General features: G+C 37.5%; 5 protein-coding genes, 1 long non-coding RNA gene and 2 other non-coding genes across 17 annotated transcripts; 2 read left to right on the plus strand and 6 right to left on the minus strand.

Annotated features, from left to right (window-relative positions):
* The first annotated feature begins 18,304 nt into the window (after positions 1 to 18,304).
* LOC113303113 lies at positions 18,305 to 18,742 on the plus strand. Its single transcript, XM_026552142.1, has one exon. It carries the CDS (start codon positions 18,305 to 18,307, stop codon positions 18,740 to 18,742), a length of 438 nt encoding a protein of 145 aa, XP_026407927.1.
* Positions 18,743 to 23,975: 5,233 nt separating this feature from the next.
* LOC113303283 lies at positions 23,976 to 25,277 on the minus strand. The gene has a single exon (XM_026552341.1). The coding sequence runs from the start codon at positions 25,275 to 25,277 to the stop codon at positions 23,976 to 23,978; it is 1,302 nt and encodes a 433-aa protein (XP_026408126.1).
* Positions 25,278 to 28,600: 3,323 nt separating this feature from the next.
* On the minus strand, positions 28,601 to 31,073 carry LOC113328530 (transcription factor NAI1-like). 2 transcript variants are annotated; one of them, XM_026575620.1, is made up of 5 exons: positions 31,044 to 31,073; positions 30,559 to 30,659; positions 29,886 to 30,458; positions 29,166 to 29,534; positions 28,601 to 29,057 (listed from the first exon to the last, which is right to left on the minus strand). In XM_026575620.1, exons 2-5 carry the CDS (start codon positions 30,592 to 30,594, stop codon positions 28,986 to 28,988), a joined length of 1,050 nt encoding a protein of 349 aa, XP_026431405.1. In that variant the 5' UTR covers positions 30,595 to 30,659; positions 31,044 to 31,073; the 3' UTR covers positions 28,601 to 28,985. The 2 variants fall into 2 exon arrangements, with proteins under 2 accessions (XP_026431405.1, XP_026431399.1); XM_026575614.1 differs by lacking the exon at positions 31,044 to 31,073 and adding an exon at positions 30,970 to 31,010.
* Positions 31,074 to 32,844: 1,771 nt separating this feature from the next.
* Positions 32,845 to 32,926, minus strand: TRNAS-AGA. Its single transcript has one exon. It is a non-coding gene; the product is annotated as a tRNA-Ser (tRNA).
* A 2,860-nt stretch (positions 32,927 to 35,786) lies between these two features.
* LOC113303367 (transcription factor NAI1-like) lies at positions 35,787 to 37,272 on the minus strand. The gene is made up of 4 exons (XM_026552422.1): positions 37,186 to 37,272; positions 36,698 to 36,787; positions 35,973 to 36,263; positions 35,787 to 35,849 (listed from the first exon to the last, which is right to left on the minus strand). The coding sequence occupies exons 1-4, from the start codon at positions 37,261 to 37,263 to the stop codon at positions 35,787 to 35,789; spliced, it is 522 nt and encodes a 173-aa protein (XP_026408207.1). The 5' UTR covers positions 37,264 to 37,272.
* Positions 37,273 to 43,272: 6,000 nt separating this feature from the next.
* Positions 43,273 to 47,813, plus strand: LOC113285610. Of its 7 annotated transcripts, none has more exons than XR_003328800.1 (7): positions 43,273 to 43,559; positions 43,756 to 43,901; positions 44,211 to 44,252; positions 44,696 to 44,797; positions 44,930 to 45,056; positions 45,576 to 45,721; positions 47,310 to 47,813. It is a non-coding gene; the product is annotated as an uncharacterized LOC113285610 (long non-coding RNA). The 7 variants fall into 7 exon arrangements; XR_003328821.1 differs by lacking the exon at positions 44,211 to 44,252 and adding an exon at positions 44,253 to 44,301; XR_003328808.1 differs by having other exon boundaries at positions 43,274 to 43,559; positions 43,820 to 43,901.
* A 3,033-nt stretch (positions 47,814 to 50,846) lies between these two features.
* On the minus strand, positions 50,847 to 50,927 carry TRNAS-AGA. Its single transcript has one exon. It is a non-coding gene; the product is annotated as a tRNA-Ser (tRNA).
* A 3,084-nt stretch (positions 50,928 to 54,011) lies between these two features.
* Positions 54,012 to 58,544, minus strand: LOC113328544 (ankyrin repeat-containing protein NPR4-like). Of its 3 annotated transcripts, none has more exons than XM_026575629.1 (6): positions 57,983 to 58,544; positions 57,627 to 57,791; positions 56,973 to 57,488; positions 56,635 to 56,787; positions 55,995 to 56,362; positions 55,734 to 55,868 (listed from the first exon to the last, which is right to left on the minus strand). In XM_026575629.1, the coding sequence occupies exons 1-5, from the start codon at positions 58,200 to 58,202 to the stop codon at positions 56,037 to 56,039; spliced, it is 1,380 nt and encodes a 459-aa protein (XP_026431414.1). In that variant the 5' UTR covers positions 58,203 to 58,544; the 3' UTR covers positions 55,734 to 55,868; positions 55,995 to 56,036. The 3 variants fall into 3 exon arrangements, with proteins under 3 accessions (XP_026431419.1, XP_026431414.1, XP_026431411.1); XM_026575626.1 differs by having other exon boundaries at positions 56,973 to 57,494; positions 57,983 to 58,542; XM_026575634.1 differs by lacking the exons at positions 56,635 to 56,787; positions 56,973 to 57,488; positions 57,627 to 57,791; positions 57,983 to 58,544 and adding an exon at positions 54,012 to 54,768 and having other exon boundaries at positions 55,414 to 55,868; positions 55,995 to 56,152.
* Positions 58,545 to 71,326: the final 12,782 nt, after the last annotated feature.

A 71,326-nucleotide genomic window follows, 5' to 3' on the forward strand; every position in this document is an offset into this window, starting at 1 on the left:
CGAAGAGACTCATATGTTATATATGTAAGGGGATCAACCCGCTAACGAGCCCAATCGAACCTCATGGCCTCTAGATTAGCGAAGTTCTATCCTGGCACCATGGGAGGTCAGAGAACTCAAACTACGAAGGATTTACAGGATACACAGAAAAAGCAACAAACTCAGTTGGATAAAGTCAATCAAGATGTTACTGATATGAAGGAACAACTTAATCAAGTGCTCCTACAATTACAGAATCGAAACAACAGAGAAAGTGGTCATGGAGAATCAGGTGTTGAACCCGAAGAAGGAAGCAATGGAGCAATTTCTAATCATCACACTGAGAATCAAGGTTTCAATGTCTACAATCGATTTCCTAATAAGCTGGACTTTCATAGATTCGATGGATCTAATCCAAAAGGGTGGATTCAGAAGTGCGTCAGATTTTTTATTCTTCATAATATCAAAGATGAGACTCAAAAGGTGTAGATGGCAGCGATACACATGGATGACAAAACTGAGAGGTGGCTTTCTAACTTACAAACTTATAGATCTATCTCATGCTGGTTTGAATTAGCTGAGCAAGTCTGTTTTCGTTTTGAAAATCCATTTAATGATAATATTGTGGGTATGTTTAATAAATTGGCTCACACAACTACAGTAGATGATTTTTTTGATGAATTTGAGGTTGCTAGGTTTTTAATAATGACCATTCATCCTGAATTTACAGAGAGTTATTATGTAATTAGGTTCATTGGAGCTCTTAAGGAAGAAATCAAACATAATGTTCTAATGTTTCACCTCACCACCCTCATGAGAGCTTTTACTCTAGCAAGGTTGCAGGAACAATCCTTACTTCACCAACAAAAGCCTTCAAAACCCACCACAAAATTTTTCTCCAATTCTTTTTCCATGGTAAAACCAACCCACCAGTCTAGTTTCCCCCCACAAATCATAAACCACCACCACTTTTTCCTAAGACATAACCCACCCACCCTCCCATTAAAAGACTCACTCCTGAGAAACTTAAACTCAGAAAGACACAAGGGTTGTGCTACAATTGTTATGAGGTGTATAAACAAGGTCATGTTTGCAAAACACAACAAATATTTTGGATAGTTAGAGCTGAGAAGAGTGCTAATACCACCACTGAAGGGGACATACTACTGGTGGCTCTCTAAAAGAGTCACAGAAATTATAACCGCAAGTGCACGGTGTCGAGTTGTAGAACAATGCAAATACGGGTCGATCCACAGGGACAAGGTGTGTGTAGTTGAAGCTTAAGGTTTCACTAAAACTGAGTTGTAACAAAGAGTCTTGGTTGTGTTAAAACACACTTGAGATGATGGCAATGACTGAACTGAAAAACAGTAGAATGTAAAGCAAGTAAACAGGAACATGCTAGGGCTTTTGAATCCACTTCTTGATCCTAAACTAAGGCAGATCCTAATCAAATCATGTTCTTGCTTCATCTCAGGGAAGATTATGGATGATTTACTTAACTAATCTTACCAACTTACCCCTAGCATCAACTGTCTTCTCACAGTACAGCTGATCACAGGCTTGTTTGCTCAACCAGTTATCTAGCAATCCGCATTGGTGGAAGGTTAATCCCCTAATTTCTCTAGTCCACCCCTAGCATTGAGTGTCTTCTTACAGCACACTCAATCACAGGTGCATTTGATCACTAAGTTTACTAACTTCCCTACTTCAATTAAGCACAGTCCTTCAAATGGACTGAATCCTTAGCTTCTCTCACTCTTACACCCCTAGAATCAGTTGTCTTCTTACAGCACAGCTGATCACAGGTGCATTCACTCAACTAGCCAATTATCAATCCTACTTAGTTTCAGCACTACAAGAACAGTGACATGAACAAGGACTATCCTAGCTTACAATTCAAGAGTATCATCTAACCCCTAGCAAATGGAGTTAGAACATAATGAAATTAAATGACAATGAAATTGAAATTTTTTAAAACATTGAACTAAACTTGAACTGAAATTGAAACAACATTAACAATTGAGGTCCTGGCTATTCTAGGCCTCTTGGTGGTGCTCTGGCTAATCCAGGCATGACTTCTAACACACACCCATCATCCCTATTTATACAACAATCAAAAATTAGGGTTAACACCCTTTTCCCCAAAACAGTGAAATTAGGGTTTGGTGAAAATCAAAATTAAATCAAAATAATCCTACCTAATGTCACTGAATCTACTCAATAACACTCACCCATGCCTCTATTTCTAGTTGTAATCATCAATTCCTAAGAATCCCCAATTTGTAAAATTAGGGTTTCCTGTTGAGAAATAGGAATCGAAATTACTCACCTAACAGCTCTGATTTCTTCCCAATAGTCTCGACCCATGCTTCCTCAACGTCTTCTGCTCCTTCCCATGCTTCAATTACATCCATCTCATCAACTTATTTCACCAGCTCCACAGCTAGGGATTAGAGGTGTGAAAATGGGTGAAATTAGTCGTTGAGAGGGATATAGGACGTGATATAGGGGATGGGTTTAGTTGGTAGGAGCCATGATGGCTTTGGTGGTGGATGTGGTGGTGGCATAAGGAGCAGGTGGTGGTGATGGCGACAGCGTCGCTGTGCAGAGAAGGGAGGAGAAGAATGGGTTCGATATTTTTGGAGTAGGGGGTGTTTGGTTGGGTTAATAGATTTGGGTTCTTGGGTGTTGAGAAGGCTCATCAAGTCTTGATGTTTGGATGGTGAAAGGCGTAGGATGAAAAGATGAAAGAATGATCCAACGGCTCGATGGAAATGGATATGAAGCGACCTTTGATCTGGGATACATCAAAACTGACGGTCTTGAGATGGAGTTAGGTGCTATAGTGTTAGAAGGAACATCAAAACTCGACTCTGATAGAGCGACCGTTGGATGATGGAATGGATTCAATCTGACGGTGAAAGGAGAGAAACGGGTTTGGGTATGATTTTTAGGCTTTAGAAAATGGGTTTGGGCTTAAACAATCTTGAGCCCACTTCTTCTTTAAGAACAATTTCTTCCTTTGTGAGCCCATTTTCATCCTTGAGTCTTCCATACCGCATTCTGCACTTCTTTTCCTCTAGAGTTTCCGCCGGCTTTCTCCGTGTCTTTGCACTTTTCGCTCCGCAACTCATCTAGTCTTTATTTATTACCTAAAAATGCAAAATTAATTAATAAAAATATTTATTCTTGAAAACAATGAAAATACAGAATATGGGATAAAATGTAGAATTAATGCACAAAAGATGAGTTAAATGCCAAGAAAAATATATAAAAAAATGCACTTTTTAGCACTCATCAAATACCCCCAAACCTGAATTTTACTTGTCCTCAAGTAAAACAAAACTAAGGAAATCCTACCTATACCACTGTCGCTGGTCTCTCGAATGCATTTAGCATATGCACTAAGCCTTTTAAACCACTAAGTGTCCCTAGTGGACGAGTGAAGTCTCGTGAAGGTTTGCTTAGAACGTACCTACAAAGTTCTAGGACAAAATATAAGCTCAGATTCCATCAAATGTGACATGTGCAAGACAGTAGAAGCTCACAGCAAAATGGAGATGTCAATCTAGCTATCTAAGGCATAATCCTAGCACTGATAACAACTAAAGACACGTGATAAGAGTGTAAAATGTATCTACACATGTTTCTAGAATGACCTGAAGTTATGACTACTAATCACCAAGAGATAGTTTTTAGGCTAAGAACCGAATTCTAAGCCAAGCTAGCTGTCCGGCTTTACGAGAATTGTGAATGTTCACCCAATGAGTTGGTGATATTTCAGTTTACCCGCGTTATACATCGATGGTTGCACCCTCCTTGCTTATTACAAGACTATTTACAACAAAAAGATGACTCTTTACATGACTCTTATTTATATTGATTACTCTCTTTTATTTTTGGAACAAGAGAGAACTATTGTCTTTAACATGACAAAACATGGAATAAATGCTTGATTTTTTTTTTTTTTTTTTTTTTTTTTTTTTGATATTTTTTTGATTTTTCTGAATTTTTTTGATTTTTTTTTGAAGAAATAACTTTGATCTTTACAACATAGTGACACTTTTGATACATGAACAAAAAAGAAAAAACATAATTACATGACTCTTAGCAAGAGGTGGCCCTTATCGAATGCATCCGGTCAAATTCTATGGTTGCTTTTCTTAACGTATCCTCCAACTTCTATCCCAGCCAACCAAAGAACAAGCTAGTCAAGTCTCATTCAGTATTATAAAGTGATTGGCAATCTAACTTCCTATCAAACACCTTGAAGATCGAGGCTATACATGTATTGGTAGATCGTGCGCGTGCAAGTTTCTTATCACTATGTGAATTGTGCTAGAATCAGGGTGCCTAAATATCTAGACTAAGAATCCTTATGTTTACATACATGCACAAGAGTCAACATTTCAAGGTAAATGAGCTCCATTTTTATGATTTTTAATTTTTTAATTTTTTTTTTCAATTTTTCAATTTTTTCAAAAAGAATTCAAAAAGAAGGAGTTCTTGTTTTCAATTATGGCATATTATCGTGGTATCTACTCTATACCCCCAAACCTAAACTAAACATTGTCCTCAATGTTTCAAAAGATGTAAAGAATTATAATACAACATATGAATAGGACCATGCTGAGCAGGGAAAAAGGAAAGAGAATACCCGGATGTCGGCGAAAGCAAGATTAGAACTCCGTTATTCAAGGCAAAAATCCAACATATTTCAGTTAAGAGTCACATTGGATTAGCAAAATATGTACAAAAGAAACAAAAGATTTAACTAAGAAACTATCTACTAGACTCTATACAAGAAATTTTGGTTTTTAATGGGATTGGACTTTTTGGGAAAAATTTGGTTTTTAAGGGAATGAACAACATTTGGTTTTTATGGGAAAAAGCCTTTTGGTTTTAATGGGAAAAAACTTTTTGGTTTTTAGGGAAAAAGCCCAGCTAATGGGCTTAGAGATCTTTGGCTTTTAGTTTGTTTGAGGCCCAGAATTCAGTTAAACTTGGCCCAGAATCAAGCCCAAAGAAAATTTAAACAAGCCCACAAACTGGGTTCAGGGGCCCAGTTGTGTTTGAAGGTTTGAATTCGTTCTGGCCCAGTTGGGTATTTGTCTGTTGGGCTCTCAGAGATTAAAAGTACGAGGCCCACTTGGGCTTCGAGTTTGTTTTTCAAATTTTAAATTTGGGCCAAACCCAGAGTTCAGAAACAAGATAAGCCCACAGTTCAGCTTAAATACAGGCCCACAGTAAATTCAAACAAGCTCAAAATAGTTTTAAATAAACTCAAAAACAAATTAATCAAGCCTACAAACTGGGTTCAGAAGCCCAGTTGGGCTTAAAACTGTTTTTCAAACTTTGTTTGGGTTAAGCCAACGATGCAGGAAGTTCAAATTTGTGTGGGTCTAAGCCCAAAATTCAGAAACAAGTCTTAACTTGGGTTTACACAATTTCAGAAATAAGCTTGGGCACAAGCCCAGAATAGTGGGAGAGAAAATACCAAAACCAGTAACTGGGTTATATGCTTCGGCTTGGTAAGTTGCAGTCCAAAGCTACAGGCCTTGGCAGCAACAGCTTCACATCAGTTCAGCTCACACCAGCTTTGGCAGCAGCAGCAGCAGTTAGCAGCAACATGCAGCAACAGCAGCAGTCTTGGCCTGGCACAAGCAGGAGCACCACAGCAGCACAAGCACAGCAGCTCAGCAGGAGAGCAGGAGTACAGCAAGCACAGGAGCAGCAGCTCCACTGCAACAGCAGCACCACAAGTTCAGCAGCACCACAAGTCACCTGCTGGATCAAAGAAGAGATGATCAGTCTCTTTGAAGAAAATGGGTGGAGCAAAGAAACAATGAGGGATAACAGCAATGATATACAAACCAAGATGCAATATGCAAGATGCTGATGCAAGTTATACTAAGATGCAATATGCTGATGCAATACAAAACAGTTAAGTTACACTAAGATGCTGAAAAACTAAGTTACAGTGCAGTAACAACTTCAACCACACAGCAGCCAAGTCCCCGGCAACGGCGCCAAAAACTTGGTGGCTCTCTAAAAGAGTCACAGAAATTATAACCGCAAGTGCACGGTGTCGAGTTGTAGAACAATGCAAATACGGGTCGATCCACAGGGACAAGGTGTGTGTAGTTGAAGCTTAAGGTTTCACTAAAACTGAGTTGTAACAAAGAGTCTTGGTTGTGTTAAAACACACTTGAGATGATGGCAGTGACTGAACTGAAAAACAGTAGAATGTAAAGCAAGTAAACAGGAACATGCTAGGGCTTTTGAATCCACTTCTTGATCCTAAACTAAGGCAGATCCTAATCAAATCATGTTCTTGCTTCATCTCAGGGAAGATTATGGAAGATTTACTTAACTAATCTTACTAACTTACCCCTAGCATCAACTGTCTTCTCACAGTACAGCTGATCACAGGCTTGTTTGCTCAACCAGTTATCTAGCAATCCGCATTGGTGGAAGGTTAATCCCCTAAGTTCTCTAGTCCACCCCTAGCATTGAGTGTCTTCTTACAGCACACTCAATCACAGGTGCATTTGATCACTAAGTTTACTAACTTCCCTACTTCAATTAAGCACAGTCCTTCAAATGGACTGAATCCGTTGCTACTCTCACTCTTACACCCCTAGAATCAGATGTCTTCTTACAGCACAGCTGATCACAGGTGCATTCACTCAACTAGCCAATTATCAATCCTACTTAGTTTCAGCACTACAAGAACAGTGACATGAACAAGTACTATCCTAGCTTACAATTCAAGAGTATCATCTAACCCCTAGCAAATGGAGTTAGAACATAATGAAATTAAATGACAATGGAATTGAAATTTTTTAAAACATTGAACTAAACTTGAACTGAAATTGAAACAACATTAAAAATTGAGGTCCTGGCTATTCCAGGCCTCTTGGTGGTGCTCTAGCTAATCCAGGCATGACTTCTAACACACACCCATCATCCCTATTTATACAACAATCCAAAATTAGGGTTAAAACCCTTTTCCCCAAAACAGTGAAATTAGGGTTTGGTGAAAATCAAAATTAAATCAAAATAATCCTACCTAATGTCACTGAATCTACTCAATAACACTCACCCATGCCTCTATTTCTAGTTGTAATCATCAATTCCTAAGAATCCCCAATTTGTAAAATTAGGGTTTCCTGTTGAGAAATAGGAATCGAAATTACTCACCTAACAGCTCTGATTTCTTCCCAATAGTCTCGACCCATGCTTCCTCAACGTCTTCTGCTCCTTCCCATGCTTCAATTACATCCATCTCATCAACTTATTTCACCAGGTCCACAGCTAGGGATTAGAGGTGTGAAAATGGGTGAAATTAGTCGTTGAGAGGGATATAGGACGTGATATAGGGGATGGGTTTAGTTGGTAGGAGCCATGATGGCTTTGGTGGTGGATGTGGTGGTGGCATAAGGAGCAGGTGGTGGTGATGGCGACAGCGTCGCTGTGCAGAGAAGGGAGGAGAAGAAGATGGGTTCGATATTTTTGGAGTAGGGGGTGTTTGGTTGGGTTAATAGATTTGGGTTCTTGGGTGTTGAGAAGGCTCATCAAGTCTTGATGTTTGGATGGTGAAAGGCGTAGGATGAAAAGATGAAAGAATGATCCAACGACTCGATGGAAATGGATATGAAGCGACCTTTGGATCTGGGATACATCAAAACTGACGGTCTGAGATGGAGTTAGGTGCTATAGTGTTAGACAGGAACATCAAAACTCGATGCACTCTGATAGAGCGACCGTTGGATGATGGAATGGATTCAATCTGACGGTGAAGGAGAGAAACGGGTTTGGGTATTGATTTTAGGCTTAGAAAATGGGTTTGGGCTTAAACAATCTTGAGCCCACTTCTTCTTTAAGAACAATTTCTTCCTTTGTGAGCCATTTTCATCCTTGAGTCTTCCATACCGCATTCTGCACTTCTTTTCCTCTATAGTTTCCGCCGGCTTTCTCCGTGTCTTTGCACTTTTCGCTCCGCAACTCATCTAGTCTTTATTTATTACCTAAAAATGCAAAATTAATTAATAAAAATATTTATTCTTGAAAACAATGAAAATACAGAATATGGGATAAAATGTAGAATTAATGCACAAAAGATGAGTTAAATGCCAAGAAAAATATATAAAAAAAAATGCACTTTTTAGCACTCATCAACTACATGAAGAGGAGACTGATTCTCCAGTTGACAGTGAAATAAAAAATTCTCTTCATGCTTTAACTGGTACTAGTAAGGGTGACACTATTAAAGTTCCTGGTCTTCTTCAGAAATACCATATCTGTATACTTATTGATACTGGCAGTACCGACAGTTTTATAGATTCAGCCTTAGTTGAGAAACTACACTGCAATACTACTCCTACTACTCAATTGACTGTCACTGTGGAAAATGGTTCCCAAACTTTCATCTCTGGTATCTGCAAGTCATTACAATGGACAATGCAAGGTCATGCATTCTCTGGTGATCTCAGACTGCTTCCCTTGGGTGCCTGTGATATAGTGATGGGTGCTGACTGGCTAAGACAGTTTGGTAATGTACTCTTTAACTTCACTACTTTGAGTGTTTCTTTGCTGCATCAGGGTGTACATATTACTCTCGTTGGTACTTCTAAACCCTATAGTTTAAAACCAATCAGCAATAAGGGTATCCATAAATTCTTCCAAACCAATACTCATGGTGTTTGTGCTCAACTACTTTCAATCTCATACACAACTACCCCTATATCACATCCTCCAGAAATTTCTTCCTTATTGCAAGATTTTCAAGATGTGTTTGCAGAACCTACATCATTACCACCTCACAGAATCCTTGATCACACTATTCCCCTAAAACCCAATTCTACAACAGTCAATCAAAGATCTTATAAGTGTCCCTATGTACAGAAAAGTGTCATTGAGGATTTGATTCAAGACATGTTACATCAAGGCATAATCCAACCAAGCCATAATCCATTTTCCTCTCCAATTTTATTGGTCAAGAAGAAGGACAATAGCTGGAGATTTTGTGTTGACTATAGGAGGTTAAACGATCTTACCATTAAGGATAAATTTCCAATTCCTATTATTGATGAGTTATTGGATGAGTTACATGGTTCTGAAGGTTTTACCAAGATTGACCTCAGATCAGGGTATCACCAAATCAGATTATTTCCACCTGACATACCTAAAACAACATTCAGATCTAATCAAGCTCACTATGAGTTCCTTGTCATGCCTTTTGGCCTCACCAATGCCCCTGCCATATTTCAAGCAATCATGAATGACATTTTCCAACCATTTTTGAGGAAATTTGTTTTGGTTTTCTTTGATGATATCCTTGTTTATAGTCATGACATGGAATCCCATCTACTTCACCTTCAACAAGTACTTTCTGTGTTGAGACAACATCAGTTACATGCCAAGTTTTCTAAATGTTGTTTTGCACAAACTGAATTGGAATATTTAGGCCACATCATAACATCTCAAGGTGTTGTAGTTGACCCTGCAAAGATAAGTTGCATGACATCTTGGCCAACTCCTACCACTATCAAGGCATTAAGAGGATTTTTGGGCCTCACAGGCTACTGCAAAAAGTTTTTACAGGGGTATGGCACTCTTAGCAAACCATTGACTGAACTTTTAAAGAAGAATGTTTTTCATTGGTCTCAAGCTGATAAAGAGGACTTCAACAAACTTAAGGTGGCAATGACAAATACTCATGTTCTAGCACTTCCATATTTTTCAAGGAAGTTTATCCTAGAAACAAATGCTTCTGATACTGGCATTGGAGCTGTGTTGATGCAAGAAGGCAGACCCATAGCTTTTCATAGTAAACCATTGGGCACCAAAGCTATGGGATTGTCCACATATGAGAAGGAGCTTATGGCAGTATGGTCAGCAGTTACTAAATGGAGGTATTATCTCTAAGGGCATCACTTCACCATCAAGACTGATTATGAGAGCATCAAATTTTTTCTAGAACAGAAAATCACTACATGACTACAACAGAAATGGCTGATGAAGCTGTTAGGATTCGATTATGACATCCTATACAAAAAGGGGATTGAAAACAAAGTGTCTTGTGTCTGTCTAATTCTGTATGAGATGTGCCGTTAGTAATTACATCAGGGTACTCTAGTAAGAATAATGGTAGTTGTTTGATTAGCCGTTGCGATCAGGACATGTGTCCGTTTGTAGTTAGTTGTTTTTGATTAGGGTTGAACCAATAAATGTGTAAGGAAAACACCTGAGGCGGCTATGAATTAAATGAGATAATAATTTAGCTTTCTTCTTCTCTCTCTCAGGATGGTTTTGAACCAGATTTTCTCTTAATTCCTCCGATTTTGTGTGTTATTTGTTGTGGAAACACAACAATTGGCCTCAGAGCCGTTCTATCCTCACCATGGGTGGAGCTAGTCATCCCACCATCAAGGAAGTGAATGAAGATATTCATAGATTTTCAGAAAAATTCAGTAAACATATTGAAGATCTATCTGCACAATACAATGAACTCGCTACGCAAAATAAAGAGATGAAAGAATCAATGCTATCTAAAGATGATTTCGTCAAATATATGGAAAGTTTTGCAGGCAAGAGGGTTGAGGAGCATTGAGAACTAGGAATGGATGCATCTCACTCAAATTCTTTCCACCATAATGGTGCAATGTTCAATTTTCATCAAGGGGGTCGTGAACTCAACAACATCCATCGTATGCCAAAATTGGATTTCCCAAGATTTGACGGCGAGAACCCTAAGGTTGGATCCAAAAATGCGATAGATACTTCATACTCAACAACAACAAAGATGAACATAAAAAGGTCACTATGGCAGCTATGCACTTAGACGGGAAAGCATATCGATGGTTAACGAATCTATAGACAACTCAATCTATTACTTCATGGTTTGAACTAGCTGAGCACGCCTGTATTCGATTCGAAAATCCTACAAATGACTACATTCTTTTCATATTCAGTTGGTTATTTCAAATTACTACAGTAGATGAAGATTTTGAGCAATTTGAAAATCTTAAGTCTCTTTTGTTCCGTCAATTTCCTATGCTTACTGAACATTATTATGTGATGACTTTTATTGGTGGGTTAACATTAAGCATGCTGTCAGTATGTTCAATCCTACTACCTCAATGCAAGCATTCTCACTTGCTAGGATGCAAGAACATACCATCAATACCCAACAGAGTCCAGTGAGGGGCACAAACAAGTTTTTTTTCCTAATAATAGACCATCAAACTCAACAAATTTTTCTCCAAAACCTGTATCCCTCCCATCCTTACTTCCATTACCAACCAACACTACTCCATCTCCTAATCCCACTCTACTTCCCATTCGTCGATTAACACCTGAACAAATGCAGAAAAGAAAAACTCAAGGGCTTTGTTTCAATTGTGATGAGGTTTATCGTCCAAGACATTTTTGCAAAAAAAACAATTGTTTTTGATTGTAGCCGCAGAAGTAGAAACTAGTGAACAAGCAGAAGAGGTTACTGACACTGATGACACTCCCACAATGGACAGTGATATGGAAATATCCCTTCATGCTCTTACAGGTAACTTCATTGGATATACAATTCAAATTCCAGGTTTCATCAACAAATAACAAATCGATATTCTCATTGATACTGGTAGCACACACGGTTTTATTGACTCAGATTTAGCTAAATCTCTTGGGTGTTGCATTTCTCCAACTCCTAATTTATTAGTTACAGTAGACAATGGAGAACATACAGTGAGTTATGGTCTTTGTAAATCTTTACAATGGACAATGCAGGATTATCAGTTCAAAGGAGATTTGAGATTACTTGCTTTGGGTGGCTGTGATGTGGTTCTTGGAGCAGATTGGTTGAGAGGTTTAGGTGACATCATTTTCAACTTATCTAAATTAAGTATCTCCTTCTTACATCATGGAGAGAAAATTACACTTGTTGGAGCTCATCAACCTCATTCCTTAATGAAGATGGGCAACAAAGAAGTAAAACAATTTTTCAACACCAATTCACATGTCATTGTTGGCCACTTATTTTCTGTCACTGAAGTTAAGTCCATATTACCTATTCCTCCTATTATTGATGATTTCCTCAAAGACTTTCAAGATGTTTTTTCTGAACCTACTCAATTACCACCACACAAATCATTGGATCATTCAATTCCCCTCCAACCTAATTCAACACCTATCAACCAAAGACCATACAAATATCCTTATATGCAAAAATTTGTTATTGAGCATTTAGTGAAGGAGATGTTACAAACTGGGGTAATTCAGGCAAGCTGTAGTCCCTTTGCCTCTCCAATTATCTTAGTCAAGAAGAAGGACAATAGTTGGAGGTTTTGTGTGGATTACAGGAAGCTCAACTGCATCACCATTAAAGATAAGTTTCCTATACCAATCATTGATGAACTCTTAGATGAATTACATGTTGCTTGTGTCTTTACAAGAATTGATTTAAGATCAGGTTATCATCAAATCAGGGTTACACTTAAAGATATATACAAAACAGCTTTCAGAACTCATCAAGGGCACTATGAGTTCACAGTTATGCCATTTGTCCTTACAAATGCTCCTGCAAACTTTCATGCCTTGATGAATGAAATTTTTCAGCCCCATTTGAGGAAATTCATTTTGGTCTTCTTTGATGACATCTTGGTCAATAGCCTTGACGTGGAAACTCATGCACAATACTTACAGATTACTCTTTCTCTCCTTAGACAACACCAGTTGTATGCAGAAATCTCCAAATGTTGTTTTGCTCAATATGAATTGGAGTATTTGGGTCATATAATTACTGCACAACGAGTGGCTGATGATCCTGCTAAAGTTTTTGCAATGACTACTTGGCCTACACCAACAAATATCAAGGAACTCAGAGGATTTTTGGGACTCACGGGATATTACTGAAAATTTGTGAGAAACTATGGAGTAATTAGTAAACCTCTTACTGAGTTATTGAAGAATGATTCATTTCTATGGACTGAATCAGCTACACATGCCTTCAACACACTGAAAGCTGCAATGACTACCACTCCAGTGTTGACTCTTCCATATTTTTCAAAACCATTTGTATTAGAAACATATGCTTGTGCTACAGGGATAGGATCTATTCTCATGCAAGCAGGCAAGCCAATTTCTTTTTCAGCAAACCCTTGGGCCCTAGAGCAATGGGTTTATCAACATATGAGAAGGAACTAATGGTTGTGGGTTCAGCTGTTACCAAGTGGAGACACTACTTGCAAGGTCACCAATTCACCATCAAGACTGACCATGAGAGCATCAAATACTTTTTGGAGCAGAAAATACATACTGGCTTACATCAGAAATGGTTAATGAAACTGCTTGGATTTGATTATGATATCCAATATAAAAAAGGAGTTGAGAACAAAGTGGCTGACGCACTTTCAAGGAGACCATACAATGAGGCTACAATCAACACTTTGTCTCTTTCTAAACCTATTTGGATGCAGGAGGTAATTTCCATCTATACAGGTGATACTAAATCTCAAAACCTCATCTCTCAGCTACTTATCTCTCCTACATCCATTCAACATTATACTTATCAGGATGAAGCGATAATATATAAATCCAGATTGTATATTAGTAGCAGTAACAATATCAGAGATACATTCCTGCATTCCATTCATGCATCTGCTGTTGGGGGTTACTCTGGTATGCAAGCTACTTATATTAGAGCAAAAGCTCATTTTTCTGGCGTAAAATGAAGCAGGAAGTCTTTTCTTTGGTCACCACTTGTGATATTTGTCAGACAAATAAAGGAGAATGTAGTTGCAGCAAATCCTACACTACACCCCTCACAAGATTTTAATAACATTCAACTCATTTTAGATTAACAATCTTAATTTTATTGATGAATTTTTGAACAATCTTACAAGAAAAGATAAAGAAATCAAGAATAACCACTGCTCTAGATTTTCTCTCTTCTATTTACTTGCTTCTCACTCAGAAAAGATCTCTCTCCTTTCCTTTACAACGGAACGGCTATTTATAGGGAATTACATAGTGGATGACAGCTAATCTGTCCTTTATTTTCGGATATGACTTGCGACATTCTCGCATCCTTACAAATGTTAATCTCACAAACTCTCTAATTTTCGCAGGAACATCACATTTTTCTCATGATTTTAGCTGACGTCGTTTATCATGTCATTTCTGAAATTGTTCTGCGACACTGTTGTGTTGTGTTGTTGATAATTTCGCTGAGGCATTAATGCTGCGAGATTCTGATCCTACAGAGAACATACATTACCTGCTGGATTGTTGCAACCTCTTCCATTACCTGAACAAGCATGACAACATATCAGTCTTGATTTCATTGAGGGGCTACCAAAGACTGAAAGAAAAGATGTCATCCTGGTGGTGGTAGATAGGATAACCAAGTGGTAGGCCAGGGATTGTATAAGAAACAAAAGCAAAGGATAAGGGGAGACAGAAAGGCCTACATGTTAAACTGCAAGTGCACAGTTGTCATTGTAGTGTGTATGTGCAAGAACAGGTCATCTCCACAGGGACTAGGGTATGTAAGTTGAAGTTTTATAGGCTATTCTAGCTAAGCTAAGTGATGACAGTGAGTAAGAAGCAAAGGTGGTGACAGTGACAGTGAGTGACAAAGAGTGATAGTGGCAAAGAAACCAAGGCAGTAACACAGGCAGTGATAAATAAACAAAGGCAGTGAAGTATAGAAGGGACTAGGATCTTGAATCCACCCTTTTCCTAGGCTAAGTTCTCCAACTATGTTCTTGTCCCTTGTTAGTTATCAGTCAACTTCTAGGCTCTCTGAATAACTAGATGATAGTTGCGGTTCAAAGCCGGCTGTTCATCTAAGGGTTGGTCTAGAAAGATTACTAAGAACACTAAGATGAATCTAATCCTAGTAGTAGCTGGGGCTCTCACACTGCAACTACCCGCAGAGAAGCTTGCTTAGTGTTTTAACAACCTAAAAGGATATTCAATCCTAGACAGTTCAAGCACAACAAGATCAGAGCATGGATGGGACAAATACAATTGAAATTTACAAAATAATTTAAACTAAGAACTAACCCTTGAGGCACTGGCTATTCCAGTCCTCTTGGGTGAAGCACTGGCTAGCCCAGGCATGCCTTTAACACAACACCCACAACCCATATTTATACTCAATTACACTTTACAAGCAAAACCCCCAAAACAGTAAATTAGGGTTTCTGAAAATTGAAATTCAGTTTACCTAATCTTTGATAATGGCTTCTGTACGTCGACCCATCCCTCTATTTCTTCTCCTGATGCTACCCATGCCTCCAATTTTTGTTATTTCTCAACCTAATTTACCAAACTCACACGCCTAGGGTTTCTGAGAAGAGGAGAGTGAATTAGGTGAATTAGGTCTCTGAAATTAGAAGGGAATAGGTGATGGATGATGGGGTGATGGGGTTGTTGGTGATTTGAGAGCTCGGTGGTGGTTGTGGTGGTGGCAGAGAGTTGGTCATGGCAGCGTTTTCTCTGCAGGCGGTGAGGGAGAAGATGGAGTCGATAGAATTGGAGAAGGGTGCGTTTGTTTTGCGGGTATAGGTGTTAGGTGTTGTAGTGTTGAGCGGTTGTAGAAAATTCGATGTCCAGCGAAGATGATACGTTGGATGATCACATCTGGATTAAATCGAACGGCTAAGATGGAACAGGCTTGCAGCGACCGTTGGATGCGTGATACAACAATTCTGACGGCTTAGATTGGAGTTAGGTACTATGATGTTTGACATGAGCTTCAAGATTTGATGATCGGTGATGAGGCGACCGTTGGATGATGTGATGGATCCAATCTGACGACTCTCATGGAAATGGGTATGGATATTGGAAATGGATTTGGGTAAGGGTTTTGGGCCTTGGGTATGCCAAGCCCATATCTTCTTTAAGGAAAATTCTTCCTCTTCAAGCCCACTTCTAGTTGATCCGGCTCTTGCAAACATCATTCTTCGCTGCCTTTCTGCGGGAGTCTTTGCCGTTTCTTTGCTCTTTTCGCTCCGTGAGTTAACCAGGCTTTATTTAGTACCTAAAAATGCAAAATTAATTAATAAAATATTTATTCTTGAAAACAATGAAAATACAGAATATGGGATAAAATGTAGAACTAATGCACAAAAGATGAGATAAATGCCAAGAAAAATATATAGAAATATGCACTTTTTAGCACTCATCACCAAGTATAGCTATTTCATCCCATTACAACACCCTTACACTGCTTCTTCAGTAGCAAAGGCATTACTGCACAATATATTTAGATTACATGGTCTGCCTGCTTCATTGTTTCAGACAGAGACAAGGTCTTCTTCACAAGCTCTTTTTGGCAAGAATTGTTTAAGAAGCTAGGCTCTGAACTCAATCTTAGTACAACCTACCACCCTCAGACTTATGGACAGACAGAGAGCGTAAACGCATTCCTTGAAAATTACTTCAGATGCATGACTGGCCATCAACCAAAGCAGTGGGTGCAGTGGTTAGACTTAGCTGAGTGGTGGTATAACACCAGCTTAAAAATGTCATTTCAAATCCCTATATGGATACGAAGAACCTAATTTGGCTTTTCCATCTTTTACTGTTTCATCTGTGGCATCAGGTGAGAAGTACTTGAAACAAAGAGCTGAAGTGCTGCATCTTCTCAAGGAAGCATTGTCCAAGGCTCAAGAGTGCATGGAATTTTTTGCTGACAAGAAAAGATCTGACAGGTTTTTTTGCAGTGGGTGACCTAGTATACCTCAAACTCCAACCTTATAGACAAAATTTTGTTTCTCTTAGAAAAAATTTTAAACTGTCAGCCAAATACTATGGACCTTTTCCCGTAACCCATAAAATTGGCTCAGTTTCTTACAAGTTGTAGCTACCACCAGAGGCTCGCACACATCCTGTTTTCCATGTCTCACAGTTGAAGCAGCGCATTGGAGTAACTCACATTCCCTCTCCAACACTCCCATTGGTTGATAATGATGGTCAGGTGCTGGTTACACCAATTGGAGTTCTAGACAGGCGCACCATCACCAGAGGCACTCACTCAGTCCATCAGCTTTTGATCCACTGGTCAAACACAACATCAGATGAAGTTACTTGGGAGGACGGTTCTCATATCTCTGCTCATTTCCCACACTTCAATCCTTGAGGACAAGGATTATTTTCTCGCGGGGTATTGTCATGTGTCTGTATAATTCTGTATGAGGTGTGACGTTAGTAATTACATCAAGGTGCTCTACTAAGAATAATGGTAGCTGTTTGATTAGCCGTTGCGATCAGGACATGTGTCAGTTTGTAGTTAGTTGTTTTTGATTAGAGTTGAACCAATAAATGTGTAAGGAAAACACCTGAGGCGGCTATGAATTGAATGAGATAATAATTTAGTTTTCTTCTTCTCTCTCAGGATGGTTTTGAACCAGATTTTATCTTAATTCCTCCGATTTTGTGTGGTAGTTGTTGTGGAAACACAACACAAAGTTTTTGATGCTTTGTCAAGAAGAACTCATCCTGAAGTTACACTCCAAGCCATCACATTGTCCAAACCTATCTGGATGCAGGAGGTCATTAATAGATGTGTCAATGACCCAAAGGCCCAACAATTGATTTCTCAACTGCTACTATCACCTTCTGCAACTCCTAACTACACTTATCATGATGAGGTCCTCAGGTACAAGTCCAGGTTGTACATAGGTACTGGTAACAATATTAAATCCTTTATTTTATCTTCCTTACACTCATCAGCCATTGGTGGCCACTCTGGTATTCAAGCCACCTATAACAGAGCCAAGCTTCATTTTTTTTTGCCCAAAATATAAAAAGATATTATTTCCATGGTAACTTCTTGTGATGTCTGACAAAGGAATAAGCATGAGCATACTCTCCCTACTGGTCTGTTACAACCACTACCCATCCCTGATCAAGCTTGGCAACATATATCAATGGATTTCATTGAGGGTCTTCCCCAGAATGAACACATGGATGTTATCCTAGTAGTAGTTGACAGACTCACCAAGTACAACCATTTCATTGGGCTCAAACATCCTTACACTGCAGTCACAGTGGCTAAAGCATTCCTCCATAACATTTTCAGATTACATGGCTTACCTGCTTCAATCATCTCTGACAGGGACAAGATATTCACCAGTAACTTCTGGCAATACCTCTTTCATCATTTGGGTACTAATCTCAAGCTCAGCACTTCCTATCACCCTCAGACGATAATTATCTAAGATGTATGACAAGATTTCAACCCAAAAAATAGTTCAGCTGGCTGGGCGCACTTGCGGAGTGGTGATATAATACTAGCTACCATACTAGTATCAAGATGAATCCTTTTAAAACTCTGTATGGTTATGATGCTACTCATTTGGCTTTCCCAACCACTCTAACTACTTTTGTAGCTGAAGATGAGGAATATCTTCAACACAGGACTGCCATGTTGGACATTCTTAAGGACTCCTTGTCAGTTGCTCAGGCCAGGATGAAGTTTTTTTCTAATCAGAAGAGGACTGAAAGATCTTTTGAAATAGGAGATTTAGTCTACCTCAAGTTGCAACCTTACAGACAAGCCTCTGTCTCTCTCAGAAGGAATTTTAAACTCTCAGCTAAGTACTATGACCCTCTTCCTATTATTTCCAAAGTTGGTCAATTATCTTACAAGCTGCAACTTTTTCCAGAGGCTAGAGTACATCATGTCTTTCATGTATCTCAGCTTAAGAAGAAGATTGGATCTACTTATATGCCCTCCCAACTCTTCCCTTAGTGGATCATGAAGGCCAAATTATTGTCACTCATATCTCAGCTCTTGCTTATATAACAGTTACTAGAGGTGATCACACTACTCCACAGGTACTTATCCACTGGTCTAATGCCACAGCAGAAAAAGCAACATGGGAGGATCTTCCAAACATAACAGCTCATTTTCCAAATTTTTCCCTTGAGGACAAGGACAATCTGATGGGGTAGGCAATGTCATGTGGCTTCATAGTGGAAGGGTTGTATTTAACTGAATCTGGGATGCCTTCATCCATTCTTATATTTTATGTTTTTAGCCCCTAAGATTCACACACGTGTCGTATGAGGATTGAATCTTGTTTTGTTTAGTTTGCCATATTAATGATGTAGGAGAGGCGGTTGTAAGGATTATCAATTATTCATTAAGAACTTAGTTCTCAGGCTGATTTTCGAATCACAGTTACCATTTTCTATTCATCTGTTGTTTCAATTTGTTCTTAATAGAACATCATGTTTCTATGTACAACGTATACTATTCCTCTCTTGTAGGAGCATCAAATATTAAAGAAGAAGATAACTTTGCTCTCAATGAAGAACAACAATTCAAATGGTGGAATGAAAAACTTCACACCATCCCTCAAATAACATCGATTTCCTCGACGAACTACATGAATTTAGGATTTTTTATTATATTTTAAAATATATAAATTTTGTATTTGTTCATGATTTTCAATTACAACGTATTTGATTCTTGTAAGAATTCTTATCGGTATATGTATGAGTATTTGTTCATGTTCCTTCGTGAGGGGGAAAAAAAGCTAGGAAAGAAACAAATAAGTGACGCCAGAGAAAGACGATTGGCTTTAAGGTTGTCGGTTTTCCTTAGAGTTAGTTTGTTTATGTAGAGTATGGTTGTCCGTTGATGGGTGTGTTGGCAATCCTTGGTCGTTGGATGAGACTCTATAATGGAATTATTTTGGGTTTTAGATTAGTATGATAAGAGTAAGGCCCGTAAATTGGCCATTTGCATTGCTTTTGTATGGTTGTAAATAGGGCCCATCATTAGTTTGTTTGCTTTACTCGGTAAACTTTTTTTTTTTGATACATTCTGCTGGGTTAAGGAAACGCAAACCAAAACAACAAAAAAGACAGGAAAGAAAAGAAAACAAAACAAAAACCTGAGGAAATACTACAACTTAATCTTCTTCCTCCTCTTATAAATTTTTTTTTCCTTATCCGCAGCGAGGATCTCATGAAAATCAGGAGCTAGAGCATCATGCCTTATATCCACCCAAGCACTAGCAGGATGGATTACTGCAAGTAAATCAGCAGCGATGTTTGTTTCTTTGTAGCAGTGACTGACTTTCCAAGAGATAAACTTCCTCCTTAGCACAATGATTCTTCTCCAAACTTGTATAGCATTCCATGGTGGTTCAGGATTTGGAGTGGTAAACAAAATATAAACTTCCATGGAGTCAATAGCAAGATGAACTCTCAAAAAATTCTTCCTCAGAGCCAGAGTAAGACCCATTTCAACACCTTGAATCTCATGAACTAAAATAGAGATGGGATGAGAGCCTCCATAAGATGCATCTAACAAATCTGCCATATGATCTCTTATAACAGCTCCAAATCCCGCAGTTTGGTCTCTTTTGGAGCCATCAGTATTTATCATTACCTCATTCTCCAAGGGAAATAACCAGGAGCAAGGAATATAGGCAGGGGTAATATAATTACAGTTAATACTCCACCTACTCATTAACATTCTATTGTTCAGATTATCATCCTCAGTTTGAATTTTCCCTGCCATTTTAAACCTGACATCTTGAACCACCAATAAGCTGACCTGGTCTTGAGAGTTAAATTGATTATTGAACACTCTTCCTTTCTCTCCAAATTTGGTAGATAAATCCATTGAATACAAGCTTCTTAAGGACTGACTTACAAGAAGAGCCCTTGAAATTTTGAGCACACCAGCTAATTTCTTCATCCCAAGTAATAGGTAAATTTCTCACAAAACCTAGCTTCAGGATAAGACCCTCCCAAATACCAGAAGAAAAAACACAATCATGAAATAAATGTTCTTAAGTTTCTATAACATCTCCACACATCACACAAGAAGCATTTTGGATAAGACCCCATTTAAGAAGTTTGCTCCTAGTTTTTAATCTTCTATGTAAAGCAAGCCAGGAGATGAAAGATTGTCTTGGGATATGATTTTTAAACCAAACTAGATTTTCCCAAACATGCTTGTTATTATGAGAAGATATGGAAAATTAAGTATCTTTCATAGAAAACTGACCTGAGGAGGTAGCTGTCCAGATCAACTTGTCACTTTCTTGAACATTGAACTCAGCAGAGCAGATTATCTCCATCGCCTAGAACCACTCCAATATATTGTTTTGCCAGATCTTTATTATCTAAAATTCTTCTCCAACACCAGCTGCAATCCTTTGGAATTGACATAGTCCTGAAATCTTTATCTTTTATGAGAATACTTTTCACCCAAGAAGTCCAGATTGTTTCTTTCCCAGACTCAAGGTCCCAAATATGCCTAAGGTTAGCTGCCACATTTTTGAATTCTAAGTCTTTCACTCCCAAACCTCCTTCTTCATAAGCATGACAAACATTTGTCCAGCTAATAGGATTATAACTTTTCTTCATATCAGGGCCAACCCAAAGGAATCTCTTAAATTTGGTGTTTAACTCTTTGATAACTCTTTTAGGTAAAATAAAGCAAGAAAACCAGAAGTAAATCATGCCACTTAAAACTGTTTTAATTAATAACACTCTCCCAGGATATGCTAAAGAAATTGATTTCCAAGAATGAATTATAGCATCCACTTTTTACAAAAGAGTAAACAATCTTTATAAGATAATCTAGTGGACAGAAGAGGGACTCCAAGATATATAATTGGGAGTTCACCAACAGAACAATCAAGAATTGAAATAATGTTTCCTAGAGCGATGTCATCCACAACAACACTGAATAAAGAGGTTTTTTGCTTATTCATATTCAATCCAGAGCAAGTACTAAAGTCATCCAAAGCAGAATTTAAACTATAAGCAGCAGAGGTAGTACCTTTGAAGAAAATGAGCACATCATCGGCGAAACATAAGTGAGTAAGGCCAGTAAGCTTCCATCTGGGATGAAACTCAAATTTCTGAAGTTGAACTTTTCTTCTCAGCAAGGAACTGAGTATCTCCATAACAAGAACAAATAGATAAGGTGGATAAGGTGATAAAGGGCATCCCTGCCTTAAACCCCTGGTGGCACTAAAAAATCCATAAGGAGAACCATTTATAATAATTGAGAATTTAGAACTGGAAATACAAAGACTAATCCACTCTATAAATTTTCTAGGAAAACCCAACTGCTGCAGCATAAAATAGATGGCTTCCCACTTGACAGTGTCATATGCTTTTTGTAAATCAATCTTCAGAGCACATCTTGGGCTACCATTGGGATTGTGGTAGTTCCTAACCAATTTATGAGCCACCATTATGTTATCCTGAATACTTCTCCCTAAGATAAAAGATGACTGGTTTTGACTGATTAAGCCTCCTAACATAGTTTTCATTCTCAGAGCAAGGATCTTGGTAATACATTTATAAGTCACATTGCAACAAGAAATAGGCCTATAATCAGAAACAACTAAAGGGTTCTTCTTTTTAGCAATCAAAGTGATAAATGTACTATTTACCTCTTTTAAAAGTTTTGGCTTATCAAAAAAATTTGAATACCAGCAACAAAATCGTCACCAACAACAGACCAACTGGATTTAAAGAAGTGACTTGACATACCATCGGGACCAGGTGCTTTATTAGAACCAATAGAATTAAGAGCAGCTACAACCTCTTCTCTAGAAACAGGCTTAATTAAATCAGCAATATCATCTTGTTGTATGCAAGCATCAAAATGCAGATTAGTAGAAACTTCAGAAATAACTTCAGGGGCAACTTCACTACCAAAAAGAGTTTTATAATAAGTAATGCACTCATCAGCAATAGTTTTGTCTTCAACTAACTTCACATTCTCACTATTATATAGGGACAAAATATTGTTTCTAGACCTTCTTTCTTTAAGAGAGTTATGAAAAAAAGAAGTATTTGAATCTCCTAGATTAAGCCATTTAACTCTAGCTTGCTGTTTGCTGGAAGATTCTTCATATTTTGCAAGTTTTACATATTCAGCTATTTCTTCTAGCTAGATCTAAATCAAGAGGAAAAGATTGCAGTTGGAATTGAGCAGAATCCATATTTTCCTTGGCTTGAAGAACTTGAGTAGAAACATTTCTAAATTTTAATCTCTTCCAATTCATAATATGTTTTTTTAGCATTTTTGACCCTAGTAACAAGAGTAATCATTGGGTTACCTCTAACAGGAATGCTCCATGCAGTCCTGACCACATCCATATACTCAGGTTCATCAGATAAGAAGTTAAAAAATCTTAATGGTGGAGGGCCATGAATTATGTTCTCAAAGATAGAAACAATGTTAGGCAAATGATCAGAAATACCTGGAAGAAGAAATTCTGCCTTGGAAAATTGAAATTGAGAAATCCACTGCAGATTAACCATAACTCTGTCGATCTTTGACCTTATAATAGACCCATCATGATAGCAATTAGTCCAAGTATAGAAACATCCCATGAACGAAAGATCCATAAGCTGAGCATAATGAACACCAGTAGAAAAATATTGAAAGTGATGTAGTAAAACAGGATCTCCACCCACTTTATCAGAAGGATATAATATGGAGTTAAAATCACCAAGGACCATCGAAGCTTTGTTAACAGTAAAGGCAAAAGAAATGAGATAATTCCACAGAGCATTCCTTGTAATATAATAATCATCTCCATACACAAAGGTCACAACACAATTTATGGTAGAGGAGTAGTTATATCCAGAAAAATTTCTTGGGGAGAAGATTGAATAAGATTAACATGAATAACTCCAGGATCCCAGCCAACCCAAATTCGACCAAAACAGTAACTACTATCATTATCTAAAAAAGACCAAGAAGGATTAATAGTATTTCTGATTCTATTTTTATTTGACTCTTGAACATGAGTCTCAACTAAGCCAATCAAAGAGAGCTTACTATTTCTAATTAAATTTTTTAACTTCTACTTGTTTTAGGGGGTCATTGATCCCCCTAATGTTCCAACACCCTGTGTTGAACATCATTTAAGCTTACGAGAGAGAGAGAGTTACCCTTTGCATCCTTTTTCAGGGCTGCAACCTTAGGAAGAAGGCTACTAATTAAATTGTTGAGGAACTGTTCCCTCCTTTTGGAAGTGGGCTCTAGATCCAGAAGTTGACTCGGAAGACTTCTGTTGAGATGCTTGTAAGATGGTCTGAAAGTTTTCCTTATTGTGATTAAATGGCTGCTCCTGAGAAATCTCCATACAATTATCCAGAAAAATGAAAGGATTCGACTGAATGAGATCATTGACTTGATTAGGTGTACTAGAAGGTAACTCTTGTAAGACATTAACGACTTGCTCTGGAATCACAACTTCCTTATCTATCAATATATGAATAGGCTCATCATTTGTATTCCTAGAATTCATAGAAGTATCCATTCTGTAATTTTTAGATTTTGAAATCCACCCTTCTTCGTCCATTGTAGTAGTAGTTTGTTTTTGCATCCATTTCTGAACCATTTTAGGAGTTTGCTTTATCTTCTTAGGGCACTGAGATTGAGCATGTCCAAACACTGCACAATCATTGCACTTAGGGGGTTTCCATGAGTATTCCATTTTAATTTCAACACGATCCTTTCCACCAAGAGTAAAAGTAAATGATTCTGGAAATTCACAATCTACTCCAACTTCTACACAAATCCTAGCATAACGCATCCTAGTTTTTTTTAAAGTTTGTGTATCCATCATTAAAGGTTTGCCAAGGAAACTAGCTATCATGCTCAAACCTCTATTATTCCACACGAATAAAGGAACATTTCTGAAGTTCATCCATACAGGAACAATTTTTGATTCAACAATTTCTTGTTCAACTGTTCTTGACCATGGTTTCACAATGAATAATCTATTCGAAATAAACATAGAACCAATTTCTAAAGCTGGAGTTCTATCCTCTGCAGAATTGAAGTCAAAGATGAACATACTTTCTCCATGAATAGTCATTTGTAACGTACCTTTAGGTTTCCAAGCTCGATTAACAACATTTCGAACCATGTTAAATGGTAATCTTCTACCCACAAAAGCCCCAATAACCTTAGATTCAAAATCGCGAATATCTTCTTCAAAAACCTTATAAGGAATATCCATATTCTTCTTGCCATCAACCACTGGATACGAAAAGAATTCCATATCAGCAGTAAGAGTAACCTCCTTCTTCTTATCAAACAAAGAAGACCAAGTTGCAAAAGAATCAGAAGACCTAGGAGGAGGAAAATTTTCGAAACCCGGAGGAATATCAGGATCAGAATTCAAATTAGAACCCACAACTCTTGACACATGAGAATCCTCCATAGGAGAATCCTCTAGAGGTTTGGAGTGGACCAATAGAGGATCTGTTGTCGAAGACGACGACTGCATCTCACCAGAAGAGATGCTTGAAAAACGAAAAAACTCAACCTTAATCGCCTCAATTCGCCTTTGACTTTAGCCGACTCAATTTGACTTTTTTTACTCGGCAAACTCGATCGTCCTTGAGAGTTGGGAGATCTCTCTCTCTTGCCAACGGTTTTGAGTATTTGGCAAATAAAATTATGTGTCATAGAAACAATAATCTGAAGTGCTTTGTGGTTGTAGCAATAGCCTGATACAATAGTCTGAAGTGCTATAATAATCCAAACTGGGGCATTTTTAATGAACTTTTTTTTGGTTATTGAGGTGTTTTACAAGTAAATAATTGTGCTACCCAGTAATATTGTATTTTCCCTAATGCGTTTTCCATCCCATAACCACAACAAAGGATGAAATGTTGCAGAAATAATGGTTCCGCCGTAGGCTAATGCCTTAATGGTATTCCAGACGATTCAAGCCCATTAAAGTCTTTCTTCCAAGTTCAAAAGAGTTTTTGAGTTAAAATTTAGGTTTGTTTAAACACAAAATTGGTTAAAAAGACCAAAATCAATAATTCCTGGGTGAAAAGGACATTTAGATTTTGATACTATTTAAATGGACAAAAATTTAAAAATAGCCAGGATGCAAACAGTTTCATCCTACCCATTTTCAAATACTTTTTCTTATTTTTAATTTACATCAGGATGTATCCAGTTTAATCCTTGCTATTTTTGAAGTTTAAGTCAGGATGAATCCAGTTTCATCCTTGGTATTTTTTTGGTGTCCATTTCACCCATACAAATTTTTACTCGTCAATTTGGACCATGTTTTAAAAATATTTGGACAAATGACTCATTTTCCGCTGTTTAAAGGGAGAAGAGTAATGCTGTAAAATAATTCTACTAACAGTAATATTAATATCGTACGTCATAACCACATCACAGCGGAGGATGTTGTTTAATGCAGTGTTGCACAAATAATTCATCTTTAGTAACTTGGTTCAAACCGATTAATGTCTTAGGTCTTCTTGAGCTTAATGTTAGTTTTGCCATAAAGTATGGCAAAATTATATCTTAGTTGCGAAATTGCAGTGAAATATCTTAGTTCCAACTGCAGTTCTTGACGCTTTGTTCATGGCCTGAAGTCAGCAGATGTGAAACAAAAAAAGTAACATTTTTATAATTCGGACCTCGTTAAAATGGCCGGCGCCATCAATAGATGCACAAAGGCTTCCATTGAAAGCGAACGAAGTATACCTTCTTTCAACAACAAGAATCAAGTACATCTATGGAATTAGACTTTCAAGTTACTACAATTAGTCGTTGGACAGATATACCTTCCACCACATTTTGTCACGTACTAGCTTTTTCTCATTTGGTTCCAAGAGGGCAGTAGACTATCTTCTTCTCGCTTAGATGATAAGTTCCGGTTCTTAATTTGTTTTTGGGTGGTAATCATTTTTGTTTAAGACTAACTAATGGTACACTAAAGAGTTCAAGAATCTCTCTTGTAAATGCATTTCGCTTTCAGAAAGCAATCGCTTGAATAGAACTTGTAGGAAGATTTTTTAATCAAAAAAGTTCATCATTAAGGTCTAAAAGGTAACTTTTCTAGTTTGATTATGAGGTGGCCACAGTAAAATGTCAAAGTACAATATTTATAGATCATCATCATCTGCCAACCACGACTCCATTTCCATCCATGCAAAAAGGAATGTTTGAGCTACTTTCTTCTTCAGTCACACACACACAACCACTAAAAGCATTACGCTATGCTACGTTACCGCTAATATCTCACAGGCTTAAATTCATATCTATAACCTCCAAGAAAACGGGATAAATGTTTGCGCCGTCCAGAGTTATGTCTATTTTATTCCACACAGTCCAACAAATCGGTAAAGTTGTGATAATTGGATCTTGAACAACTAATTTCTGCTCATTACGTCCGTGTTTTTTCGCTTTCACACTGACTTTTATTCTCCGTTAAATTAGTCAAGTAAGTCACGTCCAAATTTGTTAACTGCAGCAGATACAAAAGGAGACACGTGTCTATTGGATATTGGGTGGAATAGAGGAATTGTAACTCTTCCATTCATAACAGAGAATGGAAGAGGATTTTGGGTGGAACAGAGGATTTTGATAACAGAGAATCCGCCGCCATTAATTATGGTCTTGAGGTATTGTAACTCTTCCATTCATTATTCTTTTATATATAAAAATTATATCGTTTTATTGATAAAAAAAATGTATTTGCTGTTAATTTTTTCTGTCTAATCGTGAAATTGTCAAGATTTCAAAAGAATGAGGCGTAATTATTTTAGATTTAACTTGTATTTTTACTATTTTGATAAATTTATTAATCTATTAATTAGCAAGATAGAGATGGAAACAATGTGGCCAATCTCAATAATAGTTTAATTATTTCTTTCTAAAATGATAATCTTAGTTTATTTGTTGATTTTTAATTCATAAAGATCCAGTTAATGAAAACTTTAGAGCATTAATATACGAACATCAACAAGAATATATTACTCTACAGAAAAGATCACAATCTTTTGTAGGGACTATGATTATTGCATTTGTAATTAATAAACTGAAAAATTAATCAGCTTTTAATTAGGCTAATCCAACTCTCACCCTAATTAATTTTAAACATGTAAACACAATTGGGCTCACATGAGTCATACTACCTCTCCTTATTTCCATATACGTATTTGTGCATTTGCTTAATTACGTCTTCTGAGATCACTGTAAATTTTCAACTTCTAAGATCATTATAAATTTTCTACGAAGTAGCTGCAAATGTGGTGGATACCTCAAAATTGTAACGAATATACCAAGCAATGCCTAAGTAACAATGTAACATTCAACAACCAAGTTTATATTTCTTTTATTATTGAACCAACAAAACTTATCGGAAACATCTAAAACAAATTAAACTTGTTATGTCACTAATCGTGACAGATAGAGAAAGACATGAGATCCCACTTGATACATTGTTTTCACAATAGAGACGAGGGAAAGAGACTGTTCGAAGGACCCAAAGATTCAAATTCACACAAAAGGATGCTTCAAGAAGCCATTAAGTATTTCTAAGAACAAGAGGGTGATACAACAGGCACTACAAAAAACTTAACCTATTATAGCACCCAATGGTTATGGCATAAGCCCCTACTAGTACAAAGATAACCTATGTAACAAGAAGTTTATTGCTGCACCCACTCCCTATTACTTCAGCGAGAAATTATACTTTTTTTGTCACACACTTTAGATATTGTTGCTACATCTTTGTGGTAACAGTTTCAATTTGCAGCAGCAAATTATAGCTTTTTTAGCTGCACTTGAGAACTACCGTGACTAAATTTTTTTTTTTGCAACATGTATATTGAAGATGTGGCAATATATAGTGTAGCAATAGACAGATTTTCTTGTAGTGATGGTTTACTGTATACAACCACGCAAAAAGAGAGTAAAAGAACCCTCATGAAAAAATTAAGTCTTGATAGGCAATATATCTAGCAGCACCACAACATATATATGAAGGTGGATGGTGGTTGGTACATAACATATGAGCTAAGAAAATGGTAAGGAGGATCTAGGTATAGCAGGAAGGCTAGTCTCTTGAAGATCATGCGACCCACCAAGAGATAAAGCCAAAAAAGGTAATGATGAGAAACGTGGGCATGAACATGAACTAAACTGAAGTCTGATTCGATCTTTCATTAGGTCTCCATTGTTTTCATATATTGATTACTACTGACCGTAGGCTCTTTACAAGATCCTTCACTGTCATAATATATTCAGCGTTCATCTGCAAGAAATAAAACTGGGTTTTAATATGGTCTAGTTATGAACCATATGAATGCAACATGCATATTAAGCTATCTAAAATTAAGGAATCAAAGATTTAGCCAGTTACCTGTGCCGTTATGGTTATAGCAAGAGATGACTCATCAAACGGGATGGCACTTGAACTGATAATAGAAAGATGAAGTTTCTCAATCTGTGAAAGTATTTTAACGAACACTCCGTTACGTTTTTCGCAGTGAATTCTTATCAAAACATTCTTGTGAGAAACTCTTGCTTCGATCTCAGGTAGTGGCTCATCACAGGTAGATCCAGCGACGGGGTTTTCGTCAGAGGAAGACTCGGCATAAATTTGAGTTTTCTTCAGAAAGATTACTGATTCCACTGTTTTCTTTGTAGTTAGTTCCTCAAGTGTTTTCACTTTCTCTTGAAGCTGTTTCATGTACTTTACAGCATCTCCAAGAACTGAAGCCTTGTCCATCTGCGAGATAACACATGGATGGGTTATACTGTTGAAGTTAATTTCATACCATGCGCGCATGATTTTCTGATCTAGCTAGCTAGTCGTACTTAATCACAATACTTCACTTGGTGTTATTTATATAGTTAATGCGAGATTATATTTCAGTTGCACTTGATATTCTTATGATCATTTCATGTATGCTCAATGATGCTCCCTATGGTTAACCTTATTCTGATTAAGAACAACGAGCTACGAGCGTGCTGAACAATTTGTAGCTAATGAATAAATTTTCAGTCAGACTTGGTTCGAAAATCATAGAAAGAAGTAGTTATAAAGTAAATTCGTGAGTTTGCTGAAAAGCTAGAGTACCTTTTTTAGGCCTGGAACAACGGCAGATAAAGCGACGAACTTCTGGCTAAGCTTCTCTCTTCGCCTCCTCTCCGCCATCACATGATCTTTAGTACAAGACTCTTGGTTATCTTCCATTGCAGCGGAAGTAGTCCTTTTTCGCCCTTGCTGCTTTCCTTTGGATGTAGAGTTAATGTTCATGTCAGAAACATCAGATGGAAGCATCATGTTATTCTTTCCGGGAGAAACCACCTCTTCTTTAGGGTTTACAGGACCACCTACGTTTTCACATATCTGAGCCACTTGAGGAGTATTTTTCCCGAAAGAAGGAAAGTTGGACGGAGAAGAAGACTCAACAGGAGGAGTACTTGTTATGTTTTGACGAGTATGACCAGTAGTATAGTTCCAACTATCACTAGTCTTGAGTTGCTTTGCAGACCTTTCGCCAGTAGTTTCCATATACGCCGGGTAGGACGAAGAGAAAGATTGTCTATTGAAATCTCCTCCAAGCGCAGCTGCAATTTGTTGTACAGTTAACTCATCAATGGTGTCCATATAAGAATATTGGTTGATCAAAACTTGATCCTCCATTCCCTACACAAAATAAAAAAAAAGATAGTCGTCGATCTTAGAGACTAAGATTAGAAAGAGTAAGCTAAATTAATGAACTAAGAACGATAAATGATAAATATACCATGTCGGATAAGCAGTGGATAGATAAATTTTCCATCGAAAGTAGAACCAAGTTGACCAACTCTTAATAATATTTTGATCAGCACCAGATCTTAATAACACCTGTAAAAGATTTACAATATTTGTAAGATCCTTGAACTAGAACCATATACGTTGAAGATTTGAATATGATGAGTTGTAAGAACAAGATTTTATTCTAGCCAGAGATATAAAGCTAGTTTGTGGCAAGATATCAGTATCTAGAAAGAGATACACCCAAGAGTTATAAATTGCAACTTGAAGAAAACAAAAGAGCTAGATCCATAACTCAACTCTCCATGTATAGTTTTATTATGCTAAATATTATGAGAAAACATAATAGCCAATTAGATAGGTTTAATTTAAAAGCAGCATTATTATGATAATGAAATACCTAATGGGAGATGATAGAAGAAATCGTCAAATCTATATCAAAGAAAAAAACCAGCTCATAGTTTGGTTTTATACCTGAACAGCTTAACCACTTGAAATTATAACACATGTGAACATTGTCTTTGTGTTTCCGATCCCACTGTTCAAATAGAGTCCGTCTCAATTTCATAAATTCTCAACACGAAATGATGGCGTGATTGAATTGGATCACTTACGTGTTTTCTACTTCAGAGTCTAAAATTAAATAATTTGGAATTTCTAGCCAAGGAGAATATATAATAAGTGCTCGCAGCATAAGATTACAGATTTTTGTCATCATCTGTCAACGGTCAACTACAACCTGGATTTAATTAATCGGCAAAATTGTATGTGGGACTGTTGACAGTAACCATAGAGTTGTCGACACTGCACAAAGTTTGGGATCAGATTATGCTTTGGCCTGAAATATTACCAGGCAGAGTGAATTTGGGTGCTGGCTCAGAGATGATTTTGTCAAACTATATGTGTGTGAGACGAGACGACCCATGGTTCCTATCATAGTTCATCTCATGATTCAAATATTCTTGTTTAGAGTCGAGTGGATGGACCTTGAAGCTAGCTTACACGTACATAAATTTTACAAAAGATACGTTAGACATGATCACATGAAGCAGTCATAAAACGTGATCCAGGAATAATTAATCTATATATATATATATGTTCCACTAACAATTGGGAAGGTAATTGTTATACGATCACTTGATTAGTTTATCTAATATAATAAATTTTCTAACTGTAGTGAATGGCTCGAGTAAATTATTTCCATTTTTTTTTATAAATTTGTTAAACAAATAATATTATACGCCATGTGCGCATAATAACTGAGGGCTAAGTAAGTCCTCCTAGTTTGCTCCAGTGTTTTCAAACTCCCAAATCACATCACCAGGTCATACAAATAACAAATTCTACCTTGATCTTGATATCTGACCGCATTCTTTTGAAATCTTCATGAAAAGATATGACCAAGTTGCTCTTCCTTAATTTACTTTATGTCTGAAAAGTTAGCCATGCATCTAATTACACAACTTATGATATGAATGGGTAAACTATACTCTTCACCGTCCAACATTGTATAAATTACTGAAAGTTCCCATAGAAAATAGATATGCTGAAATTTGATGTAGTCATATACTCCGTGCGATACACTGCCGCGAATTTGTAAATCAACGTCACATTGCACTGAAAATTGTGTCTGACTCGGTAACATTTTTGAGGAAAAGGGTGATACAACGACCACGACAAGACAGGAAGACTTCGAAGCAACATTCTCAATTTCTCATCATTCCCATAAGACTTTGGGGAGGAATATTCCACATAGCCAAATACGTTCTTGTAGTGTAACGTCTGGTCATTCCACAATTTTGTAAGCATGTCATGTGATGATTCTTGGAAAAAATGAATGAGTGATACACTTGGATTTTAGGTAATAATCTGATAATCTAAAAGGGTTATGTTTGCATCATCAATCAGCTTCATTTGCATGAGTCCAAGGGAAATCTCAGTTACCTATCCAAGGAAAGTTGGACTTCTAAATTATATTATTTTTAACTAACTCATTCAGAATTGTAAAAAGAACAATCTCAATACTCCGTAAGATTCTGGGGTTTATCGTTTATCTTTTCTATTTTGCTGCAATGGACCAAAGGGTTCTTGTGTAGCCTTCTTGGCTAAGAGATGTTGTATTCTTTCATTCTTTTAATCTATTCCTTCTTTGCCCACTAGGAAAAAAAAATCTCAATTTAAAAAAAAATGCAGAAAAACATTAAATTAAAAGGTTAATCCAAGGAATCTGGTATGGTATACTTGCAGAGAGAAAGAACAAAAAACAAAAGATGATCGTGAACGGCAGGATTCGAACCTGCGCGGGCAGAGCCCACATGATTTCTAGTCATGCCCGATAACCACTCCGGCACGTCCACCTGATGATACACTTGAACCACTAATCAATCCCTCTAATTTATAAGATAAATGATATCTGAGGTGCATTACAGTATGGTATGCAATAGAGGATTATGAATCCATGACACAAGTACAGGTTTGCCTTTATGGACTAGAAATCATAATGAAAATCACAAAACAAAGGCTACATGGAATAGAACTAATTAGTGGTAGATCCATATTATCCAAGATCTCCCCTAATAGATAGTTCTCATTATTTATTTGTTATCTTGTTATATGATCAATTTCTACGTTATTTTTATACACAAAAAAAGAAACCGATAGGTGCTCCAACTATATTTGAACTAAAGGTATACATAAATCTGTTCGTATTAGATTGGTATCTACTAGAAGATACTGCATATATTAGATACGTATTTAATTTGTAATACCAAAGAATACTTATACTTATCACAAACCTGAAGTTGTTAGAGACAGAGAGTATCCATTAATAATCCTAATCAATTTTCTTTAGTTTATTCTTGCCAACCCTCAATATTAGGTTGATGCCTACATAACCTGTAGGTTGTTTGTCTCGTCATGTTCAGATTGTGTACGTGCGATGTTGTCGGATGGTGCAAGATGAATCAAAATACAATATGTGGGAACTTAATCTGAGATAGAGATTCTTAAATTTGGAAACGTCACTTCACACTTGGTGTTCTTAATTACCATTTAGGTATGCACAGCTACGAGCGTTTCTCCAAACCCCATCCCCAGACAGCCAAAAATCCAGCATTTGTGTTATCTGTTACAACTTACTAGTTTCATGATAACTTTGAAAAATCTTCAAACTTTATGAAGGCTTCCGTTGACAGAAGGGAAGCGATTAAAAAGAGGGTTATTTCAGATAATTAAAACCACATTTCGTCACGCGCTAGCAATTAGGTGATGACTTGTCGGGTGTTAATCGATTGTTGTAAATGCAGTTCTCTTTCAGAAAGCAATCGTTATCGAAGAGTGCGTAGAGTTTATGAGAATACTTTTAAACAAAAAAGTTAACCATTGATTAAGGCCAGAAGGAAATTTTGTAGTTTGATTATGAGGTGGCCACATTTAATTGCCAAAGTACTAGATGTATAGTTTATCGTCTGCCAACAACAATACTACATCCATGCAAAAAGGAATATTTGAGCTTCCTTCTTCCTCAATCACACCCACCCACTACTAAAGCAATAATTTGCTATATTTACCACTAATTTTAAGATATTAGTTCTCCCTCGTAAGTCATATCTTTCTTCCAAGCTTTAATCTATCAAAGACCTCCAAGAAAACAGGATACTGTTTGCACCGTCCAGAGTTATGTCCATTTTATTCCACACAAGTCCAATAAATCGGCAGAATCGCAATAACTAGCTAGACCTTGAACTCAACAGCATACCTCCGCGTAACATGTCCATGTTTTCGGCTTTCACATGCGACTTCGATTTAAATCCAAAGAGCTTTCTATGCGAAAAAAAAATAATGTTTGGTGGCATATCATTTCCTGTACTTTCTTAGTCCTTTATAATTATTTTTACCGAGACTGTGAACCTCCGAAATTTCCCGACTGATACAACCATGGTGGGGCCCAAACCCACACCCTGTTTTTTCTAGCTGGCTCTATGTATCCGGACATTTTTCGTGTTAAAATCTCGGTAGGTCTAGCATCGGCATAAATGTGCCGATTGAGCACACTTTACACCTCCGTTACTGTTACTGTGTAAGTCATTTTTTCTTCGAATTGGGTGTTATTTTTGAGAAAAGTAGTTAACACTAATATACTAATCTGCAGAAAAGATCACAATCTTTTGTGGGGATTCTGATTATTGCAGTTTTATACTTGCTAATAAACTGTAAATTAAAAGATTATAGTTAGCTATTAATTAACCTCCTAACTCTAACCCTAATAAAATTCAACATGTAAACACATTTTGTGCTCACATGAGTAGTCATCTATATATATCTTCGGTATCTGATTTTCTATATGTTACGTTTGAGATGATTAGAACACGACTTTTTTGAGAGACAATGACACATCCCCCTAGTTGTTATGCTGCAAAATTTACAACATACGTATTTTGGGTGTATCAGACGGCTGCAAATTTGATGGATTTATGAATTTTGAGTAACAGGGCTTCATTGTTAAAGGCAGCTATAATTAAGCTTAATGACCGATGTGAATGGTACAGTTACTGGGTGAGGTTATGAATGACTCAAGCTCGAATTAACAATCAACAACAGTTTTTTCTTTTTCCTTTTACTACTATTGATTACATCACAGAGCAAACACAAATTAACTTCAACAACAAAATGTAGCAAGCATCTAAAACTAATTCAGCCTATTTTCTTTTGTTTTCTTTTGTTTTTTTTTTTTTGCTATAAGCAGTTTTGTTTTTTCTGTAAGCAATAAACGCGATACATAGTGAAAGAGACCCTACTTGTTTGAAGAATCGGAAGATTCCAAACTTACAGAAAGATGCTAGAAGCCATTAAGGGTTTATTTTAAGAACAGGAAGGTGATGAAACATGGTTGGTATGTAAATTATATACAACCACACAAAAACATTGTAAAGATAAACCCTCGTGCATGAGAAAACTAAAGCCTGACAGGCAAATCTAGAAGCACCGGTTCCATATGAAGGTGTTGGGAGATAGAACGGTGGATATCACATGTATGGGGCTTAGAAGAGAGGGGATGAGGATCTAGTTACAGGAAGGCTAGCCTTTCGAAGATAATGCGATATCATCAAGAGAGGACGCCAAAAAAGTAGTGATGAGATATTTCTACGTAACGTTGACATGAACAGAACTAAACTAGAGTCTGATACTAATTCTTCGTTCCTTTCACATATTGGTCTCTTAAACAACTGACGGCAGGCTCTTAACAAGAGCCTTCACTGTCATGCTATATTCAGCATTCATCTGCAAGAAATAAGACTGGGTTTAACATAGTCATGAACCATATATATGAATGCAACTACGCAACATGCCAACATATACATATTGAAGTGTCCAAAAATTAAAGAAGAAGATCAGACAATTTACCTGTGCTGTTATGGTTATAGCAAGAGATGAATCGTTGAAAGGGATGGCATGTGAACTGATAACAGAAAGATGAAGTTTCTCAATCTGTGAAAGTATTTTAGCAAACACTCCGTTGTGTTTTTCACAATGAATTCTTATCAAAACATTGTTTTGTGAAACTCTTGCTTCTATCTCAGGTAGTGGCTCATCATAGGTGGATCCAGCAGCGGAGTTTTCTTTGGAGGAAGATGAAATCTTATCATCAGCATAAATTTGAGTTTTCTTTAGAAAGATTACTGATTCTACTGTTTTCTTCGTAGTTTGTGTTGGAGAAAATGAGTTATTTAATAAATGATTTTTTGGTCTTGGTGTGGTTTGATCTCATGACCTAAGGGTCTAAGGATACTCACTCATTTTTGAGTGAATGAAATAGAACCTTTAGTCCCACATTGTGGAAAACTAAAGAGGTGTTCCACTATATTATCATGTTCTCATGGATATGTTGTAAACCATCTCTAGGTCTACTTTTCTTCATCTTCTTGCTTTTATTTTCGTGCAGCGTTTTACTTCCATCCCCGTTGCTGAGTTAGCATTACTTTAGAGTATACCCGCGAACTAATGTGTTAAGGACAGCTTGTTGAACCTGAGATTCAGCCCTCATCAATTTGTTCGTGGTAGAGTTGTTTGATACGGTTCTTTATATTTATCGTTTGATACATCTGACGTTTCTTCTATTGTTGCAAGACTCCAACATTTTGTTCCTCAAGTGTTTTCGCTTTTTGTTGAAGCTGTTTCAAGTACTTTATAGCATCTCCAAGAACTGAAGCTTTGTCCATCTGCGAAATTAATTAGGCATACATTAATAAGATTCTTGAACAAAATTTCACATCATGCGCGCATGACTTCTATATATTCTAGCCAGCTAACAGTACTTATCAGGCAATTATTCAATAGTAGTTACCGGTCCAACAACACGATCACAGCAATAGTCTAGCTAGCTAGGTGTTATTTTAACGTGAGATAATATTTAGTTCACATGAAGTTGATGAGCAATTCATATATATATGCTCACTGATGCTCCCCTAAGATTAACCTTATGCTAGCTGACTCAAGATAATGATCAGTGTGTTGAACAGTTTGTGTACTAAACTTCAGTCATATTGTATGCTTCAAAACAAGACAAGGAAATAAAATATAAGAGGAAACTCGTGAGTTGGCTGAAAAGCTAGAGTACCTTTTTCAAACCTGGCACTACAGCAGATAAAGCAATAAACCGCTGGTTAAGCTTCTGTCTTCTCTTCCTCTCCGCCATCACATGATCTTTAGTACAAGACTGTTGGTTATTTGCCATAGCAGCAGTACTAGTCCCCTTTCGCCCTTGCTGGTCTCCTTTGGATGCAGAGTTCACGACGTTGAAGTAAGAAACATCATATGGGAACATCATTTTTCTGTTTCCAGGAGAAACCACCTCTTCTTTAGGGTTCACATGATCAACAACTACGTTTCCACACACCTGCGATGCTTGGAGAGGATCCATTGGCGAGCTCTGACCATTTCCACCGAAAGAAATAAAGTTTAGAGGAGTTGATATGGGCTGATTATTGTGATCGGTAGTACTCCTATATGAATTCCAACTATCAGTAGTTTTGAGTTGCTTTGCAGATCTCTGGTTGGTAGGAGTTTCCGTATATGCTAGGTTAACTGAAAAGCTCTGGTTAGAGGAAAAAGATTGTCTAGTTAAATCTCCTCCAAGTGCATCTACTATATGTTGTGCACTGAACTCATCTGTGGTGTCCATATATAAATATTGGTTGATAAACGTTTGATCCTCCATTCCCTAAGCAAACAAAAAAGAACAAAAAACAGATCGATCGGTTAGAGACGAGTAGAAAGAGCCAGCCATATGAACTATAAGAGATGTAAATGATAAATATACCATGTCTAATAAGCACTGAATGGACGAGTCCTCCATTGGAACGAATTAGTTGATGATTTTATCTTCTGAGAGACGTCAATGTTCAAGTTAACCAGCTCTATAATTTTACCTGTAAAGATCTATAATGAATCAGACATGTATATATGAATCCAGTTGATTATATCCCTGAGTTGTAAAAACGAGATTTTATTCCAGCCAGGGATACAAGACATGAACTCTTGTTAGATTTTCGAAAAGATATGAATATCTAGAAATAGATACACCCTAGATTTATGAATTGCACCTTGAAGAAAAACAAAAGAGCTAGATATGTTTTTGAAAACTCAATTACTCTCCATGATGCTAATTATTATGAGAAAACAAAAGAGTTATAATTAAGTTAATTATATAAGATAGGTTTCAAAAGCAGAAGTAACTCACACCTAAAGAAATGATTGAAGAATTCGTCAAATCTATATCAAAGAAAAGAAAACAACTCATAGTTGGTTTTATACCTCAACACAGCTAAACCACTATACATGTGAACATTTTCTTGCCTTTCTTTCTTTTCCTAGAAGTAACACTGTTCGAATTGTGTCTGCCACTCTGTTTTAATCTCTCACACGGTCACACGTAGTGATGGCGTAATTGGATCGTAAGGATCCCGTATGTTTTGTACTTTAAAGTCTTTAAATGGAAAATTTGGAATTTCTAGCCTGGGAGAGAATAAGTGTTTGCAGCATAATCTAACTCCTTTAAAATCCTAAGTTCCTTAGACTCCACGTTTAAAGGTGACCGTCACCCTTTCACAGAATTGCTTTTGTTAAGCCAAGTCCTGAAGACTCTGCTAGAAAGACTGCACACCAAGTCTCTTGACCTAGTTTTATGTCAGATTCTAAAGCCTACATTAGTGGCATGCTCAGTCTTTGATTTGTTTACCTAATCCGTAACAGATTATCTTTGAAAGTGATCAATATAAATTGAACCACTCTCTGCACATAGCAGGTGTGGAAGCATTCACCAAAATCCACATTCTAACTTGGTATCAGCCTGATCCAAGCCATCTTCCGCTCAATACCACAAAAAAAAAAAAAAAAAAAAAAATCTTTCATGGCAGACACCACAAATACCCTAAGACAGGTGCAGATTCATCACCTTGTCACATTAAAACACACAGAAACAAATCATATCCTCTGGAAGGCACAGTTCAAACCGATCTTAAAAGGCTATGATCTCAGTGGATTTGTAGATGGAACAAAACAAGTTCCTTCAAAGACATTACCTGAAAGTGAAGATATAAATCCTGAGTTTACAGCTTATGAGCATTAGGATTCTCTCATCGTTGGCTGGCTCAATTCAACTCTGACACCTGAGGTCCTGAGTAATGTAGCTCACCTAACAACTGCAAAGGATGTCTGGGATAAACTAGAATCCGAATATGCACCAAAAACTTTTAATCATCAGATGAATCTGAAAAAGCAACTGCATAGCATGTCAAAAGGTAACAAAACTCTCAAAACCTATTTGAATGATGTTAAATCTTTGTTTGCTCAATTGGCAGAATCTGGCTGTGCTGTAACAACAAATGAAAAGAAACAAGCCATTAGTAATGGCCTTAACCAAAGCTATGATCCTATTGTCACTGCTTTGAGCACTGTTGAGGATATGCCCATAGATACCTTTTACTCTCATTTTATCACTTATGACATGCGCCAAGAATCACAGTTGTCATCACTGCAGTCTCCATTAGCAAATGTAGATGTCTCAAACTTTCCCTCCACAAGCAGAGGTAATCAAAAGAATCCAGTCCAACAGAAATATCTGTATTCCAACAATAATATGAATGCTCGTCAGCAGAAGAATCAGAAACCTCCTCAGTTCATAGAAAAGTGCCAGATTTATAAGAAGAAGGGCCATCTTGGTGACAGATGTTGGTTTCGCTATGACAAACCAACAACCAACAACCAGCGTCCTGCGCAGGCCTATATTGCTTTACCTGGAGACCAGTTTGGAAATCAGTGGGTAACTGACACAGGTGCAACTCATCATCTCACTTCTGATATGAGAAATATGTCCATTCCTCATGAATACAATGGCACTGAGCAGGTTCATGTTGGCAATGGTAATGCACTGGAAATCTCCAATGTTGGTAATGCATCTTTTACGCTTAATTCCCGAACTTTTGCATTGAATCATATTTATCATGTTCCTAAAATCAAGACAAACTTGTTGCCTGTATCTCAATTCTGTAAAGACAATAATGTTTATTTTGAGTTTCATGCTAGTTTCTTTGTTGTTAAGGACAAGCGCACGGGGATAATGCTGCTGAGAGGGTTTAACAAGAATGGCCTTTACATGTTTGAAGGGGTAGATTTGATTCAGAACTCAATAAAACCTGAAGCTATGGTGACCTATACTCTTCCTCTTTGGCACCAGCGACTAGGTCATCCTATGCTTAGCACTGTGTCAAAAATCTGTCATCAATTTTCACTTCCAGTAACAAATAAACACTTTGGCTTCTGTCATTCTTGCCATGTGAGTAAAAGCAAGAAGTTATCTTTTTCTCTAAGTAAAACAGTTTATAATAAGCCTTTGAGCTTAGTTGTTTCAGATATATGGGTCTCACCCTCCTTATCAAGAACTGGTTTTCGGTATTACATTTTGTTTATGGATGTCTATTCTCACTATACATGGATCTTTCCCCTAGTTCTACGGTCTGATGCATTGCAGACTTTTATTCTCTTTCGCAAACAAGTTGAGAATCTCACTGGTCATAAGATTAAAAATTTTCAATCTGATAATGCTCTTGAATATCAAAAATTTACTTCCTATTTAAATGAGTCTGGCATTCAGCATCGTTTTTCATGTCCTCACACGTCACCTCAGAATGGTTTGGCAGAACGAAGAATCAGACATGTCACAGAGTCTGGTTTGGCCTTACTGTTTCATGCTCATATGCCTAGGTCTTTTTGGGCAGATGCTTTTGTTACTTCATGTTATCTTATAAACCGCCTACCAAATTCAGTGTCAAACTCGAAAACACCATTGGAACTGTTATTCAACAAACTGCCAGACTATTCCTTCTTGAAAGTTTTTGGCTGTCTTGCATATCCTTGCTTAAGGCAATATAATAAAGACAAACTTGAACCTAGGTCGATTCAATGTGTTTTTATAGGATACAGTAATGCACATAAGGGGTACATGTGTTTACACATAGAAACAAACAAAATCTACATTTCTAGACATGTGCGCTTTGAGGAATCTACATTCCCATTCTTGCCTCTCAAGCATCAATCCCCAGTGCCAAATCCAGGTATTGTACAATCCAGCACAAGTATTTTCTCTAAGACTCCATTTGGTATAGGAAATACTACTGTAATTTAGGGTAATGCTTCACAACCTACTGCTGCACGGACATCAGACAACGTGAATATTTCAGCATCCCCCTCAGAAGATTTGCCTTGCTCTGATGAAACATTCTCTCCTGCGGCTAGTTCAGCATCTTCAACTTCTGAACCTGCTTCAACTCTGCCTGCTGCATCTTCCCATACTGGTGACGAAGTTGAGAGAACAACTCTATCCCATCCAATGGTCACAAGGGCAAAGGCCGGTATACACAAGCCTATTCAAAAGTTGTGCTTAACTGCGTCCAAGCATATTCTACATGATGATGATTTCATGGAGCCAACTTGTTTCTCGGCTGCAAGAAAAATTCCGGAATGGCGGGATGCAATGGATGTTCAGATCAATGCATTAATTAAGAATGGCACATACTCTCTGGTGCCATATGAAAAAGGTATGAATGTGGTGGGATCCAAGTGGGTGTATCGAGTTAAACAGAATTCAGATGGTTCAATCAACAAGAGAAAGGCGCGTCTTGTTGCCAAGGGATATAACCAACAAATTGGTATTGACTATGGTGAAACCTTTTCACCAGTGGTAAAGCCGTGCACTATTAGTCTTGTACTGTCAATTGCTGTTATGCACAACTGGGATATCAAACAGCTGGATGTGGAGAACGCCTTTCTTCATGGAGACTTGAAAGAGGATGTGTATATGCAGCAGCCTCAGGGGTATATCGATGAACTGCATCCATCCCATGTCTGCAAGCTGCACAAATCACTCTATGGCCTTAAACAGGCGCCTAGAGCATGGTTTTCAAAACTGAGCAACTACTTGGTAAAGTTGGGGTTTAAAGGTTCCATCTCTGACACTTGTCTCTTCATTCGTCAAACAAAGGATTCAACATTGTACGTTTTAGTTTATGTTGATGACATAATAGTGACCGGTTCACATTCATTTGAGATCTCTGGCTTAATTGAAGATCTCAGTGTTGTGTTTGCATTAAAGGATTTGGGTGATCTTTCTTTCTTTTTGGGAGTTGAAGTCATACGACAGGGTTCTGAACTGATTCTATCACAACATAAGTATGTTACAGACCTACTGCGCAAGACAAAGCTAGATGGTGTAAAGCCAGTGAACACTCCTCTGACAGTGAATGCTAAAATTCAGAAGCAAGGTTCAAAAAGGTTTTCAGATTCTACATTGTATCGCAGTGTTGTGGGTGCACTGCAATATCTGCACTTAACCCGACCTGATATCTCTGTGGCAGTTAACAAGGTCTGTCAATATATGCATGACCCATTTGATGATCATTGGGAATTGGTAAAAAGAATTATTCGTTATCTTAAAAATACAGTAAACTTTGGGCTGCATATTCGTTCTACCTCAGACTTCTCTTTGCAAGCATACTCTGATGCAGACTGGGCTGGAAGTCTAGATGACAGACGCTCAACTAGTGGATATTGTATATATTTCGGGGACAACTTGATCTCTTGGAGTGCACGCAAGCAAAAAACAGTATCAAAGTCCAGTACTGAAGCAGAATACCGCGGAATTGCAATAGCTACTTCAGAAATTATCTGGATTCAATCCTTGCTGCAGGAACTTGGTTTCAAAATTTCACCTCCATTGCTCTGGTGTGATAACTTAGGAGCCACGTACTTAAATTCAATTCCCATCTTCCATGCCCGCACAAAGCACATTGAGATAGATTATCATTTTGCCCGTGAACGTGTGGCTGCTGGTCTACTACATGTCAGTTTCATCAGTTCACGTGATCAAGTTGCAGATATTTTTACTAAGGGGCTTGCATCACCAAGGTTTAATATTTTACGTAGCAAGTTGCAACTTCGCCAGCTGCAGTTCAACTTGAGGGGAGGTGTTAAGCCAAGTCCTGAAGACTCTGCTAGAAAGACTGCACACCAAGTCTCTTGACCTAGTTTTATGTCAGATTCTAAAGCCTACATTAGTGGCATGCTCAGTCTTTGATTTGTTTACCTAATCTTTAACAGATTATCTTTGAAAGTGATCAATATAAATTGAACCACTCTCTGCAGGTGTGGAAGCATTCACCAAAATCCATATTCTAACTGCTCTGTTTCACTTTTCGGAGAGAAAAACAAGATTTTTCTTCACAAAGTAAGGAAATTTCTTTATTTATCCCGGAAAAAAAAAAGAAAAACAATCGAGAGAAAAAAAAACTAAAAAAGTTCTTATTCGTCTTCTTCCTTCTTCTCCTCTATTCTCCCCTATTCACTGCAAAAAAAAAAAAAAAATCTTTCTCCATCGCGTCTCTTTTCTTCTTTGTTCCTTATTTTTCAAGTTCTTTTTGAGAAGGAAGACTACTGCAGGTAATTTTTCTGATTACAATTTAGGGTTTTTGTAATAATCACTCTAATTGTGTGATCATGTCATTTTCACCTCCATCTCTCCCCCTCTGTTTTGATTCTCCGTTCTCCCATGATTTTATGTTGATTTTTTTTTCTTCTCTTTTTTACCTTGAAATCATATTAGAAGGTTTGATTTAGATGTGTTTTGATTTTGTAGGTGAAGGCTTATCAGTTCTAACGTGATTTAGGGTTTATTCCTTTTTTTTATTTTGGATGTAAAGGTTTGATTTGCCGTGTTATGATTTTTACTGAAAGCTATACGCGATTTAGGGTTTGTGGACAATAAGATCATATAATCTTTTGGTAAAACCTTACTCTATTCTCCATTGATCGGTTTCTTAGAGTTTGGCTAACTTTTACACTGCTCTCATTTTTAGCTAACGGGTCTTCTTAGATTTGTTTCTACTAGGTTAAGGGTTACCTTAAATATGGGTATGTTTGATTTTTAGCATAATCATGATATATGTTGTTATTTTATTTTTGGGTTCTCTGAAATAGTTTCACCTGCCTCTCTATCTTCTGTCCCTCCCGTTTCTTCTTTGTTAATAGCTTATTTTTCTCAAGTTCATAAAGTTTTTTTCTATTGTTTATTTGTTTTGATCTATTTTACAGGTACGATTATACTGAAACGGATAGTTTTGATCTATTCTGCAGGTACGATTTTTATTGAAACAGATACACCACAAAATCCCATTCTCTTTTGGTAAATTATAACCATATTCTTCATTGATCCCTTTCTTATTCATTCTTTGTATATTTTGGTCCAATTGATGACTTTGTTATAAATATTGTTTGTTTGCTGGAATTTGGACAATGTACCCAAATCCAAATCCCTTAAGCTCTTTATTAAAATCCAAAGACACAAATAAGAGCAACATAATTATAGCGTTTTTGTGATTGATTTCATCTTTTAATCCAAGTAAATCGAGATGATCACTGAGAAAACATTGAGAAGCATTGCAAGTCCTTGGTTTGTAATAATTTTGTAACAATTTCCATTGTATGTATAAGCAATTGCATGTTTAGAAATTGTTTCTTCACTGCCGTATATAACGATCTTACTCCAATCTTTGTCTATCTAATAATGTCTATAAAAGGTTGGCAAGGAAAGGCAAGGCTTTTAAAGACCTGGAAGTATGGAAACCTTAAAACCAATGAGCTACATGGAATGAATATGAATGAACTTAATGGATGATAAAGTAAGAAAAATTTCCTGCTACAAAACTTAGCATTTTGTAGAATTATAGTTTTTATGAGGGAAATTACAAACCCAGATGGATAGTTATGATGTTGTTCAGTCAATAACTGTTTTTATTTTTGATGAAATATAGAGGGATCGACCTGAAGGTAACTTTGTGCGAAAATGGAGCAAATCAGTAGAGTGGGAGGTGACAAACAAACATGGAAGCGCGACGATAACTGTTATAATCAATGCAACGTTCGTGAAAGAGGTTCAAGGTTAGTGATCTGAATCCATACAACCATAATACAACACCATAGAGATGTTTAGTGATCTAACAAAAAAACAACTGTGTATATGAACAACATCTGGACTAGCCACGACCACTGGATCCAGGGTATTGGTCAATTGGGATATATTGGAGGTCAATGAATTCAAAAAAGTGTGAGTGTATAAATCACTAAACATCTCTATAAGATGGAAATATTTCGTTGTGGTGTTATATCTTGCTTATATATGCAAGCGAGCATACTATCTAACTAATTAGTAAGACATGTGTAATATGTTGTCGCTTATATATGCATCTAGGCATAAAAATATTTCCGGCCACAATGCAAATTAGACAGAAATTGCAAGGTCACCAGTTGTTTTTCCGGTTTGCATGAATCCATTAAAAAACAGGTCACTCACACTTTCTTTTCCAGAGACTATTCTTTTCTTTTTAGCCTTACATTGTTATTCTTTTTTTTTTTGTAGTTGTTTAACTTTGAGTTTGGTCTTTTGTGAATAACTACTAGGTGCTCAGAAAGAAAGGGGATATGGTCATACAGATGCCATGACTTATGCCTTGCTTGAGGTTTATTACACAAGTTTGTCGTTGACATATATGGAATGCTTCAATGGAAGGTTGAACCTTTGATATCTGCAGCAAAACCTACTTCAGGTAATTATGCTATGTAAAATCCTGGATTTATAAGTTAGCGCCACGTACCAGGACCTATATAAACTCTACTTCCCGTAGCACCACCAGAAATCATTATTAGTATGTTTAGCATGAATTTTCTGGTGTGTTTAATGCTTATTTTCTACTTCTTTTAGTCATATAAAATAAAGACATGCATGATTTCAATCATTGCCTCTCCCTGCAAATGTGAATGAACTAATTATGCTAAAGAGAATGAGTTTGCACCATTACGACTTGCACTTTGAGGATTTGATTTATAAACCTATGAACTTTCACACTTGACACATGGGATAATGGAAAGTACCATGAGTACAGACTTCCCAAGGAAAGATTATCATTGGTCTTAAGTTTATTTTATGTGTTTCTATGTGTACGTCATTTCTTTTCTTTATTCTCGCTTTTGATACCATGTAGCGAGAACTTCCTTGGATGTTTGTAACCAAGGAGACTAAGGAGTACACGAGATTGCATCCGTGAAAAATAGTTCACAGCTAATAAAAAGTCACGGCTAGGTTATTGAGATTCTGTCGCTTCTATCTGGCTTTGATACGTATGAAAATTATGGCTACTAAAACAGATGGTTATTTTCTTATTTGTTATGTTGAACGGTTGTAGCTTTGGCTCTGAATTCATGATGTTGTTTCGTTAGGATTAACAATAAATATGTCATGGTATAACAATTAATTGCATTAGAAAATCAATTTTATGACACTGAATCAAGGTTTAATGCATCGTGAGTCTCGTGACAGAACGGGGCGAAGCCCTGCTACACCTTTTAGTTTAGAGATGACATCAATTAAGGTTTAGTGCATTGTGAACATACGGCTATTTTCTTATTTGTTATGTTGCACGGATGAACTGCATTGGATTTTCAGGATTAGGTGGAAACGTATCTGTTATAGTGTACATGAACTTCATTGTAGACATGCCTTCTGTTAAGTGAATTTTTGGGCTGATATTTTGCCAAGAAGGTTGTGCATTTGATTCTAGATATGGAAATCTGTTGAGAATGGAAGTTCCTGATAAATTGTATTACAAGTTTAGTCAAACTTAAAACATGTTATCCTTTTGAATTTTTATTGTTGGGTTATTGTGTCCCTGTTTTTAGTTTAGTCTTTTTCGCTTTTCTTTTTGGGATATTCTGAGCTTAGATCTCTGTTAGTATAGATATTGTAGACACTCTCAAAGATGTACTTTAATTACCAGCAAGAAATAATGATCCTCAGGGAATTTGACTTTTTTCAATTTACTCGAATACATCTTAAAAACACTGTGTTCTGAACATTTTCCATACATTGTGTTCTTTTGTGTAACAATAGTTCTTTGCTTCAACTGAAAGGCTGAAGGTTGTTAGACAAATAATAATGACTGGAGCGCTGGAACACAGAAAAGTTGCATAGGACTTGCATTTGCCCTACCAGCTGTCTAACTTAAATGGGATCTTCATATCTTAAAAGTCTATTGTTGTTACTTAAAATTCTTAAAAGTTTGTTTGTTACTTAGAAATATGAAGTCCTAGATCTGCCAAGTCTATTGCTGGACTGAAAAATTTTCTCATGTAATGCAGGAAGCATTTTGGAGGGTGTATGAATGGAAGTTCATGAATTGCCTTGAGTTTTGAGCAAGTGTTGTCTGTGCATACAGTTCTGAACCTGACTTCCGGCCCTTGGCGTATCTCTTTGCTCAATCATGTTGCTGCTTCTTTGGGTACTTTCATTCCTGAATTTTTACTGACGATGAACAACCATCCAGATTAGAGCGTAGTACGGATTCTGGTGATGATATCCATGCGATTTCTGGAATTGATGCGCAGTTACTCATTAAGAAATTAATGCACACACTATGAAATTTGAATAACACATTAGTAGTTTGTTCTTTTCCCTGTTTTTATAACTTCTGCGGTAGTTCAATTAGTTAGGACAGTCAATACGTTAGGATTCCATGTTTATTAATGCTTGCACTGTGAAGTGCAACTATCATTCATCTATTGCAGTCCAATTATTCTGTCACTTCTACAATGTTATGCATTGTTTACCTATTGAATAGGCTCTACATATCTGTTGAGTTCTTTAAATACGAATTGAAACAGGCTCTACATCATAAGAATTTGCATTATTTTTTGTGTGATGGGAGTTTATCGAATAGCGATAAATGGACTGAATCTAATCAGTGGACCAGACCAATGGGCCTCCATCCACAAATTTACTAAGTTATACCACTATTTTTCTATTTTTTTCTTCCATTCAGTATTTGAAAACCTTACGCCCTGTTTTTCTTTGAAAACTGGATTTGACCCACTGACAGACCTACACCTTTACAAAATAGTGAAGCCCAGCCACGCCAAACAAAAAATCCCAAACGTCGCCTCACCACACCAAATCAAAATGGTATAGCGACGCGATGGAGAGAAACTGAAGCCGAGCCACACCCAATCAAAAATGTATCGCGATGGGAGGGGCGAAGGAGCCACACCCAATCAAAAATGTACCGCACCGGGGAGGGGCGAAGTTTTGCAACAGCAAATCAAAAACAGGTCAAGGCAGGGCAAGGCGAGGCCGAGCCACACCTAATCAAAAATATATCGCAACGGGTAAGGGCGAAGCCCCACGACGCCTAACAAAAATACACGACGGGACGGGACGAATCCGTGCAACAACAAGTCAAAAATGCATCGGGGCGAGGCGAAGCCGAAGCCGAGCCACACATAATCAAAAAGGCATCGCGACGGGTGGGACTAAGCCGTGCAACACCAAATCAAAAATGCATCACGACGGGGCGAGGCGAAGCCGAAGCCGAGCCACACCTAATCAAAAATGTATCGTGATGGGATGGGACGAAACCCCACGACACCGAATAAAAATTCCACGACGGGGCAAGGCGAAGCCACGTCACACCAAATTAAAAATGTGACTAAAAAAGAAAAAAATGCCCGAGCATAGCACGGGCATAAAATCTAGTATTACTCATTTTTGTATGTTTAAACTTTTTGTCATCATCTGTCTAATATCAAACTACAACCTGGATTAATTTAATTAATCGCGAGTTCCTTATGTGGGACTATTGACAGTAACCATATAGTTAATCACACTCGAAGAAAAAAAGAAAAAAAAGACATGGATCCTATTCATAGGTTCATCTCATGACTCAAGACAGAACACTAATTTTGTGGATCCAGTGGCGGAGCTGGAAATTTAGCCTAGGGTGGCTTTGGGCTTCTGGGGTGGCTTAAGCCTATTATTTGCGCTTAATTTTAGCAGTCCAGGTAAAATAGGTAGTGGAAAACATGGCTTCTTGGGCTTTCAGGGGTGGCTTAAGCCAGCACTATTCTGGCCGTAGTTCCGCCCGTGTGTGGATCTCCTTGAGGCTTGAAGCTCATAGTTCATCTCATGAGTCAGTCAGGTGTAAACCATAGTTCCATACGATTGTCTGATGACTATGATAAGTTTATTTAAGTACTACTCCGTGTAATATAAACTTCCTACTGTAGCGAATTGCTCGAGTAAATCATGTCCAACTTGTTTATTCATTTTACTCGACAGAGAAATATAAAATAAATTTAAATGTTTCTCATAATTTAAAATAATCCTTTTACGGCCCATGTGCGCTATAATTGAGGGATAAGTAAGTCCTCCTATAGACTATAGAGTCTAGAGCTACGCGTTTTGCGAAGGGAAGCTATATTGTGCACTCTAGTGTTTTCAAACTCGATGTTCACATCACCAATTGATTTAGGCTAAGTCATATGGTCTTCTAATCTAGCAGCTAGATTAGCAGTCCATGTCAACTACGGCAATCTTCTAAGTCCTATGGGAGTGCTAATCTAGCAGCTAGATTAGCAGTCCGCGTCAGCTTGGATAACTGTCCAACGTTGTTTGGTTCAGCGTTTTAAAATTTCAGACGCCAAATTAAATTTTGTGATTTTTGTTATCCGTGTGATTTTTGTGAGCGCTGAACGGTTCAGCGCTGAGGTCACTTTTTGAATGTTGGACCATTCAGCGCTTCAATCTCGCTGCTAGTTGAACTACGAGCACATGCCAGGAGAGAGAACTAGTGTTAACTTTTAGGCCACATTTTTTTTTGAATTGCAACACTTAACTGCAATCTAGACTATTGGACTTAGCCTTAGAGCAACCACAGGCACGACCAAATTTGGAGACTATAGCCAAATTTGGTCGTGAATTCAAACACAATGAGCGAGACTAAACCCAAATATAGTCCAGTTTTCTAGGGTTTGAGACTACATTTGGGCACCGACACGGACTATAACCAGAAATGGTGGGGTGTAAGTGTAGTGAGCGCGCGTGTGCAGACGTAGATATAACATGCGTTTCGAATCAGGCGTTGTTATAAGTGACATATGTTTTTTAGGCGTAGGTTGAAGTAGCGCCTGTGTTGGGCGTGTGTTATTGAGTCCGCCCAAGCATACCTTGATTTAATCAACGCCCCAGTCAAGCGTGGATTGTATCAGCGCTCACCAGCGGACGGATTTAATATCAACGTATGATATCAGGCGTTATTTCTATTTGTGCCGCACTAAACTTTAGTCTTTTGCCGTTGTGTTTGAGCGTCGAAAATACCAAATTTGTTTGGTCTTTGGTCTTGTTTTTAGTATTTGGTCGAGTCCATGACTGTGGTTGCTCTTAGGTCATAAAATTTTTACCTTTGACCTTGATGATATCTCACCACAACTATTTGATCATTTTGTAAGCATATTGGGAATAAACGAGGGCCTGACAATCTAAAAACCTTATTTGCATCCGTCCCAGGGAAATCCCAGTTACCTAGCAAAGTAAAGTTGGTCAATGATCTTGCCTTGTTCTGAAATTAGGTCCACAGAACGTTTAACTAGATCATTACACCATCCGTTAACACAATTGCTTGCAATCCAGGGTAGTTTCAACTAACTCAAGTACTGAGAATCTTGACAATTAGGTTTGGCAAAAGAAATTTGAGCATCCCTAACATATTCGGCCGCAAAATTGTCCGATCTTCCCGTATTAGGTCTGAACTGAAGCCCTACAACTTCTGCATAAAAAATACGCACGCACCCAAAGTTGGTCATTGTCCAGAGAACAATACTCATTTAAAAAAAAATGTAACAATCCATGAACGCAGTATTCGAACCTGCGCGGGCAGAGCCCACACGATTTCTAGTCGTGCCCGATAACCACTCCGGCACGTCCACTTGGTTGATGCTAAAATTCCATTTTCTGGTACTTGTCTAAAAGTAACGAAGAACACTCGTGGCAACTGTGGCATTATGCATCCGTATAATCGTAACTGCAATACTCATCACAGTAACAAAAACAAAGTGTACGCTATGTAACATTGGAGGGTCCCAAAATAGGATTATGAATTCAAGACACAAGTATGATCTTTGCATTTTCGGACTAAAATTCGTATTGAATTTCTTTTTTTTTTTTTGGAGTTAAGAAAGTTTATAATAAGATTCGTATTGAAATTTGAAAAACACCAAGAACAAAGGCTAGATGGATAGAACATTTCGTTATTTCTTTTAAAGAAGAATCCTTATTTCATTAAACGAGTACTTCTCTGGGGTATGGAGTCCCCATGCAGTCATTTGTTACAATTACATCCAGGAATTTGGGGCATGTGTGTTCCCAGATGTTTGTCGAAATGTTGTTGTTGTTACCACTTCCTGTTTGAAACTGTTTTTTTGCCGCATAGTCTGTCAGTCCATCCGCCGCCTGGTTTGCTTCTCTGTATACGTGTGTGATCACGTATTATTGAATTCCATTGAGATGGCTGTGAATCTCCTGCAACATAGATTGGATGCTCCATGGGGTTTCCGAAGTTATTATTTTCCTACATGGATGATGGGTCTATTCAATTTTGTATTAGATTGGTATCTCTTAGAAGATATTTCAGAAGTTAGATACATATTTTGTATTGATGTTGTTAGAAAGTACTTATCCATAATCTTCATCCATTTGTTTTAGTTTATTCTTGCCAACTTGTACCCTCAATATTAGGTTGATGTAATATACCTAACACGTAGGTTGTTTGTCTCATCATGTTCAGTACGTGTACGTGCGATGTTGTCGGATGGTGCAAGAAGAATCAAAATACAAAATGTGGGAACTTAATAGGAAACATTTATTAGATGAGAAACATTTACCACGCCATCACCTTCTCCCATCTGGAAATGGTTTATATCTTCCGAGTCGTCCATTTTCTGAGAATTCAGAAAAGCATCTCCAGGAAGCAAAGTAGGTATTCATAAACTCACCCGTACTTGAGATCCTCAGCTATCAGTATGTATGTGGTTCTGAAGTTGCAATTTACAGAGACCATAACATAAACTCCTACTAGGATCAGTGTTAAATGCAATTCGTCAAGAACTAAACCAATTACGAAAATCCAGGAGGGAGCACCACCTCCTATCTTGGTGGACACTTACTGTGACCATGAAGGTATGATGGAGAACTGAGAGGCGGCACAAACCGGAAGAGAGTCATTGAAAAGATAAGCTTATTTGTTGCATCACAAAACATACATTTGCTTGGTGTGCTCTTGTTCCCAGCTCGTCTATTGACTTATGCTGTTGTGTACTTCCGCTGAAAAATCTGGAGGCCATATTCATTAGCTAGAAGGTGCATGATGGGTTCTTATAGCATGTACAACTCGTGCAGGAATCTGTACAGGCAAAGGGGACATATACTTCCAAGTTTGGAGTTTACAAACTTTCCAACTACTAGATAAAGAAAGAAAAATAGTCTAGAAAAGAAATACGCCGTTATGCAGGGGAAATGACATTAGTTACTTCGAAATGTGTACCTCGTGGTAGCCAAATTCCTCTGCATAAATCCGTATGTGATTGTAATCATTCTAAGAAATGGAGATGGTTCATTTAAACCTCTAAAAGATTGTAAGTTCAGATGGTATTAATGCAATAATAAGAAAATGTTCTCTTTATGTAAGCGTGCAACTTGTTAGATGCACAGATGGTGCGATAAGTAGTTCTTGCAGTTCCCCTCATTCTTTATGGTATTAATGCAATAATACAGATGGTATTTTTACTTTTGTTCTTGTCTTCTCTTCTCTTCTCCTATCTTTGAGGTTTTGGCCTAGTCCCCTCATTCTTTTTGCGACTCTGCTACATGGCCCGCTCCTTGACAGCTGAATAACAGCCAATCTTACGTGGCTGGTACACTGGTAGAAAGACGTGTATCTTTATCAGTCGTGTCATCACAAATTAATTGAAAGAGAAAATGAAAATCCTTCTGTTTGGATAGGATAAGTATGCAATACTTAATCTAACGTCTCAAAACGAAACATCAACGGATCCAACAATATTAGATTAGAAGCCCTCTTTCAATCTACATCCTTCGCCATTTTAATTTTCTTCACCTTCTTCCTATTAAATCAGTGAAACCGAAATTACAGCACAATCTTATTAAGTCCAAGGAGTCAGAGACGAATGATTCAAATTTCGATTTATTGTCCTAATCAAAAACAAGATCCACATCTATGAACTATTTTAAAAAACAATCATGAATTCAACCTAATCATCCCTAATTTTTCTATAGATTATATTTTCTCAATCTTTAACCTTCCAATCACAGTTGACAATTGCAATATTATTCATGTATGTAACAACAATATAAGGTTAACACAGTACACAGTAAAGGATTTGAAAAAGCTATCATCATCTTCACCACATTAAAATGAAAGTGAAACTGCAGGTTAAGATATAGGTTAATGAAGTTATTAGGGTTGATGGAGTTTGTGAGTTCCAAACCAGAAAGAAAAGATGAGGTTAGGGACTTTTTTTTCTTCGTGACGTGGATATAGAAAATTTCACATCTGTCCGCCAGTACCCCTTCCACGTAAAATCAGCTGTTATTCCGCTGTCAACGAGCGGGTCATATAGCATTTTCGTTCTTTTTGGTTGCCTTTTTATTAAAATGCTCCTAGTGAGTTTTTTGCAAAAAAAAAAATAAAAAATAAAAAAAACAACGTTGTTGCAGTTAATCCGGTTTGCTCAAATTACATCATACTAATGTTTAAATACTTGATGAACATTTTGAGTTTCAACGAATTCAAAAATCAAAAGACTTTGTAACCTTAAGCAGATATGGAGGTAATGTGATCCCTGTCGCTAGATTCAACAAACTGCTCTTAAGATCATTACTCAATATTACTATTTTTACGTGACAGAGACTTGGCAAATTGCAAGATGATATCATTAAGAGAGACCTTGGTAGGCACCAAAACGTAAAAAATGATTTACATATATAATTCTGTCTGTTACACCTCCCAACCGCCAGCTGACAAGATGCTGGCTGTATCGATGTTTCTCTAAGAAGTACCTTGGTAGGCACTAAAAATGTAAAAACTATTTACATATTTCAGTTATCTTTCTTTGTATTCAACTGTTGGTTGAGGATATATCTATGTTTTTGAAGCGGGCTATTCCAGTATGTGAAACGAACCATTTCAAAAAACAATGGTAACTGCAATGACGCAAACAAGGTCATAGGAACACAGCTAAACACCGCAATAGGAATCGCAGCCCATGAGTATCTTTCTCCAAGCACGATATACATTGACGCACCAAATGCGACCAATATGGTCGCCATAGATATGAAGAGAGTTACAAGTCCCGCTATCAACTTTTGTGGCAAAGACTTCAGAAAATCAACTTCTGCATACCGAGAAGTATATATAGCCAAGAACATCAGTACTGATGTGACAGAAGAGAATAACGCTGTGGCATCTGCTACGGCAAAGACCGTAAATGAAGTGTTGTCTAAGAAAATTGGGGTACCGTTCTTAGTGCTATTACTATCACTAATGTTACCACCAGGAGCAGTGAAAGCTGCTGCAAATGCTACCGTAGCAATAAGAGCTGCTACTACCATGCACGATCCAGATGTATCCTTCAACAGCTTTTCTCCTTTTTCCATTAAATCTCTGTGTTTCTCTGTAAATACATGCTGAGCTGTATCTCCACTCCTGTTTCTTTTGTATTTATTTTTCTCAAGCATCATGTTTTCCACCCCCTGAATGAAATGAAATCAGTAAAAAGTTTTGAAAAGAGTTATAGGGCAAAGGAGATGTACAAGAAATAAGCAAAATCAAAGTCGCATTTTATATCATATGAAACAGCACGTCTCCTCCATATGCAGTATCCTGTGTTCGGAATTATGGAATAAACGTTCACAAAGGCGATCAAACACAGGATACTGCATTAACCGATCAAGTCAAGAAAATCAACCTCAGTTCGGATGGCAATGGGCAGGTGTGGGACTGCTGGGAAGGGGGATGTAAAATCGCCCAATTAAAACATAAATGACTGCACGCAACAGCAACACAACTGGGGCTAACTTTCATGGGTTTCCAGGTCTCAAATTCTATTTTGTGACTTTTATAGTGAAAATGTATGAAAACTAACTAAATAAATTTCATAAACATATTACGCCTACAATGAAATTTATTGAATCCTTTGTTCCTGCATGCCCCGTCCCTATTTTGGTTTTTCTCCAAATCCATCCTCATTCACATCCCTGATATTGCTCCTCATACCCATTGCACTAGTAGTAGGAAACAAATCATTATTTTGGATTTGTAACAGTTGAATTTATTAATCATGCAATATTATACCATATTTTCGTAGTCAAGTAGACAGCAGATATATACACCCATACCTTAAACCACTGCAATTCTCGTTGCATCTGAAGATATGCACCAGAGATCGAATTAAGCTGATCAGAAGGTGCTAAATTGGCAGCATAATGCAGGATAGTGTTACCCATTTTATCAGGCCTAGAAACTAGATCGCTTTTCTCATCTTCACTTGCTTCACATACGACATCCACAATTATTTCACTTCGTTCAGCGACAGCCATTTGCAGGATTGATTGCCCCGCAATACGAGACCAAATCACGTTTGGGAAGGTTTTAATACACTCCTCTACAAGTTCTATTGTTCCCTGCTTTATAGCCGTTTTCAGGACGCTAGATGCCTCAAAGAAGGCATCAACTTCTTGGGTATTCATTCTTTTATCGAGTTGAGTAAGCATGCATTCAACCAACTCATGAGCTTGTTTATGCATCATTTTTTCGTTGTATAATTGTTCATATATTTGTTTGAAACGAGGCACTGTAATAAACAAGAGAACTTTGTCAATTTAGGATAACAGTTTACATCTCTTAAGATTTAATAATCTATCTATTATCTCTAACGACGAGTAAGTGGTATTAAAATTTAAAATGACTAGACAGAAACCTTGTTTTATGGAGGGCATACAGTAAGCCGAGATGAGCTTGATCAGCTTTCCCTGATTACTGCTGATCGAAACATTTGAACTTTCTGGTGGTTCTCGTCATCTCCTTGTGTGTTATCTGAGCTAGAGGACTGGTGTTCTTCGGCCTCATCTCCTTGCATGTTATCTAAGCTTGAGGACTGGTTTTCTTTGTCTTCATTGGAAACCTCAAATCTTTCAGGAGGGTTCTCCTCGTCTCTATTGGTTCCTTCCAAGCTTTCAAGAGACCCCTCTATGCTACTTCTGGTGTCTACTGAGCTGTTTGAATGATGTGATCCATCCTTTGCTTGGGTGTCCTGGTCATATGTTGAATCAACGTTCACTTGAATGACTGTACACATAAATATTAGACAATGAAAAACAGGCAGTAACAAAAATAACAAAGAAAAGAGGAAAAAGAGTTAATATGCATAAAAAGATTATGGTGAAGGCGACAAAGGCAACCCATAGGTTTTCTTTTTTAGATATGTTATTGACAAAAAATTTACCTAAGAATGTTGGGAGACTCTTGATGAACTCATAAAATTTGAGGATTTGCGAGTAATAGAATGTCTTTCGGATTTCAATTTGACTATTTGCAACCTAAAGTTAGGTAAAACATACGTGAATAGATGCAGCGTTGCCAGAGTGTAAGCTTCGCTCCGCTCCTAAATGCAAATGGCCTTTCTGCCATCAATTCCAATCCACATATGTTATCTTCTTTCGTCCTCTGGGTAACTAGTCTCGGAAACCGCTGGACAATAGATAATGCGATATCTACAAGTGAAAACAAAACCTTTGACTATGTTAGAAAAAGTAAGCGTTCAGATAATAATGATGATATACCTCTACTATTTTAGTGTTTTGAGTAGTCTCTGACTCTGTCATAGTCAACTAGTTCTGCATACGTGCGTTTTAGCAATCATAGAGGAGGGTATCATCACAGAGTTCTTTGCACTTACCGTTGAAACCGGCATCAATTGTCTTATACAATAGCTTAGCACCACGATGACCCGAAAACGGACTGGGGTGCTCGTGTCTGGTTACGGAATAAAGGTACTCAACTGTTTCTTTTTGTCCCACGGTGACTGTTCGAATAGCACTTTCAAGTGGCACCAATTCATATTCGTCCTCGCTTAATATCTGGGTTGTCTTTGGATTCTTCGTTACAATCAACTCAGCGGCTTTAGTATATCCATATAAGGCAGCAAGATGTAGTGATGTTAACCCGTCTGCTGTTTTTTTTTCAAGTGCTTCTAGAGGCATGAGTTTTATAATCTCCCTCACAAACATTAAATCCACCATTCTAAATACAGCTATATGCAACGCTGTGTGTAAATTATTAGTGATGGCTTTCGTAATTGCTTCTGGATTCTCCTCCAGGAATTTACTAGCCTCGTCCCAGTCACCATTAACTGCTGCCTCATAGAGCTGCTCGTATCCATCCAAAACATATTCATTCACCACTTGACTACCCTCTTCATCTTAATTCAAACATGCAAACCAAAATAATAAATATCAAATTTATCACAATAAATTAAAAAATATTAGGCTCAGTACTTCTTTTATGAAAAATGGAATTTCTGGTAGGTCGACTTATGTAATAGCTTAATTACCAGACTGAAGCTCCTGGTCTATTATAGTTTGTTGTCCTGTCAAATCACTCAATTGCAGTCGTTGCCGATGTTCAAATGGCTGCAGATATTGTTCTTTAAGATCATCAGGTATCACCCGTATTATCTCCTCCTCATACACTGCTACTGATGGCAGGTTCGTGTTCACTGCCAAATTATATGTAGTATGATCAATACTATTGGCATAAATATGTTTTTCTAGTTCAGCTAGTGTTGACAAAGATGCTGAAGTTACAAAATACACACCAAATTTAAGAACATGTTGTTATGAATACAGCTGTTGATCAGAACTACTCAGATACATACAAGTTGTAGACATGATAATTACGTATACATACCTGGCTGATTCAGACACAATAGGGATGGATTTTCGAAAACTTTCTGCTTTTCCTCATCATTTTTGTAACTACTATTACTTCTTAATATCTCCTTAATTTGATGTAGAGAATCTGCTTGTTTTGCTTGTGAGTCAGCCATTACTTTAAGTAATCCTATCATTATTTCCTGGTGAGATTGATTATCACCATCATCCCCTACTAATTCTCTAGCAGCAGACATGTTAGCAGCTAGATGCCTAGAGGAAACTGAGAGAGAGATGAAGATCAGGTGTGCTAGGGCCTAGGGGTACCGAACTATTATTTTCAAGTGGCAAAAACAGATTTCTTCAGGATTGTATTTGCTAAAGTTGGAAAATTTCGATGGTACTAGTACACCTTGCCCTTGGTACTCTATTTCCAAAGAAAGAAATCAAAAGGATACAAAAACTAGTAAATGAAATACGGCTAATATATTACCGTAATCCCGTGAATACAGCTATCAACAGTACTTAATGAAAAAATCCACAATACAGCAGATTAATTAGTTTCTTTGCAACTTGTAATTCATAATCCAACTAACATGTTGATTACTATATGATTAACATAAGATGTGACAAAGTAATGGTGTGCATGTTCAGGCAACCACCGTCAATAATTGATCTAGTTTAGTAAAGTCTCCTCTCTAATCCACACCTAACCAGAATGCTCCACTCACAATTTGAAAAAAAATAAACAATTGCTTATTGAATATTCTTCTAATCTTCTTGGAGTTCGTCATTTCTATCTAACAAGTAAAATATACTTTCGTCAGCGTCCAACCAAAATAAATGGGGATGGTGACGGATCAAGCCTTCTCTACCGTTTCCCAACGGTCTTTTTCTTGGATTGGTTTTACTACTTATAATCCTTACTACAGTACTAAGTAGGAATTAATGTCTACATAGGTATTTAGGCCTAATTGTAAAAAGTGAAAACTACAGTCACACTCCTTTTTCAGATTTTCTCCACTGTGAAACCCACATCCGGAAATTCGAAAGCGCACACCCATTTTTTAAGAAAAAATTATTCCCAAATCCATAGTTTATAAAATTCTGTTTCGTTATTTTTTCTTCTTCTTTTTCAATTCCTTTTCTCTGAATTGGGTGATAAAATCAGTGGAAAGTTACCGAGATTCAAGAATTGAAAGGGGGTTTTACATCTGTTACGTTCAAGAACACATGAAGAAAGAGAATTACAGCTGCTACTGTTGTTGTTGTTGTTGTTGTTGTTAATAAAGTTAGGGTTTTGAATCTAAGGTTGAAACTGAGCTGATGGGTTTGAAAATCCAACAAATGAACTAAAAGTCATACCTTTCTTACTTTCTATCAGATCGAACTCCAAACAAACAGCAATATAGAATTTTGTTAATGGAATTTCCATTGGCAGTTGACGGAGATAGCTTCTGTGAAACAAAGTCAGGGAAATACGGCCACTTGTAATATAGAATTTTGTTGCTGCTCGAGAAGAATATAGTAGGTGATTGTTGTTGAGCTTGGTGTGTTGATGGCTGGTGAAGTCCGAGTGTAACAAAGATACGAGAGTTGAAAGAAGGACGAGGAAATGATGATCGATGGAGGCTGAGTTGCTGCGAAGGTCTGATGAACTGATCAGGGAGTCGAATATCGAGTTTGAAGCCGGCAGTGATGGTGACTGAAAGATGATAGTTCAGGTATGAGAGTATAATGATAAAACAGAGCTGTGACGGAGATGGTTGCTATTGGAGGTTATCGTTGCTACTGCCGATATCGGATTTTGTATTGGTTTTGGGTTAGCCGAGAAAACAAAAAACAAAGAGAACCTGGCAAAGATGATGGTGGATGAATGATTGATTAGGGATTGCTGTGACATGGGATGATTACGAAAGAGATAGAACATAGATTATTTTCTGTCAATGAAGAGAACATAGACGTAACGATGAATCTTGGCAGTTATGCTAGCTGGTGATTCTCGGGGGTCGCTGGTGAGGTGAGCTGAACAGGGAATGAAGTTGATCATTGATGGAGAGTTGGAGTTGGCAGTAGCAAAGCTGGATGTCTACGGAGATGATGGACTAGTGCGGTGAAGCTTGGCAGAGATGGAACTCGAGTAACAAGACTAAAGACGATGGGCAATGATGGTGATGACTGTTATGGTTTGCTGGTGATTCTAATGGCTGTGATGTTTGGGAGTTGAACGACCAAAATAGGGATATGGATATAAAATTCTGTTTCGTTATAACGTATTATAATAATAGAGGAGTGATAGGTGTCATAAACACCTAGATTATTATCTATTGATTGTGCCTTCTTTGCTAAGTTTTCTTGTAAATTATGTATCTTATGTTTGTTTTTGAGTATTTAGGTACTTTGGAGTCATTTGGAACAAAAGAAGAGGAAACGTCGCTTAAAAGGTGAAAAGGTGCAAATACTGTTGGAGGAAAATTCTTTCTCATTCTTTGCTTTTATTTCTTCATCTCTGTCTGAAAAGTATGTCATCTTTAGTGATGCATATTCATTTGTCTGAAAAGCATGACAACTTTGGTGATGAAGTGATATTGAAGAGAATAAGTGAATCTGAGAAATAAGAGACGGATGATGTTGGTGGAAGAACTCGAAAGAAGGAAAAATCATTCAATTAGAGCTAAAAGGAGCAAAGTCGTCACTCCGCAGGCGACTGATATTTGGAGCCCGCCGAGGATAAGGGGTAACCTGCTGACAGAATTGCAGGCTACAGTTCGTTAAGGGGCACCCACTCCTTTATAACTAAGAGCTAGGTCGAGGGTTTTATTTCACAAGTTCATCTTCCTCTCTTCGAGCAGAAACTTAGCTGCACCAATAACGTTGCCGGCTAGAGATTTGGGTCCATTGGGTATTGCCGATGAGCTCTGTGCCGGAAAAGGAGGATTAATGGGTTTGTGCTCCATGGGTCTGATAGCTGAGACCATAGGTTCAAGGGTGAGAAGAATAATGAGCAGATGATCGAGTTTCATTTATTTAAGCCGTTTTTCAAGCCAAGAAATCAGAGAAGAAACAAGTTTGCAATCGATTGATTGAAGTATTAATGGAGATTCAGGCCTATTTGTGTGTTTCAATTGCATTGAGAATATGGGTTTGTGTGTATGAATGTAGGGCAGGAGATTGAAAGAGCTTAAAATCAACAACATCTGCCAAATGTTCATCACCAGCAAATTGCACGAGAAGTGCTCGTAAAAAGGCTTGGATGAAGCTGTAGTCGACTGCACTATTGTTGTTGTGGATTGCCATGGGTTTTGATGATATTTGAAGCTGCACAGAAGATTGAGTGATTGTTGTGTTAATGGATTTGATGTTGGCACTGAGATGGGAAGGAGAAGAATGATTATGAATCTTGTAGAGAGTTAGGCTGTTCTTGGTGCTGAGAATGGAATGGAGTATGAGAAGCTGCTGCAATGAGGTTGTGAAACTGGAGCTCAAATGGAATGAGGATTTGAGTCTGATATTGAACCTGACTTGCAAATGATTGTGGTCATGAAGCTGTTGCAGGCGAATAGTATGGATGGACTGAAACGGGGAGATATTTGCTCTTACTGGAGTTGCAACTGGTTGTGTTTGAATGGGGTTGTGACTTGATGCATTGGCTGAACAGAGAATGCAAAGAAAGTTGCAGCTGCAATTGCAATTGCAGTGAACAAGGTGGTTGCAGTGGACAAGTTGATGGAGGAAGTTGTTTCTGTTCTTAGAAGGCGATGCAATGAAGTTTGCAAGAACCATAGAATGAGCTGATGCTGGGCTGGAGGATAAGGAGGCCTCAGAGATGATGTTTCTGCCATCAGTTCATGGTAATGGAAGGTGCAGAGTTCGTTGTGTAGCTGTAATGGGTGCAGAAGTGGCAGGAAGAAATGGTGGTTGGTGTTTGAAGCCAGGGACTTGTTTGAGGTGCAACTGGTACTGCAGTGAAATGGGAGTGAGCTTAAGGTAATGGTGTTTGAGCTGTAATAGAGGAATGTGTTGCCAGGGTTTTGAATTCGGAGATTGAATGGGTCTTGTGAATGAGTCAGGTGAAGTATTGGTTGGTTGCTATGAAGAATGGCAGGCTAAAGCTGCAATTGCATAGTTGCAGGAACAAGGCTAGAGGCCTTGTTGCAGTTGAGAATGGCAAATGAGCTGCAAGTGTTGGTTGCAGTGCGACTGGTGCTGGTGGGTTAAATTGCAGGTTTAGTAGATGGACCAGCAGGCATGGGTGTACAAGGAAGATTGAAGTTGCAGTTCAAGTTGTTAGTGGTTCAGGTGGTATTTTAGATGGGCACTACTGATTGCTAAGTGGTGTACTGGGATGTTTGGTTTGTACAGGGTAGTGCAGCTGCCACTGAGCATGATGGAGTTGCAGGTGGTGGATGTAGCTCAAGCTGCAGGACAGATTAGTCTGCAAGAATTGGTTGGTGCAGTAATGGGTAGGTGTTGCAGCTACAACAGAGATGTAATTGGTTGAGAAGATGAATGAGATATTGCAGGTGGTGTTTTACTAGATCTGATGCTGATTGAAGTTAGGAAGGAAGAATTGGAAAATGAGTTGCAGTCAGATTCATCTAGGAGTTGCGGTTGGTGCTACTGGAGCTACAGATGGTATGGCAGATGGAGCTATGTTGCAGGTGCAATGTTGGTGTTGAGTTGGCTGTGTAGTGATGCTATTGTTGAGCTGCAGGGATAAATGGAATTGATGTTGTGTGAGATGAGAAGCTGCAGCTGGGTGCACATCTGTAGGTGTTGTTGCTGCTGGAGATTTCATGGGTTAATGTTGGAGCTGAAGCACGGATTGCTTTGAAACGTTGGTACTAAGATGGAGTGGAGCAGCTTGTCAATTTCACAAGACTGACAGGCATAGCAAATTGATGGGCCTTCTGAGCTCTGTTTAAGACAGTCTTGCCGTGAGTTTGTGGGCTCTATATTGGGCTGGATTTTAGAGAAATTGAAATAGTTTCCGAGAGTTCTGTAGGTTTTGGGGGAGACTTAAAAGGCAGAGAAACATATAAAAAGAAAACCTTTCCATGAGATATTTTATTATCTTCTTCTCTACTTTTGTTCTAGGGTTTAGACATGGAAACTCTTCTCTTTATCCTTGTTATGAACTCCATTAACATGAGCTAGTTTTTATTATTGGTTAAGGAATAAGTTGAATTTCCAAACATGGATTTTGTTCAATAAATTAATTTTGTCTCACAATTATCGATTATGATTCACTAGAAATATCGCATGTATGATTGATTGTTAGTTTCATCAAGTTGCAAATTGGTAGAACTCGTAATCATATCTATTGCTAGTTTAGGGTTTATTATACGTAAACGTGATACACCTTGAATACAAGTAGCATAATTTTGATTATTGCTTGTGATACATCCTAGTAGTCACATGTGAGTCATAACCTTTGTTAAATCGGATTAGTGCTTTTACACGTTCGATTGCTTTGATTGGCCTGATTTCATAAAACTTAATGCATCTAGGGAATTAAACTTGATAGTGCTTTTACACGTTAGGTTTTTCTCTGAGGTAGAATTCATATTCGCATCTTTTAATGTGTTTGTTGATGATAAGAGGAAATTAGCGGGATATTCTTGCGATCAAGGTATCCTAGGGCCTTTGATAAAAATTGAGACTAAATATCAATTCTAGTTATTGTTGAAAAACATGTTTGTGGATGAAAAAGGATCCTTAATCAATTTGTTTCATCTTGATTTGCGTGTTTGCTTCGCTTTATTTGTTTTGTTTGCTTTTATTTTACTTTTCTATTATAAAAATCAGAAAATCCCCCCATTATTTTATATAGGAAACCGAAACATATTGACAACCCAAGACCTCTCTGTGGGAACGAACTCTTTATTATCACGTACTATATTTATATCTAGTTGAGTGAGAAAGTGAATTATATTTGCACGGCTGACAACCGGTCAAATTTTGGCGCCGCTGCCAGGGATCGAATCCGGGTCACCCGCGTGATAGGCGGGAATACTTACCACTATACTACAACGACCCTTGGATAAAGCAATATGTGTGTGTTCTCCCTGTCTCTATCGCCTAAGCAAGCGTGGAGTGCAGGATCCAAGGGAACTATCATGTAATCTGCTGACAAGAAACGTGCGCTTGGATCCACAAGATCCAATCATGATGTCAAAAAAAAAATTGAAAAAAATTTGAAAAAAAAAAAAATATATATATATATATATTATTATTGTGTTGAATAAAATTGATCACTGGTTCCCTTGTATATGCCAGTGAATTGATCTAGAATTAAGTTTGTCGACCGCTGGTTCCCTTGTATATGCCAGCTGTATTGATATTAGAATTCAGACCAGTAGCTCAATCCAATAGGATTTTTAGGTTTGTTTTGGAAGTGACCTTCAGACAGATATGGGAAACACCGTTCACCTTAGTCAACAGTCCGCCACCATCTACTTTCTATATCCATCTTCTTAATCTTTTCATGTGATTATGGTTGATTAGATTCCGAGTATTGTGGTTGTGTTCAACTTTCTGATAAAGCTATATTACTAATTTATGAATTGGATTTGAAAGTGGGTACTTCCTCCTGTAATCATTGATAGTATGCCAATTACAAAATGTTTAGTGTCATTTTTTTTAAACTTTTCACAGGTAGCTGGATTTTGGAAGTAAAGGTTTTGTAGGTACACCTCTTGTAAACCTTCACGAGACTATAACTCGTCCACTAGGGACACTTAGGGGTTCAAAGGCATTTTATTCATGCTAAGAGTAACCGTATCCTCAGCGACACGGAGTTGTATGTACGTTTTATAATTATTTTGTTTGATTTGCTCGAGGACTAGCAAAGTATAAGTGTGGGGGAATCTGATAGGTGTCATAAACACCTAGATTATTATCTATTGATTATGCTTTCTTTGCTAAGTTTTCTTGTAAATTATGTATCTTATGTTTGTTTTTTGAGTATTTAGGTACTTTGGAGTCATTTGGAACAAAAGAAGAGGAAACGTCGCTTAAAAGGTGAAAAGGTGCAAATACTGTTGGAGGCAGATTATTTCTCATTCTTTGCTTTTATTTCTTCATCTCTGTCGGAAAAATATGTCAGCTTTAGTGATGCATATTCATTTGTCTGAAAAGCATGACAACTTTGGTGATGAAGAGATATTGAAGAGAATAAGTGAATCTGAGAAATAAGAGACGGATGATGTTGGTGGAAGAACTCGAAAGAAGGAAAAATCATTCAATTAGAGCTAAAAGGAGCAAAGTCGTCACTTCGCAGGCGACTGATATTTGGAGCCCGCCGAGGATAAGGGGTAACCTGCTGACAGAATTGCAGGCTACAGTTCGTTAAGGGGCACCCATTCCTTTATAACTAAGAGCTAGGTCGAGGGTTTTATTTCACAAGTTCATCTTCCTCTCTTCGAGCAGAAACTTAGTTGCACCAATAACGTTGCCGGCTAGAGATTTGGGTCCATTGGGTATTGTCGATGAGCTCTGTGGCCGGAAAAAGAGGATTAATGGGTTTGTGCTCCATGGGTCCGATAGCAGAGACCATGGGTTCAATGGTGAGAAGAATAATGAGAAGATGATCGAGTTTCATCTATTTAAGCCGTTTTTCAAGCCAAGAAACCAGAGAAGAAACAAGTTTGCAGTCAATTGATTGAAGTATTAATGGAGATTCAGGCCTATTTGTGTGTTTCAGTTGCATTGAGAATATGGGTTTGTGTGTATGACTGTAGGGAAGGAGATTGAAAGAGCTTAAAATCAACAACAGCTGCCAAATGTTCATCACCAGCAAATTGCACGAGAAGTGCTCGTAAAAAGGCCTGGATGAAGCTGCAGTCGACTGCACTATTGTTTTTGTGTATTTCCATGGGTTTTGATGATATTTGAAGTTGCAGATAAGATTGAGTGATTGTTGTGTTAATGGATTTGATGGTGGCACTAAGATGGGAAGGAGAAGAATGATTATGAATCTTGTATAAAGTTAGGTTGTTCTTGGTGCTGAGAATGGAATGGAGTATGAGAAGCTGCTGCAATGAGGTTGTGAAACTGGAGATCAAATGGAATGAGGAGTTGAGTCTGGTATTGAACCTGACTTGCAAATGATTGTGGTCATGAAGCTGTTGCAGGCGAATAGTATGGATGGACTGAAACGGGGAGATATTTTCTCTTACTGGAGTTGCAACTGGTTGTGTTCGAATGGGGTTGTGACTTGATGCATTGGCTGAACAGAGAACGCAAAGAAAGTTGCAGCTGCAATTGCAATTGCAGTGAACAAGGTGGTTGCAGTGGACAAGTTGATGGAGGAAGTTGTTTCTGTTCTTAGAAGGAGATGCAATGAAGTTTGCAAGAACTAGAGAATGAGATGATGCTGGGTTGGAGGATAAGGAGGCCTCAGAGATGATGTTGCTGCCATCAGTTCATGGTAATGGAAGTTGTAGAGTTGGTTGTGCAGCTGTAAAGGGTACAGAAGTGGTAGGAAGAAATGGTGGTTGGTGTTTGAAGCCAGGGACTTGTTTGAGGTGCAACTGGTACTGCAGTGAAATGGGAGTGAGCTTAAGGTAATGGTGTTTGAGATGTAATAGAGGAATGTGTTGCCAGGGTTTTGAATTCGGAGATTGAATGGGTCTTGTGGATGAGTCAGGTGAAGTATTGGCTGGTTGCTATGAAGAATGGCAGGTTAAAGCTGCAGTTGCATAGTTGCAGAAACAAGGCTAGAGGCCTTGTTGCAGTTAAGAATGGCAGCTGAGCTGCAAGTGCTGGTTGCAGTGCAACTGGTGCTGGTGGGTTAAATTGCAGGTTTAGTAGATGGACCAGCAAGCATGGGTGTACAAGGAAAGATTGAAGTTGCAGTTCAAGTTGTTAGTGGTTCAGGTGGTATTTTAGATGGGCACTGCTGATTGCTAAGTGGTGTACTGGGATGTATGGCTGGTACAGGGTAGTGCAGCTGCCACTGAGCAGGATGGAGTTGAGGGTGGTGGATGTAGCTCAAGCTGTAGGACAGATTAGTCTGCAAGAATTGGTTGGTGCAGTAATGGGTAGGTGTTGCAGCTACAACATAGATGGAATTGGTTGAGAAGATAAATGAGATATTGCAGGTGGTGTTCTACTAGAGCTGATGCTGATTGAAGTTAGGAAGGAAGAATTGGAAAATGAGTTGAAGTCAGATTCAGCTAGGAGTTGCGGTTGGTGCTGCTGGAGCTATAGATGGTATGGCAGATGGAGCTATGTTGCAGGTGCAATGTTGGTGTTGAGTTGGCTGTGTAGTGATGCTATTGTTGAGCTGCAGGGATAAATGGAATTGTTGTTGTGTGAGATGAGAAGCTGCAGCTGGGTGCACATCTGTAGGTGTTGTTGCTGCTGGAGATTTCATGGGTTAATGTTGGAGCTGAAGCACGATTGCTGTGAATCTTTGGTACTAAGCTGGAGTGGAGCAGCTTGTCAGTTTCACAAGACTGACAGGCATAGCAAATTGATGGGCCTTCTGAGCTCTGTTTAAGACAGTCTTGCCGTGAGTTTGTGGGCTCTATATTGGGCTGGATTTTAGAGAAATTAAACTTGATAGTGCTTTTACACGTTCGATTGCTTTGATTGGCCTGATTTCATAAAACTTAATGCATCTAGGGAATTAAACTTGATAGTGCTTTTACACGTTAGGTTGTTCTCTTAGGTAGAATTCATATTCGCATCTTTTAATGTGTTTGTTGATGATAAGGGGAAATTAGCGGGATATTCTTGCGATCAGGGCCTTTGATAAAAATTGAGATTAAATATCAATTCTAGTTATTGTTGAAAAACATGTTTGTGGATGAAAACGGATCCTTAATCAATTTCTTTCATCTTGATTTGCGTGTTTGCTTCGCTTTATTTGTTTTGTTTGCTTTTATTTTACTTTTATATTATAAAAATCAGAAAATACTCCCATTATTTTATATAGGAAACCGGAACATATTGACAACCGAAGACCTCTCTGTGGGAACGAACTCTTTCTTATCACGTATTATATTTATATCTAGTTGAGTGAGAAAGTGAATTATATTTGCACGGCTGACAACCGGTCAAGGAGTTAGAAAATTAGAGAATGAGAATGGATCAGGAAACCATTCGGTTCATCGTTTTAGACTTTGGTCTGGAAATTTCATAATAATGGGGCGAAATACTAAAGTAGTGGATTCGGTAGATTTGGATGCATAACACAATATCCGTCATCTTTGTTATTTTGTGTGAAATTAAAAATTGATGCATAATGCATCATGCAGTCGAAAAAATGGATGCATAACCTGATATCCATCCAAAATACTGATGCATTATGCATTGAGAAAATTGTTGCATAATCTTTTATGCATCGAGAAAATGGATGCATAACCTGATATGCATCCTTAGATATGGCTGCATAACGCATTATGCATCATTTTTCTAGTACGCACTAAAATCAACCAAAACAATAGCTACATAACGTGTTATAGATGCATAACTTGTTATGCAGTCGAAAAAATGGTTGCGTAATTCGTTATGCGTCTGCATAATGTGTTATGCATCTTTTTTTGGAGTCTGCATAACGAATATGTAGGCTGTTTTCGAAAAATTTCCCAAAAATGATGATCACCTCCGACTTTTTCGTGAAAAAAAAAAATTGATATTGTTGTTCGTACTCGTTGTGTAGCTCTCTTAAAAGATTTCCAACGATATAAAATTTGTAAAATTCCAAGGCGCGGATTTTTAGATATGTTATATCCAAGTTGCGTTGCCAATTATACCTCTAAAAAATTAGGCTGCATAACGAGTTATGCCTGAAAAATTAGGCTGCATAACGAGTTATGCCTGAAAAAATAGTATGCATAACGAGTTATTTATTGATTCTTAATAATTTCGGATAATTTTGGGTGTCACGGTATCTAAAATTAATTGTGGGCCTGACAATAAGAATATTATTTTTTTTGGGCCTGCGCCTAATTTTCCCTTGTAAAAAATGTTATGGGCTTAGGTCTCAGCCGATACGCAATAGTATAACGCGTCCAGAATGTTTTTTTTTCTTTGGGATATTTTGCGATTCCTCCCTTTCCAAGATCGCTAATTAGCGTGTCGTCACCAAAAAAATTGAAATTAGCGTTTTCTCTCATCGTTAGTTTTTCCATCCATTACTCAGTTAGCTGAGTCAGCATCTGTGAACGCGTGGCAGAAACTGTACACGTGTTTCATCACCTTCCTAAAATACCCATCCTCTCCCCAATTAAATAATTCATACTCTCTGTTCTTCTTCAGCTCTGATGCCTCTTTCGGTTTCTGTAGTTCACGTTTAAAATTAGCACAGACCACCAATTAACTCCGAACAATCCCACCAATCACCACTGATTTCTAATTATCAATTTTTGCTGAGCTTAAACATTATTCAAACGCTGCCCAAGTCTTATAACATCATCAAAATACCTCAAACCCCTGATTCACAGTATACCAAAATCAAGAATCAAAACACTGAAAACCCTCGATTCAAAATATACCGGATCCACCATTACAAAATTAAATTAAATTTAAACCAAACCAATAGAAATCAATATTCCAACGAACCCTTTCTATAAGCAGTCTGATTCCTATGAATCGTGAAATCGGTATCAATAATATCAAGGCATGAGAAAATAAGTAACAGGGTACTTACACCTCGCGTTCTTCTTCGTCTGAGATAAACTTGCGGTGAAAATAGTCTAACAGACTAACACACCACTGAATTGAAGAGCCGATAGCTCAATTAGATTAAAACGTATCGACATTCACCGATCGGAATGGATTCTCTCTCATGATTTAAATCCAATCGTTGATATCCGGGAAAACCCTAACTCTAATCTTTTTTATTTTGATCAAAATATTCTTGTAATCGATCAAACCTAAGGATTTCACGTTTGTTTTGTCTCTTCATTTCTCTCTCTTGTTCTTGTAATCTTCTTGGAACCTGCATGAAAAGACTATTTAGATGTAATGAAGACCCTTCATTATTTGATCGTCACTGGAACTGTTGGATCGAAAGGATTTTGTTGCACACATACGTTTGTCACAAATATAAGAGGGTAGTTTGGGTAGTCTGCAAAAAGTAGTATTTAATTTGCCACGTGGACACTAATGCTGACTCAACAAACTGGATAATGGACGGAAAAACTAATGATGGGGGAAACACTAATTTCAATCTATTTGGGGGAGGAAACGCTAATTAGCGATCTTGGGGGAGGAGGAAACACAAAATAGCCCTTTTTTTTTTTAAAGCATGGGTCCAGAATGTTAACAAAATTTATTCACCTACGCGAGGGATTTTTATTGAATCATATTCTTTGCGGTAAATCAAGAACTCCTTATCCATCATATTTTTATCACCACAATAATGCCCTTACTTTTTTAGCGTTAAGGATAATTATTAGAATCTAATATTAATAATTAGTGGTTAATGCCAATGATTATATAGTTATTATGTTTTTTCTTTAGAGATAGTTAGGTTAGGGTTTGTTAAAGAAGAAGAGTAAGAAATTCGGCTATTGAGATTTGTTGAAATAATAAATAATTAAGGTTAGTGATTAATGCCAATGATTATATTATTATGTTTTTTTCTTTAGAGATAGTTAGGTTAGGGTTTATTAAAGAAGAAGAGTAAGAAATTCGGCTATTGAGATTTGTTGAACTAATAAATAATTAAGGTTTGTTAATATAGAGGTAGACTTCTAAACGGGGTTTAATGTCCTTTTTATAAGTTGAATTTGTCAAAAAATTGAATTTTTACGACATAGATCTACTGATCAGATGAACGGTTCGGCTGATAAACCTATGTTTTTTTGAAAATATACCTAGATTCAGTTGACAAGTTATCAGACGGACCTCTGAGTTATCAGCCGAACCTAGGTATATTTTCAGAAAACATAGGTTCGGATGACAAGTTATCAGCCGAACTTCACTCTTTTAGGTTTGGCTGACAAGTTACCAGCCGTACTTCACTCTGTAACTGACGAATTTAGGTTCGGTTGATTCGAATAAAATATTGAACAGCCAAACTACGTGTGTTTTATTACAAGGTGAAGTTAGGCTACCATTTTCATGTTTAATTATTAGTCGAACTGTTCTTCTGAAACATATAAAAAAAAAATCAACCAAAATTCCATCAGTACTCGGTTAAGGTGAGAGAGAGTTTGCGAATCAGGCGATGAACCCAGTAGCTTTTTTCTTTTAGTCTCGTTATTTGTGCTTCATTTCATTAATTTAGGTTAGGATTTGCATTTATTTGTGTTTTCTAGATGATTGGTGTTCATTTCATTAATTTAGGTTAGGATTTGCATTTATTTGTGTTTTCTAGATGATTAGTGTTCATTAATTCAAGTAGTTATAATGGATTTTGGTCCTG

Source organism: Papaver somniferum, chromosome 1 (genome assembly GCF_003573695.1).
Source record: "Papaver somniferum cultivar HN1 chromosome 1, ASM357369v1, whole genome shotgun sequence".
Classification (NCBI taxonomy): domain Eukaryota; kingdom Viridiplantae; phylum Streptophyta; class Magnoliopsida; order Ranunculales; family Papaveraceae; genus Papaver; species Papaver somniferum.

What these genes read in the sequence shown, in the direction of transcription:
- LOC113328530 (XM_026575620.1), bottom strand. Translation starts at nt 30,594, where the DNA reads ATGGAAAATTTATCTATCCACTGCTTATCCGACATG. An exon ending in TCCACTGCTTATCCGACATG is followed by an intron (nt 30,459 to 30,558) that starts GTATATTTATCA and finishes TATTTTGTGTAG; the next exon opens with GGAATGGAGGATCAAGTTTT. An exon ending in CTATAACCATAACGGCACAG is followed by an intron (nt 29,058 to 29,165) that starts GTAACTGGCTAA and finishes TATTTCTTGCAG; the next exon opens with ATGAACGCTGAATATATTAT.
- LOC113328544 (XM_026575626.1), bottom strand. Translation starts at nt 58,202, where the DNA reads ATGTCTGCTGCTAGAGAATTAGTAGGGGATGATGGTGATAATCAATCT. An exon ending in ATTGTGTCTGAATCAGCCAG is followed by an intron (nt 57,792 to 57,982) that starts GTATGTATACGT and finishes ATAATTTGGCAG; the next exon opens with TGAACACGAACCTGCCATCA. An exon ending in AGACCAGGAGCTTCAGTCTG is followed by an intron (nt 57,495 to 57,626) that starts GTAATTAAGCTA and finishes GTTTGAATTAAG; the next exon opens with ATGAAGAGGGTAGTCAAGTG.
- LOC113303283 (XM_026552341.1), bottom strand. Translation starts at nt 25,277, where the DNA reads ATGCAGTCGTCGTCTTCGACAACAGATCCTCTATTGGTCCACTCCAAA.
- LOC113303113 (XM_026552142.1), top strand. Translation starts at nt 18,305, where the DNA reads ATGAATCCTTTTAAAACTCTGTATGGTTATGATGCTACTCATTTGGCT.
- LOC113303367 (XM_026552422.1), bottom strand. Translation starts at nt 37,263, where the DNA reads ATGGCGGAGAGGAAGAGAAGACAGAAGCTTAACCAGCGGTTTATTGCT. An exon ending in TAGTGCCAGGTTTGAAAAAG is followed by an intron (nt 36,788 to 37,185) that starts GTACTCTAGCTT and finishes TTAATTTCGCAG; the next exon opens with ATGGACAAAGCTTCAGTTCT. An exon ending in CTATAACCATAACAGCACAG is followed by an intron (nt 35,850 to 35,972) that starts GTAAATTGTCTG and finishes TATTTCTTGCAG; the next exon opens with ATGAATGCTGAATATAGCAT.